The 70,161-nt window shown below is 52.2% G+C and overlaps 2 protein-coding genes across 4 annotated transcripts; both read left to right on the top strand.

Annotated features, from left to right (window-relative positions):
- The first annotated feature begins 19,408 nt into the window (after positions 1-19,408).
- On the top strand, positions 19,409-30,786 carry SERPINA11 (serpin family A member 11). The gene is made up of 4 exons (XM_047864535.1): positions 19,409-20,051; positions 25,324-25,597; positions 28,361-28,508; positions 30,583-30,786. The coding sequence occupies exons 1-4, from the start codon at positions 19,409-19,411 to the stop codon at positions 30,784-30,786; spliced, it is 1,269 nt and encodes a 422-aa protein (XP_047720491.1).
- A 12,216-nt stretch (positions 30,787-43,002) lies between these two features.
- On the top strand, positions 43,003-66,185 carry SERPINA1 (serpin family A member 1). Of its 3 annotated transcripts, none has more exons than XM_047864275.1 (7): positions 43,003-43,013; positions 54,977-55,087; positions 57,014-57,114; positions 61,569-62,227; positions 63,565-63,835; positions 65,117-65,264; positions 65,932-66,185. In XM_047864275.1, the coding sequence occupies exons 4-7, from the start codon at positions 61,570-61,572 to the stop codon at positions 66,166-66,168; spliced, it is 1,314 nt and encodes a 437-aa protein (XP_047720231.1). In that variant the 5' UTR covers positions 43,003-43,013; positions 54,977-55,087; positions 57,014-57,114; position 61,569; the 3' UTR covers positions 66,169-66,185. The 3 variants fall into 3 exon arrangements, with proteins under 3 accessions (XP_047720231.1, XP_047720229.1, XP_047720230.1); XM_047864273.1 differs by having other exon boundaries at positions 57,011-57,114; XM_047864274.1 differs by lacking the exon at positions 57,014-57,114 and having other exon boundaries at positions 43,009-43,013.
- Positions 66,186-70,161: the final 3,976 nt, after the last annotated feature.

Here is a 70,161-nt window from a genome sequence, read left to right as displayed (position 1 = left end):
CTTGAAGTATGGAGTACGGGTTTCTGATTAGAATCTTTCAAATGCTAAGTATCTGTATCTTCCTGTGTCCTGTATCCTTCCTGCCCTGTATCTTCCTCATCTTCCAGGTGGTTGACTAAGTGCCCCCAGAATGTAAGTGAAAATAATTACCATTTCCTTCATGTCTGTGCTGGAGTATCTTAAAGGGCTGCATAGACAGTAGGTCGGCAGAGCTCCCAGCAGCCCCCGGGCCATCTCAGTTTTCCAGGTGGGTATTCCTTCCCCACCTGTGCTGCCATCCAAGTGAATGAGCGGAGGCTTCGGGTCCCACAAAGAGCTGCCTGCACCGTGGAGTTAACAATCCAGAGAGGAGGCAGGGGAGACATCGCCAGTGTGGCGCCTCAGTATGGCGTTTCTCTAAATTTCAGGACTAGGAAGTGAAGCTACTGATGTGGGCAAAAGGACTGGCTTGGTCTCCAGCACTGAGAAGTACGGTGTAGTCATCCCAACTGGTGCCGCCGCCCCTGGGGCGACTGGTGGCCACCCCTGTGCCAAGGCAGACGGAAGCTGTTCCTGGGGCTGTGGCATCGGTGACCTCACAGGCAGGATGGACGCAGCTCAGAGGGGGGGGGGCGGTTGGGGGGTGGAGGAAGACAGAACTCAAGAAAGAGGATTTCATGAGGTTCCAGAATCCCAGCCCCACCATCGTGGAACCACGGGACCTTCAGTGCCTTAGGGAATCTCTTTGGTCTTCACTCTCCTTGAAAACACTCATGGTTCCTGTGTCATTGGGTTGTCATGGCAGTAAACACACAGAAAGTGCTTAGGACAATACCTTGCAAATTGTTGGTGCCCAGAAAGTGCTACCTGTAAATGCCGTTGTGCTCATTTGTTACCCATATTGGAAACCTTTCAAAAAAAAGTGTCCTTTTCCAGCTCAATTCCCAGCTGAGAACCCAGAAGAAAATTCAGGCATTCCCGCAGAATGTTGCCCACCACCCCCCCTGTCCCCTGAAGCATCGCTCACACTGTGCGGCCAACATCCTCTGTCCCGCTCAGGTCTCAGAACTATCTACAACCCCCTTTTTGTTCCCTGGGGTGTGTGTGATCTCTGGTACCCATACACCCCTGACCCCTCAGCCCCCCCGATCCCACACAAAATATGTTCAGAGGCCCAGCTTTAAAATGACACAGCAGGGCACCTGGGTGGCTCAGTCGGTCAAGCATCTGACTTTGGCTCAGGTCATGATCTCACCCTTGTGGGTTCAAGCCCCACGCCCGTACCCATAAAAGTTTGCCTACTGCCCATTGAGTCCAGGGCCCGCTTACCGCAGAAAGGAGATCTCTGGTCAGGGGGCTCTGGGTTGGGAGCACGGCTGTGGTGTCAGGCAGATGCAGGTGTGAGTCCCCAGCTCTGCTGGGGGACTGTGAAGTCACTGAGCGTCAGAGAGGTGGGTGCCCCCCTCTAAAATGGGGGCAGTAATAACAGGAGCGGCCTCGTACATTTGTCTTGAGCGTTAAGTGAGATGCTGCAGATCGGGGGTGCGACGCCTGATTGCAGATCAGGGAGCCCCGCACGTGGCGCCATTCGGCGCGGGGATAACCACTGTTCCTGTACAACACCACAAGGGGACTTAGGGAGGGCTCGCTCCCCAAGCAACGGAGCAGCTCCCCAAATGGCCCACCTCCTACTGGCAGAGGAATGGCCCTGGAAGGGAACGAGGGCTTCTCTATGGAGAAGACGGAGTCCCCCGGGGGAATATAACATACTCATGTGTTCATTTACGGAACAGTTGTACACCCATTTGTACATCCTGTGGGCCAGGATGAAGGAGGCAATCATATTACGTACAGATTTCTCCAACAAAGCTTTCACAGACCACCAGGAAATGAACCAATGTATTTTGCAAGCCAGCATGATATGAGAGAGGTGAGAACGTGGTATTATGGGAACCCACGGAACCTAACTCTGCCTGGGTGGAAGGACAGAGAGGTGGCTGTCAGGAAAGTCTTTCTCAAGGAGAGATCGGAGGTGAATCCTGACGAGTAGGTAGGAGCTGTGCTAGCCTGAGAAGGCGGAGAAGTGGGGTTCCAGGCAGGCAGAACGGCACGTGTTAAGAAAAAACCTGGTTTCTTTGCTTCTCGGCAAGGATTTGGACCGGCTGGAGAGCAGAGGCCCGAGGAGTGAGCGGTGAGATAGGAAGTTGGCCGTCAGCAGAGGCACATCATGAGGGTCCTGGGAGAAAGGGGCCACTGAAGGCTTTGGAGTTGGGTAAGTGGCCCGTTCCATACCAGACTGGAGAATGCGTGGAGGTGGCTCTCCTGCAAACAGGGGGCCAGCAACGAGGCAGAAGACATGAGCCATGAGGCAGGTAGTAGAGAGACAAGGGTCAGTGGGAAGCCAGGACCAGCGAGGAGGCACTGTAGAAAAGGAGAAACACAGTGACGCCCGACAGGAGGCCAGCCAACAGGCAGCCACACAAACAAATGGGACTCAGAGCAGAGACCCAGTTCTGGAAATCGGGGCATGGGGAACGGGGAGATTCTAGCGCACAAGGGCAAAAGATACCTGGGGACCAGGCATCAGAGATTCCCCAATCAGGTTGGCCACCAGAGGACTCCGAACCCCACAGAACATCATCACATGTCAGCCAGGAGGGTGTCACGGATGAGGTGCCCGCTGTGTACGTGCATCGTCTCCTTGAGCATGGGGACTATTTCCTCCACAACGGATGAGGAAGCCAACGCTCCGAGAAATGACTTGCTCGAGGTGGCCCCGTAGATGCCAGCTGGGGCACTGGCGCTCACCTCCAGCTCCATGTGACCCCCAGGCCCACCATCTTTCCAACAAAGCCTGCTGCCACTGCTCATCTTTTTTTTTTCTAACAGCTTTATTGAGCTACTAATTTGCATACCATAAAATCCACCCATTGGCCGTGTATAAGTCCATGATTTTTAGTCAATTCAGCCTCACTTCAACCCAGCTTTAGAACATTTGCAACAACACTAAAGCCTGTCCTCAAGCCCGTTTTCGGTCTGTCCTGGCACCTTCTTTCAGCCCCAGGCAACCACTGATGTGCCTTCTCTCTCTAAAAATGTGCCTTTTCTGGATCTCTCGTATAAATCGAATCCGACAGTGTGCAGGGCTCTGAGCGACTGCTCTCACCCACTATAACGCTCTAAGAGTCCGTCCACGCTGTGGCTGGCATCGTGTCTTGCAGTTCAACGAGCAATGAGCGAGAGTCCCGGTTTCTCCACATCCTTGTCAGCCCTTGGTATTTCCTGTCTTGTTTATTACAGCCCTTCTGACGGGTATGTAATATCATCTCTCTGTGGGTTTAATTTGTATTTCCCTAATGACTGGTGATGCTGAGCACAGTTTCGTGTGTTTATTGGCCATCCTCTTTGGTGAAATGTCGATTAGAGTCTTTTGCCCATTTTTAAATTGGGTTATTTCTCTTTTTATTATTATTTATCTGCTGTGAAGTCTCTGGCTGCGAAGTCCAGTGTCTGGAGACCCTCACCAGCAGTGTCCTATTGACTTTTTTTCCTGAGTATGGGCCACCCTTTCTTGTTTCTTTGCATGTGTCGTGATTTTTCTTTTCTTGAATACTGGACATTTTAGATAATATATTATAGTAACTCTGGATTCTGAATCTTTCCATCTGGGGAGATTTAGTAATTTACCTGGGTGATTTAGTTTGTTTGTCGACTTAGTAATTTGCCTAGACGCACTCTGTGATCTGGCCACTGATGTTTTTTCTGTTTTTCTTGTCTTTATTTTATATATAAGCCTGACTCCTAGAGGTCACCCCTGTACTTGTGTTGTTTATTGTTCAGCCACATATTGGTTAGAAATTGTGTTCAAACACCTTGAGCCAATAAAGCTTCCACTTCCTGCTGATGGATCTGTACGGAGGCTGGTGAGCCCATTTAAACCTCAGGCAGCCCTCAAGTACCCCCCAGAATGTACATTCTACTCTTCTCTCTCGCTTCTCCCTGGACCAGGGAGCTATGTGTAGCTATGTGTAGCTTTCACCTGCTCTAGTCTCTGTTGGGCACATGAAGAGCCCCCACCCCACCCCACTGCCTGGGATATGAAGAGGGCTCATCAGGCCCCCAGTAGCGGCCACAGCTCTTGGGACTCCCTGTTGAATCTCCTGCTACTCCGCTGGCCTATTTAGTGCCCCCAACCCAACCACAGACCAGCAGAACTCCCGCCCCCCAACAATCCCACCCCCCTGCACACACACACACTGCTCACCACCGAGATCGTTGCTTCAACAGACAACATACCAAATCAAGTGGTTTGACCACCCACCACCAGATCTGGGTCGGGAGGAAGCAGCCCCAGACAAAAATGTCACAGACTCACTCTGTGCTTCCTCAAAATTCAGTACTCTTCATGAATGAATGCTTCCGTTTGCCACAGGCCTTTGGTAGATCACGAAAGCACAGAAATGGTTGCTTTTGACGATTGCATCCAGCTCTTTAGTTGTTACTGGGAAGACGATTCGTAAGTGGTTTGTCTCCAACACGCCAGGAGTGAGTTCCTTCTACACTCGGACTGACCCTACACACATAGCCTTGATTCCCCACCCCTACTCCCAGGCGCCCCCACCATACATACCCCACCACCTAGAATGCCCTCTTCAAACTTCCCTGAGGATGTGTAGACTCCTGTGTTAATTCTTAAGACCTAGATGAAAGGTAGCCACCCTCTGCTGATGGCCCCAGGTCACTCACTGGGTCCTTCTCTACCCTAAGTAGGTGTTTGCCGAAACTCTGCCTGAGCAAATTCATGGCCAGTAACACAAATGGCCCCGTAACCATTAATTTGCTCATTGGCTCACGGGGGACTGATGCGCAAGGAAAAAAATAACGCAAATGATTCAGTTGTTGTTTGGTTTGGACAGTATTTGAACACGATCTGTTGGTCGTTAATATTAACTCAGGTTTATCCATTCCACTGCCCCAGCGGCCGTATAAATATGGCACGGGCAGATGCAAAGAGCTTGTGGCAACAGCAGTTTCCTCTGGAAGGTAAGCCACCTTTCTCTTGGGGACAGAGTGGGTTCCACCTGACTGTGTTTTCTTGCTCTTTTTTGCCATGTTTCAGGTAGTACCTGCCTGAGGGAAGACAATGGAAGATCCAGGGTAATAAGCATGTGTGTGTATTATTCGGGGGTCTCCTCCATCCACTGTTCCCCATCCCAGAGCCCCCTCCCGTTCCCTGGCCTCCTCAACCACAGTGTCCTCCACCCTTCACCGCCCCATCTCCCCTTCATACGAGGCAGATGGAGGAGGCAGTGAAGGATGGGGGCTGTTGGGGCAATGGGGGTAGGGCGTGGGAGATAGGGGGGCCATTGCTGGGGGCTGGAGGGGACAATGAGGGCGTAGGGCAGGCTGCTCAGGGCCAAGAGTCTGGTTGACTTCACCTCTGCACCACAAGCTAGAAGCTGGCAATAAGGCCTTCGCCCACAAATTGTCCAAAACTCCGTTAGTGGAGCATCCCAGAAAGAATAGCATCTTCTCCGCTCTGAGTATCTCTGCCTCCTTGGCCATGACTTCCCTGGGTATGAGATCCACAACGCGCACTAACCTCCTGGAGGGCCTTGGATTTGACCTCAAAGTCATCAGGGTGTGGGACATCCACCAGGGGTTCCAGAATGTCGTTCGGATGCTGAGCTGGCTGAAGAGGGAGGGACATCTGAAGCACAGGGACATCCTCTTTATCGATGGTGATAGGAAGTTCACCTCGATGTCTCCGTGGGACGCAGAGGGCATATGTGATGTGAAGGCCCAGATGACTGACTTTCGAGATGCAGAAAAAAAACAAGAAGCAGATCAAGCACTTTGTGGCTGAAAAAAAATGCACACAAAAACCAAGGAGTTCATCACCTCTCTGAACCCTCACACCTTCCCGTTTCTCGTTAACTACGTTTTCTTCAAAGGTAAGGTTTATCGAGTGCGTGAATTCCTGTTTGGGTATAACGTCTGCCCTTGCACTTCCTAAAAGATTTCAGTCAGAAACACATGTAGTTTTGGTAATTATATCCCATTTCCCATAGACCAGCAGACCCGAAACTTTTTGATTTGCGTTAATTTCATTGTGTTGCCCGGCCTTTTTAAGCGTTTCTGCTCCCAATCCTCTCAATCATATCGTTTGGCATACTTAAGATATTTTGGAGTAAAATGGAGTAATTCTTGAAGGTAGAAACAGATCTCATGCAGGAGTGTGTGGACAACCATGTGCACGCAGGTGTATGTTTTTCTGACGAGACATTTCCCTCCTTGAATAAGTTAAACCATTTCAAACAGATTTCTTTTGTCATAGGACTTCTTAGAACTCTTAACACACTAAGAGGCATTGGGAGTTTTCAAAGAAGGGATGTTGGGGTCAATGTTTCCCAAATTATTTGACAGCAAAATCCTTTCTTGGTGCTACAGGTCCAGAGACAGGTAGCGTTTTGGTAAACATCTTCTGAGGAACACAGATTTAAAGAAAGCCTATGGTGAATATTTTCAAAATTCATGTGTTTGCCTTTCTTTCCTTTGCATCAATCCGGAATTTTAAATATTCTGTTCACTGAGGTCAAGGCATCACCGGAAGGAGACTGCTCCCTTCGCTAGATGATCACCTCTGGGGTCCCCCAAACATGTGGGTGCTGAGGCCTTCTCCAAGAGGTCACTCTTTGATTTCTTCCTTCCCGGTTCCCCTAGGCATCTGGGAAATGGCTTTCCATCCCGACCTCATGTACAAGGAGGACCTCTTTGTGGATGAGCGCACACCACAGTGCGGGTGGACATGATGTGGAAGACGGAACAAGTGATTTATAGCCGATTGGAGGAGCTGTTTGCTACAACGGTCAAAATTCCTTACACCGGAAACATGCCCTTAGTCCTCATGCTCCCAGATGTGGGAAAGCCCGACTCTGCCCTAAATCACATGATTGCTCAAAACGCCACGCTTCTGAAATCCAGTGGCGTGAGGTATGCTACTCTGGAGGGACATTCTAGATTCACGTTGAAATTTTGCTCAGATCTCACTTCCTCTGTGCAAAAGTCTTATTTCCGGGGAACTGAGATTCTGCTTACTTCCAAGCATCTTTGTGGAAAATGAAACAAGCCAAGCAGGGACAATGGTGGCCTGGCTTCCGTTACCAGCCGGACGCCCCTTAAACTGTCTTAATTCTTCAGGCTGCATGTATCAGAAACCCGCTTTGTACGCGCTCAAGGGGGTAAAGAAAGGAACGTATTGGAAAGATACACCCAAGGGGATCGACACAGCCAGGTGTCATGAGGGGCTGGACACGGGACGGCAACGTCATTAGAAATTCTGTCTCCCCGATGTCGAACTCACCCTTGCTCCTAACCTCTCTAGCTCAGCAAACCAGCTCTCGTCCATGCAGCGCGTGGTTTACTCACCCAACACATGTTTTCTGAGCACCTATGCCACACCAGACACCCCCTGGGGCTGGGAACAGAATGGCTAGCCAAACGCATCTCTGCCATTGTGGGATTTTCCATCTAGTGGGAGAGGCAGTGAGTCCACTAACAAAGGTGGAAATTCGAATGGCATTGAAAGCTACGGAGAGAATGAGTAGGGTGATAGAAGACAGGATTCAGTATGAATTGGGGATCTTAATTAGGTATGATGATTGGGGAAGGATCCCAAGAGGTAAATTTTCAGCTGAGACCATTGTGGGCAGACACGGCTGCTTTCCAGTCAAGCAAATGCTCCACTCCGGAGTGAGTCTAACCTATTTCGGTTCCGATTACGTATTCCTGGAAGGGAGAACTGGATTGATCCAGCTTAGGTAAGGTGTCCACCATGGCCCAAGGGGATATGGACAGATCACATAATGAAAGCGTGATTCTCCATGGCCCACTGAGCTTGGCGGGGGCAGGGGCAGTCTTCGGGCAGTAAATGCGTAGACTGGGAAGAAATCTCCAGATAGTTTTCGGCCCATGCCACGTGGAAGCCCAGACTGTTGCCCAGGCAGCACCTACTGTGGTTGAGGGTCCTGAGAGAGTGTGCGTGCCATCATCTGCCACAGCCGTACTTCATGCCATGTCATGGCTGGGACGGGGCGGGGGGGTACACCAACAGAGGAACCCAACTAATAACTGGGTTACTATCCAGCCAGAAGCTTAACATCACATTGGCACAGGCTAAACTATATTGCTCTGTGAGCAACTACGCCCCTGCCTATAGCTGGAGGGTTGCTGAGACACAGGGCTGGGATCCCCTGGCCTGACCCTCGTCTTCTCTGGGATGGGGAGGGCACAGCTTGAATAGTAAGGAATGTTTTAAGAAGTGCTTTGGTTGCAGCCCACGCTTCCACACCACTCATCCCTCGGCACACACGCACTTGTGCCCCACCCTTTTCTCCCCTTTCTCTTGGAAGAGGTCTTAAAGCCCAAGCAAAATGCTTCCCCTGGACAAGGAGAGAGATGTATTTTAGCTTCCTTGGGGGTTTCGCTCTTAACAGACTGGTGCACTTAATTATGCCCAAGTGCAAGATCTCCTCCAAGATAGACTTAAAAAAACTGCTTCCCAAGGTGGGCATCAGAAATGTGTTTACTCCAACAGCGGACTTCTCCGGCATCACACAGGAGGATTTCCCAGCTGTTTTTGAGGTGCGCAGAGCAATTTCTAGAGTTTCTGTGTTATTCACAACCGTCCCGATTGACAAACAATTTTTTGCCTGGGTGGCTCAGTCAGTTGAGCTTCTGACATCAGCTCAGGTCGTGATCTCATGGCTTGTGGGTTCAAGCCCCATGTCGGGCTCTCTTGCTGACAGCTTAGAGCCTGGACCCCACTTCGGATTCTGTGTCTCTGTCTCTCTCTGTCCTTCTCTCTCTCTCTCTCTCTCTCTCAAAAATAAGTAAACATTAAAAAAAAAGAAAAAAGAAAAACACTTTTCAAAAAATAGCAGTTATAAATCTTATCCGCCCTGGTCCATTGGCTTTTGGGGTTTTTCAGTCATGCAGATATTCACAAATCATTACATCAAGCACATTTGCAGGCTCTGAGGATGTAGTTAGGAGCGAGCCAGACAACGTCTCACCTTCCCAGATGTTCCATTCTCCCGACGGGGTCAGACAGTGAGCGTGCCAACAAGTAGGTCCGTATCATGTCGACCAGTGACACGTTCTGTGAAGACGGGAAAGCAGAGAAACTGTGAATAGTGCGCCGGGTGCGGTGGGCGACTTGGGGAGGGCCGGCCAGGAAAGGCCTAGGGATGGGTTGGCCTTCATGCAGAGGCCTGAGGAAGGGAAGAAGAGGGCCAGGGGACCTGGAGGGGATGTCGAGGGGAGGCATGTTCCAGGCAAAGGGAACAAGCACGTCCTGAAGGAGACGTGGGCTTGACATCCTCGAGGACCCCCAAGGAGGCCCACGCAGCTAGCATGGCACGTGGGCTGGAGAGGGGCGGAGGGCAAGTGTGGAAAACAGGCAGGGCGGGCCGCATGGGTCCCCACGTCCTGCACAGGCCCGGGGTCTGCTCTGACTCACATGGGGGACCTCCGAGGCTGCCGTGAGCTGACGTGTGTTTTATGCCAGACCACGCTCCGTGGTGAGGAGGAAGGGTGGCTGATGACCCAGGGGAGGGGTGAACCGGGCTTGATGGGGCGTCGGCGGGAGCACTAGCCAAGGTGCAGAGCTCTGCGTGCGTTTTGAAGACAGAGCTGGGGTGCAGGGAAGGAAGAGTCACAGACACCAGCTCCCGCTACCAGCGCCCGAGGTAGGGGGGCGGGGTGCGGATGAGCAAGCAGGGACCGGCTCTGCCTCCCCCAGACACCTATTAGACGTCCAGACGCCGTGGCGCGTTTGTGGGCACGAGGGGCTGCCCGCCAATTACTCCCCCAAGGTCACCGCTGACCCGCTGCTCTGCCCCCCACCCTCCCCGTGACACGCCGCCCTGGACGTAAGCGGCGATCGCAAGCCTCACCACCGCACAGCACTCGATAGATCACAAAGCACTTTTGCAGGTTTCTCTCACCTGACTCTCCCAACGACCCCGGGGGAGGGGACAGGATCTGAGCGAACCGTCACTCATGGAAGGCATGGAGCTCCCAGGGCCGACCCGGCTGGGATGCTGCTCCCGCGGGTGTAAGCTCTCCCTACTGTGTTCCACTCAAACAGACCCGCTGGGCCAGTGCTCCCTGAGTGCGGGGTGTGGGGCCGGGTCTGAAGGATGCCAGGCCCCTCACCGTGCAGGAGCCATGTCGCCACACCCCCCCCCACCCCCCCAAGGCCTCCTATAGACCAGAGGGGTGGACCTGGGTGTTCTGACCCAAGTGCTCCCGCACAGAGGGAAAACTGTGTGTGCTTGCACGGAGACCAGAAACACTAGCCCCCTCCGGCCCTTTCTCTCCGGGGATCCTTCCCGAAAGCCTTTGAAAGGCCCCTCCCTCAGTGATTCTACAGGGTTTTTTTTCCTAAGCCCTGAGACCACCCAGCTTCCCTCTGAACTCTAATCCCCCTCTCCCCTCAGGTAAACACCCAAACTCCTCAACCCCTCTGCCTACACTGGGGGAGACTCAGCAGTTAGTGCGATCCCCTCCCTGAGGCAGCTGGCCTTCAAGGGCGGGTCAGACAGCCGAGAGCCTCGGGTGGTCCTTCTGGAATGGGCGCCAGCTTTCCCCCACCTGCCTCAGCCATGGAGGGAGCCGGCCTCCCCGCCCTGGGCCGCGCTGGGCCAGCTCGGCACACGGCCCTGACTTGCTCTTGAGCCAGCCAGGCGAGCTCACACCCAGAGTTGAGACGGGACCTGTTTCTCCCCGGGCGACGCATGAGGCCACAATGGAGGTGAGCAAGGAAGGCAAGCTGGACGCCCGCAAGGACACGGACGCGGATAAGGCCATCCCCCTTCACTCACATACAGCAGCCCCCTTGGTGGCGAAGTTCAACAGACCCTTCTTCCTATTTGTGTTGGACTGGATGACCCAGAGAGCCCTCCTCACGGGCAACGTCTTCAACCCCGCGGCGGAGTAGAGATGGGGCCGGGCTCCGCGAGGCTGGAATCCAGTTGCTTCTGAATAAAGTGGGTAAAATCCACTGCTATTGAATCCAAAGAAGCTGAGCCTGAGAGCTGTGGTCTGAGAATGGAATTGGGATGGGTCGTCTTTGCTGGCCTTCTGTCCTGGAACAGGGCAGGACAAGGAGAGGCGGGGGGGGGGGGGCCTGCTAGGGACGTGTGATGGGTGTGTCTTCGGTCCTGAGAAAGGGCAGGGAAGCGACGCTGAGGGGTGTGAGCTGTGTGCGAGAGGGCCTCTTCTGTATGTGGCCATCTCGTTGGTCTTGCTTCCTGCCCAGCTGGCAGTCAGAGACTGCCCCCTCACCTACCCTGCCAGACAGCCCCAGGCAGGAAGCTGGGTGTGCAGAGGCAGGGTCCTACCACAGACAGGAGCGGTCAGCACCCACAAACACCTCAGTGGGCCTCTGTGTGTCCATCCAGCTCCACGGGGAAATAAGGCACCTGAGAAGGCAAAGGCCCCCAAGTATGTTGGCAGCAACTTCTCTGTCCAGACCCCTTATGAGAAAGTTGCCATTGCCCCCCACCCCCCAGAATAAGAAGTAAAACGGATGAGGTGGAAAGAGCCAGGAGGACGGTCATGCACAGAATGGGGTGTGTGTGTGTGCGTGTGTGCGTGTGTGCGTGTAGGGGACCCTGGGACCTGGATACCACCTGGCTGGCCATGACTTGCCCCATGGACATACGGTCATGGGGTCTGATAGCAGCAAGTCATTTGACAACAGAGGTCAGACCGTGGGCATGGTCTGGCAAAGACATTGAGCAAACAAGCTGACCCAAGAGTGACGTCCAGAAGGCTGGACCTCACCTGGGTGGGCTAGTTCGGTTCGGTAACCCAGAGAAGGTTAGGTCAGAGGGTGAAATAGACCTGGGCTGGCAGAGAGCCAGGGGGCCATGCTGGAAAGGCAAGGCCGGGGATGAGATTGGATGCCAAGAACGGGGCACCAGGGGCTGCTAAGCCATGTAAAGACGCGACCAAGTGGGAGTCACCTGGAGGCGGGGCATTAGATCTCGGAGCCAGGAGAGCGGGGAGGGAGGCCAGAGTCAAAAGGTCCACTGCAAGCCCAGCGGTGGTAGAGTCGAGGACAGGACACAAGTCTCTTCTTTTCCGGGGACGACGTGACCCTGAGGGAACCCCATCTGTTACCAGAGGAGTCACTTCAGGGCTTGGACTTTCCTTCATTTAACAAGTATGTCCAAATGGCCAAGGAAAGAGCTGCCATATGCATCCCACTGAGCACACGAGCTCCAAGAGAGGAGAGGCCTGGAGAAGGAGCTCGGGCAAGGCGCTCACCTGAGAGAAGAGCAGTAAGATAGATTGTTCTAGAATATGTGGAGGAAGCGATGTCCGCAGCGTAAGCAGATGGACGGAGGCCTGCAGATCCCTGCTTGTGAATGTTTCACGTCCAAGCCGGGAGGGCGATGCTCACGGAGGATGCCGAGGGCCTCGTGTCCTACAGAGTAGACGGTGTCCACGGAGGACAGTGAGAGCATTGTGTCCTTCGTGCTGAAGGGCACTCACAGACACCGTTCAGCCCTCGTGCCCCGTAAGCTGAAGGGTGTGCGTGGAGGGTGGTAGGGTCCTGGTGTCCCGTGCTAAAGGAGGGTGGGCGGTGATCCATGAGACAAAATAAATCTACACTGGCACATGTAAGAAAAAGGCTAGGGCAGGACGGAGAAGAAATAGGCGTCCAGGTGAGCTCTGTCGGCTCCTCAAAGCCCGGCTGCCCCAGGGTCACAGGAAACCGCGCCTCCTCACAGACCCTGGTGCCACGACACGTGACGCCTTCACGGGAGGCCAGGATAAGCTTTTTCCTGCCCGTGGCAATGAGCTGTTATGATTCCAAGGTGAAGTTGAAGATGAAATGAGTTAACATCCCTGAAAGTGTGTAAGAGCACACTTTCACGTTCTTGGACTCTGAGATGGGATGTACGGATGAGGTGTCTGGGCACCAAGGTCAAAGGTTTTCGCTCCAGGAAGGAAGGCGAGGATCCCCTAAGAGATGCGGCTCAATCCTCTTTCCCACCAGCACGTGCCGTGTGTGATGGTTAATTTTGGGTCAACTCAGCCGGGGCAGGGCGGTCACATATGTAGTCAAACATCATTCTGGATGTTGCTGCGAAGGTGTTTTCGGAGGAGATCAGTGTTTAAATTGGTGGACTTTGGATAAAGCAGAATGTTCTCCATGATGTGGGTGGGCCTTATCCAATCAGTTGAAGGTCCACTGACAGACCTCCCCCAAGCAAGAGGGAATCTCACCAGCAGTCGCACTTGAACTACAACGTCTACTCTTCCTGGTTTCCGGCCTCATGGGCCCGCTCTGCAGATTTTGAACTTGTCATCGTCCATAATCAGTGCCCTAATATTTCTCTCACTCTCCCTCCCTCTTGCTCTCCGCTTGCTGTGGGCCAGGGACAGCGGAGATCCTGCCCGCAAAAAATCGCCTTTGCTTCCCACCACAGCTGCAGGAGGGGGGCTCTGCCGTGCCAGTGTCTGGAATAGAATCCAAAATGCAAGGCTCCCAGGATTAGTTCTCCTTCCCCTAGCGTGTGATAAGTTACTGCAAAGGGCCGAGTAACTTATGTGCCAGCCAAGCGTGAACTGGATTCCTATTAGGTGAGAAAAACAAAACAAAACAAAAAACTCTAGCCATATATATATCAATTGTCTTGTTTATTTGTACTGCAAATGTGTCCTTACAAAACATCTAGTGGGTTCTCAGCACTGTTCTAGACCCAGGGGGAGGGTCTCAAATGTCGGTGGGTGTAGCAGACCCCACCAGTGCTTGGTCCAAATGTCCTTGACCTTCATCTCAACAGCACACACTGACCGAGTCCTACCTTGGGCACCTACAGCTTTCCTCCCGGGGCTTTCTTGTGCGACACACAAGGACAGGCCAGAGGTGCCTCCAGTTCCCCCTCCCCCCCCCCCCCCCCCCCCCGCCCCCGCCAAGAAGCAGATTCAGTCTCCTGGGGGGTCTTTGTGTTTTAAAGTGCCTGTTGTGGGAATGCAAGCTGGTGCAGCCACTCTGGAAAACAGTATGGAGGGTCCTCAAAAACTAAAAACAGAACTACCCCACGACCCAGCAATTGCACTACTAGGCATTTATCCACGGGATACATGTGTGCTGTTTCAAAGGGACACATGCACCCCCATGTTTATAGCAGCACTATCAACAATAGCCAAAGTATGGAAAGAGCCCAAATGTCCCTCGATGGATGAATGGATAAAGAAAATGTGGTATCTATATACAATGGAGTATTACTCAACAATCAGAAAGAATGAAGTCTTGCCATTTGCAACTATACGGATGGAACTGGAGGGTATTATGCTGGGTGAAATTAGTCAGAGAAAGACAAAAATCATATAACTTCACTCATATGAGGACTTTAAGAGACAAAACCGATGAACATGAGGGAAGGGAAACAAAAATAATATAAAAACAGGGAGGGGGACAGAACAGAAGAGACTCTTAAATATGGAGAACAGACAAGGTTGCAGGAGGGGTTGTGGGAGGGGGATGGGCTAAATGGGGAAGGGGCACTAAGGAATCTACTCCTGAAATCATCGTTGCACTAGATGCTAACTAATTGGGATATAAATTTTAAAAAATAAAAAATAAAATTTAAAAAAAAAGAGTGCCTGTTGATTGGGGCCACTGTGCCAACCCGGACGTGCTTTTGTTTTGCTTTATGCATATGATCATATAATTCTACTCTAACCTTTTATTGTGGGCGGGGGTTTGTATAATAAGATACTCGCTCTTTGTGAGAAATTGGATGCATGCAAAAATTTATAAAGAAGAACATAAAAGTCACCCCAAGGTGACTTGCCATCACCAAAATTTCACTCACACGAAATACTCACTTAGTTCCAGGCTTCGTTCTAGATCTTGGGTGATTCATGGTGAACAAGACTCAGTGATACCTTTTATGGGGATTCAAAATAGCAGGAGAGAAGATTTTGCTCCGTTTTCCAATTTCCTTCTATCTTTTTCTTTTTCTACATATGGACAATATTTATTTAAAGCCTCAGTAAAGGGATGCCTGGGTGGCTCAGTCAGTTAGGTGTCCAACTCTTGATTTTAGCTCAGGTCACGATCTCACGGTTCATGACATTGAACCCCGCGTCTGGCTCTGTGTTGGCCAAGAAGCCTGCTTGGGATTCTCTCTCTCCCTGTCCCTCCGCCCCTCCCCTGTGCCTACCGTCTTTCTAAAAAATAAATTTTTAAGTGTCAGTAAAGGATTAGAATGGTAAGAATCAATAAGATACTGGAGCCTCACCACCCACTTCACGAGCAAGTAATTTAACCTCACGGAACCTCAGTGTCCCCATCTGTTAGGTAAGGATGATTGTGCCTCTCTCCCATTCTTCTTCTGTCCAGTTTTATTGAGAAATAACCCATGTACGTCGCTGTGTGTGTTCAAGGGGTGCAGCATGATGGTCGGGTTTACGCATGTGGTGAAATGATGACCCCAACAGGAGGCGTTAGCGTCTCGCATTCTTATCGTGAGGGTGATCTGGAAAGCACGCTGTCCGGAACCCACAAAACACCCGTGATGGTTCAGCAGCAACCGCATCGCGACCCCTGCCGTCATCACCGGTATCGGGATATCCTCAAGGGGAGTTGGGTCCGGAATCATGACTCACTGTTTGTAGGGCAGGCAGGCAGGACAGAGCCTTCAAAAAAAAAAAAAAAAAAAAGGTCCCTTCCTGTTCGCCGCGCACAGTCTTTGCACTGTTCCAGGAATGGACCTGGCAAATATTGACCAGGACGCTGTGACCCTCCGACACCATTTCCTGTGGGTAGGAAGCCACGCGGTGCTGACGACCCGGGGCCCCCAGCCCAGGGAGCTTTGCTGTGAGTACCTGGCTTATGCGGGGGTGGCTCTGCCCCTCTCTCTCCCTCCCTGTCCCTCTCTGTCCCTCCCCCCGCCTCCTCTGGCTTAGGCAGCAGGGAGAGGAGAAATGAGGCCCCTAAAGGAAAAATACGATGATGTACTGCTTCTGAGCTTTAAGTCGGAACTCCAGGTTTCAAGTGACCTTTTATGGAAAGCTTGGTCATCAGAAATTTTGAGAGAGGAACTCCTAGTATTCCTGGGAGAGACAAGAAAGCAGAGTAACACAGCCCAAAGCAAGACGACAACGTTGCTGCAGCAAATTTACTAGAGACTTGGTTGTAGCAAAAGGCTTGAGCTTCAGAGCCCTTGTCTGGGATCCGAACCACCCCTCCAGCCACTTAACAGGTGCCTATCTTTAGCCTGCGTCCAGTGTCCCCATAGGCACAAGAAGGCACCAATACCTGTGTCTTAAGGCTCTCATACGGATTCAATCTAGTGACACGCGCGAAGTACCTTTCACACCGCTGGCACTTAGGCCGGCCACTCTTCACTGCCTGTGACTGTTCTGGCATTTCGAGAGCTTTCTCTCCCACCCAACTCCAATAGCACCCCCTTCTCCAGTCTCTGAGACGATCCAAAAAAATAGCGGATCCCCCTGCATTTGAGAATACACCTGGCTGGGAGGAGGCTGTGATACACCAGATGCAATATCCCCACACAAAATAAACAATAAGTGGGAATATCATCATTAATTACTGGAGTTCTTAGTTTTCCCCTGGGATCTTTCTGGAAGAGAAGGAAATAGGTATAATTACACCCAGCTTCTGTAGAAAGCAGTGACAATTCAATTGCACGCTTCCTACCTGTCGGGTGTTTCACACACCGTATGCCTTGTAATCCTTAAGTGACTCCGCCCCCGGAAGGTGGGCATTGTCCTTTGCATTTTGCAAATGCGGACACTGCCGGTCAGAGAGTTTTCCTTCCCACAGTGGGATCCACAGATCCCACAGTGAGATACTGCAGAGCCTTAATTCAAACCCAAGCCCTCCGACTTTTCATCCTCTTGGGGAAATAGAACCTTCTGCAAGTTTGGCGATCCTTGGGGTGCAGAAGGGTAGAAAACGGTGAGTTCAGCAGGATAAAAAGAACCAACCAGTTTTATTACAGCTGTATTTCTTTTTCTTTTTTTTTAATGTCTATTTATTTTTGAGAGAGAAGGAGAAAGCGCGCTAGTGGGGGAGGGGCAGAGAGAGGGGGACAGAGGATCAGAAGCGAAGCACAGAACCCAATGTGGGACTCAAACTCACAAGCCGAGAGATCGTGACCTGAGCTGACGTCGGACGCTTGCTGACTGAGCCACCTAGGTGCCCCACGGCAGCTGTATTCCTGATTTCCTCCAAGAGCAAACTGATTTTTAAATTGTTTAACTTCCCAGCGTGAATGGAACCTGACATTAAGGGAGCCCACCAGAGCTTTGCGGGAGGGAGGGAGGTCACGGCCTTGGGAAATCGCCCGCAGTACTTTGTCCAGCAAAGTTTCAACATAACTGATAATCAGGCTGTACTGGTCCCTCCCAACAACCGGCCTTTGGGGCATTTAGGGCCCTGAGTGCTATAAACCGTCTAAAAATACGATCTCTCCCACACCACCGTGGCATCTGTAAGGGATCCAGAAAACATTGGTTTGTGCAAACGGTGCCGATTAAGACACAAATGTGGGGCGCCTGGGAGACTCAGTCGGTTGAGTGTCAGTCTACGGCTCAGGTCGCGACCTCACCGTTCGTGGGTTTGAGCCCCGCATCGGGCTCTGTGCTGACGGCTCGGAGCCTGGAGCCTCCTTCAGATTCTGTGTTTCCCTCTCTCTCTGCCCCTCCCCCCCTCAAAAATAAATTAAAAACATTTTTTTTTAAAAGACGCAAATGTTATCAAGACAGAGGAGCACCAAGAATCGTGTGGTCAGCGGAAGGGTCAGTTCTGAAGGGAGCAGGGGGACGACACTGTCCTTACTGAGGATATCGAGGTCCGGGGGGGGAGGGGGAGGGCTCCAAGTGGCCATGTGACAGCGTGTGCGCTGTGAAGATGTGCGGTGTGTGCGTGGAGACCCTGAAAGGGCACTAGACGAGGGTCAGAATGAGCAGAGATCAGCCACGTCTATGCTGCAGCGTCACCTCGAGCTGGAGCTCCGTTCCACCCCCTGAGGAAGGAGTCTCCTGCCCCTGCACCACTTTGACTCCCTGGAAGCAGCTCGAAGGCTTCTCTGGCACATTCTATAACCTGAAGTTATAAGAGAGACAGTATTCATTTCCTAGGGCTGCTGCCACAAAGCACCACACCCCGGGGGGTCTCAATGACAGACAGGTATGGCCCCACCGTCATGACGGCCGGAAGTCCAAGATCAAGGTGTCCACAGTAGACCACTTCCTTCCGAGGCTGGGAGAGAGAACCCGCTCCAGGCTCCTCCCCGAGCTGCTGGGGGTTTGCTGGCCACCTCTGGCAACCTCGGCTGTAGGAGCATCACCCCGATCTCTGCCTTTGTCCTCACAGGGCCGTCTCCCTGTGTGCGAGTCTGTGCCCAAGTGTCCCCTTTGTATAAGGACACCAATCATATTAGATCGGGCCCATCTAATGACTTCATCTTAACTAATTGTACCTCAACTACCCCATTGCCAAACAAGATCGCATTCTGAGACACTGGGGAGTAGAGCTTCGAGCTATGAATTTGGGGGGCGCACAATTCAACACAGGTCAATAGGCATCTTCCCTAACCCTCTGCATCAATTAAGATACAGCCGCTGCATGTGACAAAGGCTGTATATGACAGCTGCTGCTTCAGACAGCAAGTCTGATGGAGACAGAGTCGGTCTGTGCTCCCGGGCTCCGTCCATCATGTGGCTTTGCCACCCCTCGTGGGTGGCCCGCATCCGCCGGGCCCCCGTGACTCACCACCACATCAGCACCCCAGCTAATGAAAACCCCAAACACTGGCGAACACTCCCCTTTCCTTGGGGACCTGACCCAGGAGTGGCTCCCATCATCCTCTCCCTTCCAACGGGCAAGAGTGGAAGTTGATGTGGCCACACCTCGGTGCTAGCAAGGCCCAGCGTCCCTCACTGTCACAGTGTCCTGAACATCTGCTCCGTAGTCACCCCAATCCTTGAAAGGTGATGAGTGATTCAAAGAAATACTTGAAAGAAGAAAAAGAAAGGAAATAGGAAGGAAGGAAGAGGGAGGGGGAGGGAGGTCGGAGGTGGGGGGAGAGAGGAAGAGAGAATAAACCAGGGAAGTTCCTTTTTATAGCCCAAGTCCTTTTGTCAACAAAACCTTGTAGACGTATTAATAGTCAAGCAGATTTAGGGCAGCTCTTCAGACTTGGGGGAGAGCGACAGAGCCCCGCCGGCTCACCTCCCACCTCGTCCTCTGTAGGGCCCCTCATGACACCTGTGCGGGGTACAGCTTGGGCGTGAGGCTCACTGGGCGAGCAACGGGGACCCTGAGGTTCCTTCCGGATGCGGTAGAATGGTGTGTTCACTGTCTTGTTTTCAGAGGATGGGTCCAGCTTGGCTGTGGCTGCTGGGAGCAGCGATCCTGCCCTCTGTCCATTGTCGGCCCTTTCCTGCCCATGGAGATAAGAGTCCGGGGGCGCCTCCAGCCCCCAGCGATCAGCTGTCCGTGCCAGCCCCCGCCTACCACAAAATCACACCGACCATCACCAACTTTGCCTTGCGCTTATACAAGCAGCTGGCCGCAGAAGCCTCGGGCAACGTCTTCTTCTCCCCGGTGAGCATCTCTGCCACCCTGGCCCTGCTCTCTCTGGGGGCCCAGGCTGACACCCCGACTCAGATCCTGGAGGGCCTTGGCTTCAACCTCACGGAGATGTCGGAAGCGGACATCCACCGGGGTTTCCAGAGCCTCATCCACACCCTTGACCTGCCCAGCCCCAAACTTGAACTGAAAGTAGGCAACTCCTTGTTTCTGGACAAGCAGCTAAAGCCTCAGCAGCACTTTTTGGACACCGTCCGGGAGCTGTACGGAGCGTTTGCTTTTTCTGCCAACTTCACAGATTCCGCCACGACCAGGAGGCAGATTAACGAGTACGTGAGAAAGCAGACGTACGGCCAGGTGGCGGACTGCCTCCAGGAGTTCACGCGAGACACGCTCATGGTTGTCCTGAATTACATCTTCTTCAAAGGTGAGGGCTGGCTCGGGCCGAGTCCCTTCCGCCTCCTTACCCCTGAAAGGCACCTGTCTTGAACTCTTGCAGCGACTCCAAATATTTAAAGAGTCTTAGATGACTACTTCTTGACTTGGCGACATTTGTTCGCTCTTGCCATTTCCTTCTGTTCCGTTTTTACTTATTTTTTGTTATACCCCCTATCATACTCTCCTAGGAATAACTCCTTTTTTAGAAAATTTTTAGTTTTTATATGACTGTCTATCTTGAGCATAGACAAATTTTTTTAATGTTTATTTCTGAGAGAGAGCGAGAGATAGAGTGCGGGGTGGGGGGGCGGGGAGCAGAGAGAGAGGGAGACACAGAATGCGAAGCAGGCTCCGGGCTCTGAGCTGTCAGCACAGAGTCCGGTGCTAGGCTCGATCCCGTGAACCGCGAGATCCTGAAGTCAGACGTTCAACCGACTGAGCCACCCAGGCGCTCCCGAGCATAGAAAAGTGTATAGCATATTAAAACCACCATATACTCCCCCACCAAGAATGAATGTTTACATTTTGCCATTGGCTTCACATTTTTATTTTATTTTTTTAAAAAATGCAATGTTGCAGGTAGAGTTCACCTCCTTTTGCACCCTTCCCTGGTCCCGTTTCCTCCCAGAGGCAGCCACTGTCCTATGTGTTCTAAATTTTACCAGAATTGTATCATCCTGTACATATTACCTCGGGCTTATGTTCTAGTGCCCTCACCACATCTTAGTTTGTGTGAACAGCTTATTAGCCCATTGTGACCGCCGTGTGAACACTCGCTCCCTGTAGGGCTCATTTCTTCTACTCGGTTATTTCCTGACTTAGTAGCATGTATCTCGATTGTGATACTAGGAAAGTGAACTCCTCCATTGTTTTAAACTCAGGTCCATTCAGATGTTTGTTTTTACCTGATGTTTGTGTCTCTTCCGGGATCCACGTTACGCTGGATCGCCACGTCATTGGGGGCTCCTCTGGACTGTGACGGTTTCTCAGACTTTCCTTGCTTGTAATGACCTTGCCAGTTTCGAACAGTGCCGGCGAGGTACTTGGTAGCATGTCTGTAAGTTGGGACTTGCTTGTTTTTCTCGTGATTAAAACTGGGGTAACGGGACGTGGAGAGGAGGGCCACACAGGGGAAGGGCCATTCTTACCACATCACGCCAAGGATACGTACTCTCGGCGTGACTTACCGCTGTTGATGTTGACTTGGACCATCCGGCTAAGGTCACGCCTGTCATATTTCTCTGTTGTAAAGTTACCCTTTTCCGAATTGCCAGACTGCGCTCTTTGGAGGAAGTCACCGTGCCCATCCCACACTTCGGGAGCGGGAAGTTATGTTCCCTCTCCTTGAGAAAGGCGAACCTACCTCAATTATTTGGAATTCTTTGGCATGGGAGATTTTTCTCTTCTCTCACATTTATTTATTCAATCATTTGCTTACATCATTATGGACTCAAGGGTATGCATTTCATATTCTGGGTTGCAATCGACTAATACTTAGTTTTGTTGCTTAAAATTTTCTGACCCCGATCATCAGGAGACCTTTTCAGTTGGTTCCTTGATATGCTCCCATCATTGCTGATTTTTTTTTTTTTCCTTTCTGGAGCACTTCCTTGCTTTCTGGCAGAACACCTCAAGCTCATCTTTTATAACTCCTGCCCCACCCCACCGCACCCCCCGCCCCAGAAAACGTCTCTGTCTCTCCATGCTGCCATCTAGCTGATTCCTTCCGCCCAATTTCCCTTTTACTAATTACCCCAAAAGCCATGCTGCTTATTATTTCAAACCCGTCCACTGAGTTCTCAATCTCACTGACTTATTTTCGCCTTGAGGTCTTAGTTTTTCAAATCTGCCTATTGTTTTGTCCCAGTGGCCCATCTGATGAATTTTAGTCCTTCCATTTTTTTTTTAATTTTTTTTTCAACGTTTTTATTTTATTTTTGGGACAGAGAGAGACAAAGCATGAACGGGGGAGGGGCAGAGAGAGAGGGAGACACAGAATCGGAAACAGGCTCCAGGCTCCGAGCCATCAGCCCAGAGCCCAACGTGGGGCTCGAACTCACGGACCGCGAGATCGTGACCTGGCTGAAGTCGGACGCTTAACCGACTGCACCACCCAGGCGCCCCAATCCTTCCATGTTTTTAACACACTTTTCAAAATGTCTTTCGGATTATTCCATTATCTGGAGATCTGGAGCTGTGAATTCTTGGGTTCGTTACCCCAACTGCTTCTCTTTCAGGAGAGGATTGAGATTTTCAGCTTTGAGCTCATCTTCAGTGGAAATTATCTTTTTGTGAGTTTCTTATGGCCTGTTGTGGCAAGGTCTCTGGGAGACAATTTCACATTTGCCTCCAGTATAGTCTTATCGGTTTCCCTGGTTCTATTTTAATTTTTAGGTTGGGGAGTCCCTGCACCGAATGAGTAATAACAACAAAGAACCCAGAGCAGGTGACTCCTCCCATCTACCCCCAGCCTGGGAATGTGGTGACCTATCCTACCTCATCCCTGGGCTGCTTGACAGAGTTTTGCAATCCAGTCTTCCCGGACGGGGAAGGGATTGCCTTTCGTAGCTTTTGACTATTTGCAGAGAGATCGGTTCCGAGCGTGGTCGTGAATTTTATTTATTTCCCCTGAGAAGACATTAAGCACCACCCCTGAAGGGCTGTATCTGATTCTGATAACCCCTGAGCCAAATGACTTCCAAATCAGAGACACACATTCCTGCTTTGTATCTGGAAGCTTTGAGTCTTGTTGAACTCAGCTGTTTGTTTATTTATTTATTTATTTATTTTTCCATTAGAGCAGACAAAGGAAGAGCTGGGAGAGGGGACTTACTTGAGTTTCTTCTTGGGGAACAGTGCTTGTGGCGGGTGACAGCACGGGGACCCAGGCGAGACCGGCACTTGCAGCAGATGACCTTGTCATAGTCCCATTCCTGGGCCGGCTGGCGGTGGGAAGGCCCAGCGATGCCACCTCCCAGGTGACACAGCGAGCACAGGGTGACTCTTCCTGGACATCGTGGCCTGAGAGAGGACGGCCATCCTCCAGCTGTTTGCCCGCAAAAATTAGATGCCCCCCCTTGTCTTGGAGTTTTGGCTTTGACATTCTCAGAGGTGTCACTGGGCTCGACCGTGATGGTGATGGGCCTGCCCGTCAAGGTCCTCACAAAGCTCTGCCTCTCTGCATCTGCCACAAGGCCACAGCTCCCAAACCACTCAGCCGCCTAGTCAAAGGGAAAGAGAGGTCAAGTATGTTTAAAAAGTTTGCCGAGTGAATGATTTCAAGTCGAACTTAGGTCTCGTTTTGAGGCCTCCAGGAATGGTATTCATTAATTTGTTTTCAAATATACATCGAAATTAGAGAAAGACAAATACCGTATGACTTCACTCTTATGTGGAATTTAGGATACAAAACAGATGAACACAAGGAAGAGAAGCGAAAATAATATAAAAACAATATAAAAATAATATAAAAAATAATATGAAAACAGGGGGGCAAAACACAGCAGACTCTCATGTGTAAATACAGAGAACAAACTGAGGGCTGCTGGAGGGGTTGTAGGTGGGGGATGGGCTCAACAGGCCAGGAGCATTAAGGAAGACACTTGGTGGGGTGAGCACTGGGTGTGACACATAGGGGATGAATCTCAGGAATCTACTCCTGAAATCATCATTGCACTCTATGCTAACTTGGATGTAAATGTAAAAATTAATTAATTAATTAATTAAATATACATCAAGTACTTACTATGTTTCAGGGACTTTGTTAGTGTCTTGGGGAACTCTATGAATAAGATAGAGTTTTCCTACCCTTATGTAGCTCATAGTCCCAGGAGAGCTGCAAATGAGTAAAAAGGCAATTGCCGCTCAATGGGAAAGTAAGTTCTGCTTGAGTCGGCATGGGTGCCATGGAGCTCTCGAAAGACACAGCTTTCCAGACTTGGGGAGTGAGAGAAGGCTTCTTGGAAGAGAAGGCATCTAAGCCAAGACATGAAGAGTGAGTTGGATTTACTCAAGCCGAGAGGCCGTAAGAGAGGTGGGGAAAAGAGGGTTCAGGTTGAAAGCCCAGTGCGTGCAGAGGTCCAAGGAAAAGAAAAAACTATGGCACTTTCAAGGAACTGAAATGAATTTAGTCGGACTAGAACACAGAACACAAGAGCGGAGTGCCTGGGGGACAGTACCAAGAGTTGCGATAAAAGGATAAGCAGGAACTGTGTGGAGAATTCTAGGATTTACCTGTAGGATACCAGAATTACCAAGAAGTTTGAAGCAGTGGCGTGGCCTGATCACATCTGTTTTAAAACGATCAGTCTGGCTACAAGCTGGAAAATGGTTTGGAGGAGAGGAAGGGTGGGAGAACAGAGACTAGTCAGGAGGTTCTCGAAGGGCTCCAAAGTAAGGAAGGTGGCCGCTTTGGATAAAGTTGCAGCCTTGGAGGTGGAATCGGCAATACTTGGCCACCGATGGGATGTGGGCAAGAGGGACAGGATGAGCCAGCTTCCCATCACCAAGACCAGGGCTCTCAAGAGGCCAAGTCCGGAGGCTGTGGTGCGTGGAGACCGTAAGGAGAAAGAGAGGATACTGCACACGTGGACAAGGCTGTGACCCACAGATGCCACATTTCTGTGTCTTAATGAGCTTTTTGGCATGATACGTAACATTTTATTAACTGAAATCTTTCTCCTTTGTCAACCTGAGTATTAGGAAGTTCAGAGGTGGCGGGGGGGGGGGGGCGGCGGGCGGCTCTTGACCTTCTCTGTAGGAGATGGTTTAGCGTGGCAGTGAAGGGTCAAGTCAGTGTTTGCAAAGAACATGAACGGTGGAGCCGGTCAAGTTCTAGTCCCTGTTCTACCACCTAATGGCTCTGCAAACTGGGTATGCTTCTATAAATTCCCAGGGACTCAGCTTCTCGTTGCTGACATGGAGATCCTAATACTTGTTTAATATTAATGTTCATGCAAGTGTAAAGAGATAATGCCTTGCACATGGAAGGAAAAAGAACATGTTAGCTTCTTGAAAGTTACATTGCTCTGAAATGGAACAAAATCGTAGACCATTGGAGCTTAAGTGCTGGGGGGCTCACTCTGGCGGCTGAGCCGGCCCTAAATTCTGGCCCCCTGATTCTGTACCCACGCCACTTCTCTGCCTTATATTTATATACACCCCGAGAGGAAATCACCAAACCAGTGCGGCTTAGTACGTGTCTGCCCACAGTTGCTCTCTTGGAGTGTGTTCTCATAGTTTTGTGGATTTTGTGTCCTAAGCTAAGTGGAAGCATCCTTTTGATCGCTACCAGACCCAGAAGCAAGAAAGCTTCTTCGTGGATGAGCGGACCTCCCTCCGCATCCCCATGATGCACCAGAAGGAAATGCACAGATTCCTCTATGACCAGGAAATGGCTTGCACGGTCCTGCAGATAGAATACAGTGGAAACGCCCTGGCCCTGCTGATCCTCCCGGACCCAGGGAAAATGGAGCAGGTGGAGGCAGCTCTGGAGCCAGAGACCCTGAGAAAATGGGATCGATGGCTTCTGCCCAGGTAAGTGTCAGAGCAGAAGGACCCCGGCAGACTTGATTCAAGAATCCAGGCCGGCCTTGATCAATGCCAACTGCAAAAGCCCAACCCTTGGGTTTGGTTCGTTATTCTGCCCGTCAACTAACCTATGTGGGTTTGGGGCAATTTTCTTGCCTTTTGGGTCTCCAACCGCCTCAAATATAAAATGAGGTCATAATAACTGTCCCCATTGGGTTGCTTGGAAGATTGGTCAAGTTAATACATGTAAAGTCCTGAGACTGCTCACGATAAGTGCTCAGCAGGCATGCATCATGCGTATCCCTTCCCGAGGGTTTCTCTGGCCAACTGTCCTTCCTCTGGTTTCTCCCTTTTCCCCAAATGATTTACCACCAGAATGTAGCGAAGTGTGGGCAAAAAAAAAAAAAAAAAAAAATCAGATGAAGGACAATTATTAATACTTATGACTCCCACGGAACAGTGTATATTTCTCAAAAGAGCTCCTACTTTTTTTAGTTTACTTAAAAATTCATTTGACCCACACGTAGAGGAAAGGGACACCACTACCTGTGACCCCGTTGCGAGAATCTCCATGAACAGTGTAGGTTTTGTTTAGGTGCCCGGTCTGCTAGTGCACCTCCTGGGTGGTGTAATGCTGAATAGACAGGAGTGAGGGATTCTGTTTTCCTCTCTCTCTGTCCCTCCCCCCACCCTCACTCTCTGTCTCTCAAAATAGACGAACTTAAAAAAGAAAAGGAAAGAGAGTATCTGTTCTCTCTCTCAATTCGGTGGGTGGACTGGGCTCGGCCGAGTGGTTCTCACTTGGGGCTTTCCTGCACTAGAGTCAGATGCTGGCTGGGGCTAGAGCATTGAAGCCTCAGGTGTCTCCTGGGCTGACTGACTCCTCAGATAAGGGCTGAACAGGTGTCTCTCTCTCCGTGCAGCGTCTCCAGGAGACTAGCTTGGGCTCCTGCACGGCAGCTTGGTGCAGCTGATGTTGTTATATGGCAGCTCAGGTCTCCGGGAAGGGGTGTTCCAAAAAGCAGGCAGCGAAAATTCCTGCTCTTTTAAGATCTGGGCTCCAAAGTGTCTCTTCTGTCATATTCTTTTGGCCGGAGCAGTCACGGAGCCCACCCTGGTGTGGGGGGAGGGTGCATATACCAAAACTCCTGATGGCCGACTTGAAGTTCTAATACACCATCACTTGGTAGGTACCAGCCACCCTTGTGCCCACAGGAGCCTCCCCTCAGCTCCCCAACCGCACTGAGGGGTAGGAAAAGGTGTTTGTGTTTGGGCAGAGATTCAAGTACCAAGTAAAAGAGACAGAGGTCAAGGACCTCTGCCCTTGAGAGGACGAGAAGAGAATAGCCCTGTTGTCTATGAATCCACGTAGCTGTGGCCGGTTTCTGATTCCAGCCCCATATTCTCAAGCCCCCCCTGGGTGAGCCTGTCCCTTCCCCCCATCACAGAAGGAAATACCATAGCATCTTCTAGACCAACAGATTTTCCCTCCAGAAGGTCTGTTTTGACCTCTCGCTCTGACTTTCACGAAGCAAGACCAACTGAAGTTATTTTTCTAAACCTCGGACGTCCCCTGTTCCTGGTTCTCACGCCAGAAAGTTATGATACCACAGCAACACTGGGCGGCTTTCCGACACGAATAGTTCAGACTGCCAGGCCTCCCTCCGTTCAGCTGTGAGGAAGGTTCGCTTGCCCAGGGGACTCGGGCTCACTGGTACCTGTTCATTCCTCACTTATGTGGGTTGAACACCTGCTGTGTGTTGGGCTCTCAGCCAGAGACCCCTCTGCTAGACTCGACTCAGACCCCTTCATGGCTTGGGCCTGCCCTCAGGGCTCCCTGCGGACAGTTCGCCGAGTGGGCCGAGATAGCCTTGTTTTCGGTTTCCCACGACCTTCCCCTGCTCTTCGCTGTTCAACCCTTGACTTCCAACTGCCTCGTACTTCCACTGGGCATCCGGACACTCCTATTGCCCCAGAAGTTAACTGGCAAGGATGTGATCAGCAGCTTTAGGGTCTGAATTCATCAGAAGCAAAGGTTTCCAAGCCGGTTCTTACCTATCCCAGCTTGCAGGTGCCCTGCTCTGGCAACAGTCAAGCAATAATCGAGAAGAAGAATCCCAAGAATGGAAGGACAGACTCAGTGTCAAAGGAGACTTGTGACTTTACCACGGGCAGGGTGCTGATCTGATGGCAAAGGCCAGTCGTAGGGCAGAGATTGGCCCACATTCTACACACGCTTTCGGTCGTAAGATCCTCACGATGGCCCGAGGCCCAGACAGGAAGAGCTGACAGTGGCTTGTATTAGGGGGTTGCCAGCAGACGGATTCAGATTCAGTTCTGAAGCGGGGCCAGCAGAACCTGATGATCAATTGGATACGGAGGCGGGAGAATGTTAGCAGTATTTACCTTGCGTGGCTGTTATTTGCATTTGATCAGTTAAGCCTTGTGAAATCCCTTGCCCGATGTAGAAAGTCCTCCAAATACGTGCCCGAGATGAGGACACATGGCCATGCTGGGAGTCTTCTCAGATCCAAACACAGGAGGGCTGAGGAGGTCACAAGAGGTCTGGAAAGGTCTGAAGAGGAGGGAGCTGCAGGGAGGGTGGGGGGGTGGAATGTTCTTGCACAGCAGAGAATATTGTGGTAGGACCGGCTCCCCCTCACCCTGGGAAACCCTTCTTCCTCCCAAAGCTGGGGACAGCCTACAGACCGGGCGGGAGCAGCACAGTTAATGAGACCACACCACCTCTCTGTCTGATTCTCCCTCCAGCCTGTTGGATTTACACCTGCCAAGGTTTTCCATTTCTGGAACATACCACCTTGAAGAAATACTTCCCCACATTGGTCTCACCAACATCTTCAACCTAGAAGCTGACTTATCAGGAATCACTGAGCAGCTCAACAAAACCATCTCCCGGGTAAGGTGGTAAACGTGGACGGAGGGGACAGTCTTTTCTCCTTTCAAGTGTGCGTTTGAAAGTCAAGTTTCCCGGGGCGCCTGGGTGGCGCAGTCGGTTAAGCGTCTGACTTCAGCCAGGTCACGATCTCGCGGTCTGTGAGTTCGAGCCCCGCGTCGGGCTCTGGGCTGACGGCTAGGAGCCTGGAGCCTGTTTCCGATTCTGTGTCTCCCTCTCTCTCTGCCCCTCCCCCGTTCATGCTCTGTCTCTCTGTCCCCAAAATAAATAAACATTGAAAGTCAAGTTTCCCTTTTCTTTTCCTATTCTGGGTCTTGCTCGCAATCTACAAGGCTTATTTTCAGGGGCAGCGTTCTTTCCACCTCTCCTCCCTATCCTTCGGAGCAGGGACACCGAGTCCTGAAGAGACACCCACTAGGGGTCATCCACAGTGCCAGAATTTTCCCAGGTGTGGGAAAAGCTTTCCTTCCTTCCCCATACTTCCCCAAGGGCAGGCATTGAAACTCCATCTGTCTTTGTTATAGTTAGAGAGAGTAGTGGGGCATGAATACAAAAATGAGGCCCGTAAGCCCCAAATCTCAGTGCCTTATGGTGACAGTGGCTTATTTCCTGTCTACGGTACATGTCAGAGGTATGTTACTACCACAGGCCTGTGGACTTACTTCACACTGCGTCTCCCTTCCAGGATGCAGGAGAAAGGAGAAGTCCCTATTTGGGACATGCCATTCCCACGGTGATGGGAAAAAAGCAAGAGAAACTGTGTGATCGCTCTCCGCGTTTCTCTTCGCCGTGGCCTATGTCAAGGCCCCTCACGTGCTGCTGGCCAAAGCAAGTCCCGTAGTCAAGATGGCCATCAGTGGGGTGGGTCTGTGTTCTCTTCCAGAAGGAGGCCATTCGTAGTCACAAGGCGTGGGTGGGGATCCATGACTCTCTACCAGGAAGAGAGAGTTAACCACTGGGAATAACCATGCAATTTTCCTTCCCTGCTCTATCTTTTATGTTTTAGGAGAGAGTCATTAATTGTCACTTGAGTCTTTGTTATAATTTTTTTTTTGAGAGAGAGAGAAAAGATGGAAGTGAGTGAGGGGCAGAGAAAGAGAGAATCCCAGGCAGGGCAGAGGGAGAGAGAGGGAAGCAGGGCTCACACAAAGCAGGGCTCGAGCTCACCCAAAGCTGGGCTTGTGCTCACCTGATGTGGGACTCGAACTCACGAACCGTGAGATTATGACCCGAGCTGAAGTCAGAGGCTTAACGACACCCAGGCACCCTTTGCTACAAACTTCATAAGGAAAGCATTCTGTCTTTTGCTTGGGAAAGATCAGCTGAGATCAGGAATGTAAAACAAGGCAATAGGGAGTGTGTGCACGGGAGTGTGTGTGTGCACGGGAGTGTGTACGTGCATGTGTGTGAACAAGAAGAAAAAGAAATAACTTGGCTTTTTAAAGAACTTATTCTCAGTGTATCCCTTCATAGAACTTTTTAGAAGTGAAAGGGATTGTCAAGGCCAAAATTTTTCAACTTTTTTTTAAAGCCTCAGAATCCTTTCTTCCGAAGAAATTGTGTGACAATGAGGGTTAAAAAAAAAAAAAAAAAAAAAAAAAGGAATCTTCTCACAGAGGAGGATAGAAGGTTTGGCACATCAGACAACCCGGTTCCCGGAGCTCATGTTAAAAACCAGTGATTTAGGCTGAGCAGGTCATTATAGAGAAGAGGCGACCGAGGCTTAGAGAATGGGCGTGCAGCTCGGAGAGGAAAATGGCCCTCAGCCCGTGTCGCCTGTGCCCAGACGCTTCTGTCATGCTCCCAGAACTTGCCGTTGGGAGTTTGCAGCCAGGTTCATGCTCGGCCCGGCTCAAACCCATCTGTCTTCTGCCAGAGAGCAAACAGCACCATCAAGGCCAGCCCCCGGGATGTGGAAGAGGGAAGAAGCAAGAAAAAACGAAGCCTGCAGTTGCCTCCTTGGAAGGCGCCTGAGGGGGTGACTCTACCTCCATCTCCCTAGAACCACACCAGGTGGGATCTGTTCCCTGAAAGCGCCCGGGGCTGATGCTGTCCCTGTCCCTTTCTCCCCCTCCAGGTGTCACACAAGGCGGCAGTGGACATGAACGTGTGGGGAACCAGGGCAGCGGCTGCCTCGGGCCTGCTCTCTCAGCCTCAGGCTCTGAACACAACTCGGGCCCCACAGGCACGTTTCAACAGGCCTTTCCTGGTGCTCTTTTGGGAGGTGACCACTCAGAGTTTGCTCTTCCTGGGGAAAGTCGTCAACCCGGCTGCAGGGTGACCGTAGTGGGAGGCCGGGTGGCGGTTTGTCTGCCCCGGAACAATCAGGAAGGCCGGCAGATGGGCAGTCTGCACCGTGGGCTGCCATGAGGAGCAGTTACTCAGTGTGCAAAGATCCCAATAAAGTCGACCTTGGGTTTTGTGAACATTGAGGTGCAATGTTTACAAGGGAAGGTCAGCGTGCAGAGCAGCCTTGAGCCGTATGTCCTACGATCTCATGGAAGCCAGGATAGACCGTGATTGGATGGTCAAAAATGAAAATGGCTCGTGCCGTGCCCACCCCCCCCCCCCACCATGGGAGATGCCCGCCACCCCTTCCATCACAGCGGGTCTTTCCTGAGGGTACCAGGAAAAGGCACAAAGGACATCAGGAGGAATGAGGAGCTTTCTCCCTTCACGGTGGCTGACCTCGGCTCTACCGCCAAGTGAGGCCGTCCTGAAATGTCAGGGCCCCCGGTGTCAGGGACGAGATCACTTTCAGAGGAGATTGGGGCCAGGGCAGGGGCTCCAAATCACGCTCTGTGAAAAGAAGGGGGGCGGGGTGAGGATGGCCAGTGCGATAATGGGCCAATGCAGCATGGGAGGTCAAATGCCCAAGGGCAAGATGAAAGAAAGTGCGAGGGTCAACATGGCCGGGTGGGCACAAACGTGGTCTGTGGGATGCACTGGGGAGCCATAACCAGTTGCAATGGAGCACCTTTAGCGGTTGGAGGCTCCCTCCACTGCCACAAGCGCCCCTCCAGTCTCAAGGAGGCATCTGTCTGAATCTACTGGGGGAACCCAAAGGATGTCAACCTAGCTGCACGTATGTGCCACGCATGTGACAAGACTCATCCCCATAGTGAAGTTGGTACCAAGACCTAGAGGGTAGCTGCAGGTGGTTCACATCTAGGAAGGAGTCATCGCAACAAGTGTCATTGGAAGAAACACTCCCATCCACACCCTAGGAAGGTCAGACTTGAGTTGGATCCTGAAAACCAGGCAAACCACAATTAAAAGGTAAGAAGGTAAGACAGTCTGGGGGAGGGTGGAGACCCTCTATGGGTAAAGGAGAAAGGAAGGGAAGGGTATGCTCTGATAAAAAATAGAGAGAGAGACCCAGTTTTGCAGTAATAGAAAGTTCACGAAGGGTGACAGTGGAAGGTAATGCCGGAGAGGTATTTGGCGTCAAAGGTTGGAGGCTTTAGATGCCAGATAAGAAGCGTGGACTTCGTCCTGCAGACGGTGGGGAATAGCTGTGGGCCAGCGAGCAGATCTGGATGCGGACAAAGTGTAACTGTGAAAATCATCTGAGAGCTGAGTATAGATAAGACCCAGGGTGGTGAGACCAGGGTGGGGGCCGGCAGGGAAGATGCCGCACCGGGGTCCACCCGACCACATGCCCTGTCCTGGCCCATATCCCTCCTCTGACAGACCACCAGCACACAAGTCCCCTGTCCCAGCCAGACCCCTGTGGCCCTCGGCACCTCCCCACCCTACACTCCCTGCCTATTGGTCCTGTGGACACGACTTCTCTTATTAGAAAGGAAGGAATCCCAGAGAGCCCACCCCATGCCCTGGGCAATCCAACACACGCCATATCTTTCTGTTGCTTTGAACTAGACATTGAGTACTAGCTACCTTCAAACGCTTGAAGATCTGCCAAAACCCTCTCCAACTGTGGAATTGGCTCCTGCGGAAGTAAGTGACTAATTTTCCTGGGGGCACGCAAGTCAGAGATGTTAAAGGAAGAGCTTCCTGAATCGAACATTTTATATTAGGTCAGACATTCTGGAAGATTCTGAGTGAAGTCGAGAACCTGATGAACATGGGTCTCATGCCATGGGGCTCACAGACTCCCAGGGGAGACAGACTCTGGACAAGTACTTCTGTTAAAGCGTGTGGGCAACTATTTCTTGGCTACATGCAGGGCTGTTGGGACACACGTACTCCCTGCTCCCTCAGAGCCCTACTGAACCCTTTGCTGTGTGCCAGGCACCTGCAGTTAGGCCCGGGAACAGAGCAGTGAACAGAGCAAACAGTAAGCCCAGCCCATAGGACTTACTTTCTAGGACAGATGTTTGCCCCAATGCCTCATGCTGAATGTGTGATCAGGCATCAGGCTCTGTGCTGACAGCTCAGTCTATCCAGGCTCCATGGCCTGGAGCCTGCTTCCAATTCTGTGTCTCCCTCTCTCTCTCCCCACCTTGCCCGCTCACATTCTCTCTCTCTCTCTCAAAAGTGAACTTAAAACAATTTAAAATAAAGAATAAATCAATTCAATCAAAGTTCATCAAAATTAAGAACTTTCTTTCCTTGAAAGGCACTGTTAACAGAATGAAAAGACAGGACAATGTGTGGAAGAAAATATTTGCAAATCACATATCTGTGAAAGGGCTTTCCTGAGTATATAACAATGCTCAACACCGAATAATGAGAAAACCAAAAAAAAAAAAAAAATCCCAATTTAAAAAAAATAAGCAAAAAATATTTCAAGACATGTCGCCAAAGTAGATACATAGGTGCCAAGTGAAAGGAACCAGAGCAAAAAAGAGTAGATTACATAAAATGCCATTTGTAAAAGTCCTAGAAGGTACAAAGTGATCCATAGTGACAGCCCATCAGTTGTCACAGGACATGTGGCAGGCGGGGCTGAGAGGGAATTTCACTGGAACACTTAGGGGAGAGTGTTATGTATATACCCATTACACTGATTATTGTTATGATTTCAGAGGTGTATACATATATCAAAACTTACCAAATTTTATGCTTTAAAATGTACAGTTATTGTATGTCAATTATACTTCCATAAAGTTGTTTAAAAAGAAACAGAATATGACCAGAAGCCCCCAATCACCCCACTGTGCTCCATTTAAATCACTAATACTCCCTCAGAGGTTACCAGGATCCTGACTTTAAGAGCATAGATCATATAGGCTAGTTTTGAGCTTTACATAAACAGAATAACACAATACGTAACCTTTTGTGTCCAGCTTCTTTTATTCACGGTTATGTGTCTGAGGTTCATCTACGTTGTTATAAATCTGATCAAGGTAATTGCTTGCTAAAACAAACCCACCAGCACTTCTCAGAGAAATACACCAAAATCCAAACTCTTCATGCCGTAATATTCACAATGTCCAGAATACAATCCAAAGTCACTCACAACACAGAGAGCCAATGACTCTAAAACAGAGAACATAGTAATGCTCAACAAGGAAAATGATAATTTACCTACAATGAATGAAAAACAGGAAGTTTCTGGAAAAAGAGAACGCAAAAAATAACCACATGGAAATTTTAATATTGAAAAAAGACACCAGCTAAAATAAAAATAGGGACACCTGGGTGGCTCAGTTGGTGAAGCATCTGACTCTTGATTTCAGCTCAGGTCATGACCTCACAGTCCATGAGTTCGAGCCCCGCGTCGGGCTCTGTGCTGACAGCTCAGAGCCTGGAGCCTGCTTTGGATTCTGCGTCTCCTTCTCTATCTGCCCCTCCCCCACTCACGCTCTGTTTCTCTCTCTCTCAAAAGTAAATAAACGTTAAAAAAACTGTAATAAAAAATAAAAGTTAATTAGTTAATTAAAATTAAATTAAATTAAATTTAAATTAAAATTCAAGAAATGACCCTGTAGCAGAATGAAAATGATCGAGGAACAAGCCAGTGAACTTGAACATATATCAATAGAAAGTATCCAATCTGATGACGAGAAAGAAAAGAATAGGTGGAAAAATGATTGGAATTCAGGTTTGCGTAGGAGCAAAAGATTTAGGAGATCAGCAGTCGAAGTACCAAAAGTAGGGAAGAGTGGGAGAGAGAGGGAGCAAGAGAGAGCAAACACGAGCAGAGCAAAAAATATGTAACGGTCAAAACTTGGTCAAAGACGTGAATGTATCGATTCAGGAAGTTCAGTAAACTTTAAATGGGATAAGTAAGAATAAAAAAGAAGTCCTTGTAGACCCATGACAGTCCCACTGCTGAAAACCAAAATTCAGAGACAGCCTTGAAAATGGCCAGAGACAACATGACACATCACAGTTCCCACAAACATCTCATCGGAAGCACGAAGGCCAGAAGACTGCGGAACGGTATCTTTAAACTGCTGTCGGAAAATTTTCCACCCAGAATTGGAGTCAAAGAAAATACCCTTCAAGAATACAGAGGTCTCCACAGGGGGACAAGGGAGGCATGGATGTAGTGACACTCGGAAGAATAAGGGTGGGGAGATGAGATCCATCCTGTCCCATCTATGCAAATCTGTCATGGAGGTAGTGGGTGACCCTGACTGCTAAGACCAAGCACACAGGATGAGGACGGCCTCAGGAGGGCACGGAGAGCTTTAACGAGCTGCTTCAGAGCACAGGAAAGGAAGGTCAGCTGGAAGGACTGAATGGCAGCTCGGAGGCTGGGGACTGAATGTTTGTCCTGTGAATATACAGCAGTTTTACCAGCATTTTAATGGAGGACAGGGTTGCACAGTCAATTTCTTTTTGGGAAACCCAGCAGTTTGGGAAGACGGTCCCTATTCCTCTCTATCCCGTTAATTGCGGAAGTAACCAAGGATTCTCTGGAAAAAGAAAGGGGACTGGAGACGGGGGATGGATTGCACGCTGACAAAAAAATCAGCGTGCTTGGTTTATGGCCCACAGTGTGTACCAAGTCCTAAACCACCTTTGAGATAACCAGAGCCTCAGTTTACTCAATAGCAATTGATTAAAAACATTGTTTTCATGTCAAAACAAACATGACTTATTATAGAGCAAAAGGTAAAATTTGCCAAATTTTCTTTTTTTTTAAATTTTTTTTCAACGTTTATTTATTTTTGGGACAGAGAGAGACAGAACATGAACGGGGGAGGGGCAGAGAGAGAGGGAGACACAGAATCGGAAACAGGCTCCAGGCTCCGAGCCATCAGCCCAGAGCCCGACGCGGGGCTCGAACTCACGGACCGCGAGATCGTGACCTGAGCCGAAGTTGGCCGCTCAACTGACTGAGCCGCCCAGGCGCCCCAAAATTTGCCAAATTTTCAAAGGAACTCATGCTTTTGGAGCCCCCCCACCCAATCCCAGATCCCAGGGAAATATACCCACTTTCCCCTGCGGCTTGGGGGGATTTGATGACAAAGTCTAAAAAGGGATGACCCAGGTGGCTCTGAGCAATGTCCAGCCAGGCAAACTTGGAAGAAGGGATTCTCCTGGCAGACCTAAACTGTTCTCGGCACAGCATCCATGGTTAATCTGCTGGATGAGGCAGGTGTCAGGTCAACATTTCTGTTCCTTTTTTTGGGATCTAGAGCAATCCATAGCAACCTGATGCCATTAATACTTGGTGGACCCTCATTGATGTGTTCTTCCCAAAGACCTCACTACCTCAAAGCATTAAGCTATAGACACCAAACCTGACCAGCTAGGCAGGTGGCACGATTTCTGGCCATTCTTAGCGAGGTATTAAAGACCTTTTAAACATTTATTTAAAACTTGCTACCCAAGGGAAGTCATCACCAGAGCCAAGATGATCAATATGGTGGAGGGGCGCCTGGGTGGCGCAGTCGGTTAAGCTTCCGACTTCAGCCAGGTCACGATCTCGCGGTCCGGGAGTTCGAGCCCCGCATCGGGCTCCGGGCTGATCGCTCAGAGCCTGGAGCCTGTTTCCGATTCTGTGTCTCCCTCTCTCTCTGCCCCTCCCCCGTTCATGCTCTGTCTCTCTCTGTCCCAAAAATAAATAAACGTTGAAAAAAAAAATATGGTGGAGACACATTAGCTTACAGACTCTTGAGTTTTTCCTCTGGACCCTTGGCTGACCATTGGGTCAAGGCTGGACCCAAGACCCAAGATCAAGGCTGGACCCCCCTTGGACTCACTCCACACACTGTAATCCTGTGTGACCAACTGTCTTGCACACCCCCTTCCAGTTTCTGGCACAGCTTCTATTCTTTTCTCCAGAACTTTTCAATCTTCTGCTCCCAGTTATAAATCTATTCCCCCATACAAGCTAGATAAGAAGAAACGGGTGTGGAACGCATAAGCGAGCACACTCTTAACAGAATGGGCAGAACAGACGGCCTCCAAAGGGAAGGGCTTATAATCTTGCAGAGCTGCTCCGAAGGAGACCACAGTTTCCAACGATACACAAAACGAAGCAGACAGCTGCCGTGGGACGGGGTGTGGCGTGGGCTCAATACCCAACCTCCCTTTCAGCCAAACCCCCAACTGAGAGACCATACGGAGGGGACCTGGGTGCCCTCCTCGAGAAAGTGGGATGATTTCCTGACTGCTTCTAGCTGCTTCACAGTGAAGCCATGAACAAACACTACCAGAAACGGGCATTTCGGGGTTCTCTTTATAACAAAGGGACACAGCGAGAACAGAACGGCTGGATTCGTACATAATAGTTTAAATTCGGCCGACGGTGTCTTCTTTGCTCTCTGATACGCATCTTTCTCTGCCTTGCATCCAGCTTATGAGCAGGTCGGTAAGGGTCCAAATAGACTCTGTGGAAATCTTTTAGCCTCGGCCGGGTCTTGAGCCCAGAAGGTATGAATGACGCCCAGTGTGCAGAAGCCGGGGGATGAAGCCCAACAAGGAAGCTAGGCTGGTGTGAATCTCCTTCCGCGGTGTCCACACCGCCTGGGGAAGCTGTGTCTCCAATAACAGAGAAGCAATAGGGCGACACCCATCTCTGTCCAGCGGGCGGGGGTCACGCTGTGCAGAATGGAGGACATTTGGGGTGAGAGCAAGCCTGCTGTGCCTGTCCGCAGGCCTGGCCTTCCTCGTGCGCGGCCAGCTCCTACAGCTGCCATCTGTGACCCAGGAGGGTCTTGCGAGAGGCCGGGGTGCCATTGAACATTCTTTCAGCTCAGAGGCTTGCCACCCCGCAGCAGGAAAAGGATCTGCAGCCAGGTGGAGGGAGTGGGACGTTTGAGGCGCCCCACAAACTCTACCAGCAATTATTCTAGTCTCCCTACTCTCCCACATCCTAGCCCCTCGGCCACGAGGGAGATGCCCCAGAGAGAGGGTCGCCTCACTGCTGGGGATCAGATTCAGATCTATGAAGGGCTGGGTTTATAAACCGTGAAGGGCTGCCTGAGACGGTTGCCAAAAAGCAGATGTTCTGAAATCAAATGTCCACAGGGCTCTGGAAAGAAATGCAAAAGAATACAAGAGTCCGATGGGGTGCAATAGTCCAAAAGGGCCAGGGAGGCTGTACCCGGCAGTGGCAGGGAACACGGGACCCCAGCTCATCCACATCACAGCTGGGTGACTTCGCACACTCTCCCTCATTGCGCAGGGCCTCAGCTTCCCCTTCTGTAAAAACAGATGACCCTAGTAATCACCTAAAGACTTCTAATGAGGTGAAATGCATTAATGCATGTAAATCTCTTAGAAGAGAACTCGGCACCTAATAAGTGCTCAGTGAATGTTTGCCATAGTTATAGTTGTTATCATTATTAATTTGGCTCAGTCGATCGTTGCCAGATAGGATACACTCGTGTTGCCCGTTCTTCTCATTTTTTCTTTTTTTTTTAACGTTTTTTATTTATTTTTGAGATGGGGGGAGGGGCAGAGAGCTAGGGGAACAGAGGATCTGAAGCGGGCTCCGCACGGACAGCAGAGAGCCCAAGGCGGGGCTCGAACTCACAAACTGTGAGATCACGACCTGAGCTAAAGTCAAACACTTGACCGACTGAGCCATCCGGGCACCCCTCTTCTAATTTTCTAAACAAAAATGAAAACTCTCGCGTGTTGTGTCGATGATTAGTTTTTTTAAAAAAAACCTGTGGAAGTTGGAATAAAGTCCGGGATTTAATTAATAGCGATATAATAATTCTGGTTGCTCAGTTTGACAAAGATACCACGCTCATGTGAGAATTTAACCATAGGAGAAGGGGGCGGGGAATATAGGAATTCAGCCTTTGTAGCTTTTTCTGTAAGTCTAAAACTATTCAAAAATTAAAAGGTTATTTAAAATCTGCATGGAGTGCATTTATGGGCCAGGCTTTGCTTTAGGACCGGCCGGGAGCGAGCTTTGGTATAAAGCTTTTTGCTGGCTACACGGATGGGACTAAGAGATACAACAGGAGTGAGGCACCTGCTTCCACGCAGCTGGTAACTAAGGGGAAACAGAAGCATTCACTGGTGAAAAGGCAACTGATAAAATAAATACCTGTCGCCAGGTGCTGGTCAGCTCGTTTATGTGAATCAACCCCCCCCCCCCCCCCCCCCCCCCGTTAACGACAGCTAGGAAGCCTGGTTTTAAACGACATTCTTAAAAGTATCAAATAGGTGATAATTCTTAAAAGTATCAAATAGATGACAAATTAATTGCCAGGACAAAAGGGTAAGAAACCAAAAACCCAGAGGAATCAGCAAACCCACAAGCTTCTTTTACTCTGAAGATGTGAGCCAACCTCCCAAAATTCAAACCTTGCTTTTGACGGCTGTCCCCAGCTCCCGAGGGACAGAAACACGCCAGCTGGCGTCTGGATCTCTCACGTGCGCTCACGCACACGTCTTTCTCTGGACAGAGGGCCAGATGTTATTGTCCATTAGATTTTCTTTAGGGTCCTTGACCACGCTGTCCACCCCATACACAAACGGTTAAGTGAAGTGAATGCAAAGGAACCAGTCAACTATTTTGGGCGGGGCGGGGGGGGGGGGGCGGGGAATTAAGAAGATTTGGTCTGCGAAGACACCTACTGCTCAAAACCTTCCTCCTGTCTTGTCACTAAGGCCTGACACCACCACCAGGGAAGTGGGACCCGGCTCTTCGGATTTTGCAGCCTTTCCTACTGTATGCACCGTGGTCAGATCTTCTCCAGCCAACAGCCCATGACATGAGAAGGCAAAGAATCTCGAAGGTGTGGAGGGGGCCCAGGGGTGAGGGATGACACCGGAAAAGAAGAGCTTCCTGGTAAAGGACAGAATTCAGGAAACGGCGACCAGGGGTGGGTGCTGGCACTTTTTTTTTTTTTTTTGTCTATTAGAATCCAGGTAGCGTGGTCCTTACCCAGCCAGTTTCCTGCGATGTTTACCTTCTGCTTCCCTCATCCCTCCAGCAGGGGACGCTGTTCCACGCAAACAGAGTTGGACGTAACCCCTAAAGCCGCACCCAGTTCTACCCTGACGTCCGGTGTGGGGAAGCATCCCGCTTACGGTTACCCGCAGAACTAGCGTCAGAGCTGAACCGGGACCCTCGCCTTGTGACTCCAGGCCCGGTCCCTCACCTGCCCGGCCTGTGCAAAAGTCACGTCTATGTTGGACGATGACTCTGGACTATCGGAAACATAATCGCGCAGGTCCACCACACTGATGACATTATGCACATTGGATCCGAGGAGCAGGAAACGGCAGGTATGGCAGCCCCCTTAGGAGGACGTATGCAGAGCAGAGGTATTCACAGGCCTGCCGCCCCTCTGGTGTTTCTGAGGATTCGGTGGTCTGGAAGCGAGTGGGGTTATTGCTTTGATTTGCAGCAAACCAAAAATGGGTGTAAAGATCCCCGATGTTTGATGTAAGATTTTTTTCCTTCCAAAATCTCAGGTATATCAGACTTGAGGTTAGGTGGCTCCTGGAAAAGTCACAGAGGATCTATTTAGCAACTCTCCAACTGAGGCCGGTTGCCACGCACCCGAACCAGCAGCAAATGTTTAGGAATCACTAATGTAGGCAGGGTGAGTAGCCAAAGTTAAGAGAGGGCTGGCTAGGGGCGCCTGGGAGGCGCAGTCGGTTAAGCGTCCGACTTCAGCCAGGTCACGATCTCGCGGTCCGTGAGTTCGAGCCCCGCGTCAGGCTCTGGGCTGATGGCTCGGAGCCTGGAGCCTGTTTCCGATTCTGTGTCTCCCTCTCTCTCTGCCCCTCCCCCTTTCATGCTCTGTCTCTCTCTGTCCCAAAATAAATAAAAAACGTTGAAAAAAAAGAGAGGGCTGGCTTAAATGCCGTGTTATTGATTCCTGATTTACACTGCAGTCTGTTGACCTTACCTCTCCCTCCCTGACAACTGCTTTTCCCTATTTCTGTGAACAATGCCAGTGGGTATTCATCAGCTCGCCCCCTACACGGTTCTTACGCGCAGGTCGTAGGACGTTAATCATGAGCCAAGTTGATGAAGTAACCCCGTAAGATGTATAGTTGATATTTCCCTATCAGTTTGCTCAATTATTTTACAAGTAACAGTTCAGGGGCTACAAGCCAACATCCCCAACTGGCCATCTGCTTAGAAGCTGGCCCTCCAGCAGCGCTAGCCTTTGGCCACATCCGTCTTCAGGTACCAGCCACCCAGTGGCAGTCTGAACCCTGGGGGCAAAGTATCTCCATTCTTAGACGCGCACAGAAAGCACATCACGCCCGGAACTGAGTTGCCCTCATCAAAAAAATAACCAAGACAGGTTTCTCAACACCTATCAGCAAAATCTATGTCTCAAACACAAGCGAGGCCCAAGGAGGGTTGCAGTGATCAGATCCCAGGGTGCGGGGACCCTAAACAATGACTCTGGGTAGTAAATGGAAGTAAAGGTATGAGGCGTTTGACTCCAAGCCCCGCCTTGAGGAGAAGGGCTCACGCCAGTCCCTGAAATCCCAGAGCATCTCACTCCATGCTGTTTATGTGTAACCTCAGTTCAGGGACAGGATGGGGTACCGACCCCGGGGCGCCTGGGTGGCTCAGTCAGTTAAGTGTCCGACTCTTGATTTCGGCTCAGGTCACGATCTCATGGTTCATGGGTTCGAGCCTTGCATCAGGCTCTGCACTGACAGTAAGGAGGCTGCTTTGGATTCTCTCTCTCCCTCTCTTCCCCTCACTCTCTGCCCCTCCCCTGCATGGTCTCTCTCTCATAAAAAAAAAAAAAAATGGGATACCACCCCGCTGGCATATTACCAACAGCAGGCACCCCCCCGCCAGGTGTCTCCGATCTTTGCCATGTCTGCCCTCAGGGTCCCTGGGTGACCACGTCTCTCCCCAAGATTGGTTCCCTGGTTAGCTGAGCAGGCCCCTTGCCTTATGAGAGGCTTCCGGTTACTGAGGGAACCACAGTCAGCAGATGCCAGAGGGGTTGAAATTGCTCACATTTTCAGCCATGTCATCTGTAACTAGCACGCAGGAAAGTTGAAATATCTCACCTTCAGATATAAGAACGTTGAGTCTTATCTAAAAAGGTAAAAGCTGACTTCATACATCCACGAACGGACCGATGAGGCTTACAATCCCATCTTAACATTAAACACACGGGATTCTTGTACCCACTTTTGGTTTGCTGCAAACCAAAGTAATAACCCCACTCACTTCCGGGCGAAGAAGAGATTTACTATTTAAAATTTTTTTTTCAACGTTTATTTGTTTTTGGGACAGAGAGAGACAGAGCATGAACGGGGGAGGGGCAGAGAGAGAGGGAGACACAGAATCGGAAACAGGCTCCAGGCTCCGAGCCATCAGCCCAGAGCCTGACGCGGGGCTCGAACTCACGGACCGCGAGATCGTGACCTGGCTGAAGTCGGACGCTTAACTGACTGCGCCACCCAGGCGCCCCGAGATTTACTATTTTAATGTGGCCCTTTCTATAACAGGAATTCTCTGGTCACAAGAAGAACCAGGCTGTAGCATGAAGTAGCATCAACAAAGTATTTATGTCTTACTATATGAGTCAGGACAGATTAAGTTATGCTTCAGCAACAAACAACCTCTACAACTGTAGTGGCTTACGGACAACATTTCTCTCGGTGTAAGGAACTCTCCAGAGCGTCTGTCCTTCACGAAGTGATCCAGCGATCCAGGCTGCCGTGGCTTCCCATCTCAGCGTGAGGCCCCCACGTTGACCACTGTGAGGAGAAAACAGACTCCAGAATCACTCCGAGGCTTTGCCCTCCCCCAGTCCAGAAGGGATGCTCAGCATTTCTTCTACATTTCTTGGGCCAGAACACGGACCCACTGAACTTCAAGTTGACTGAAAAGTGTTGCCTCCCAGAAGAAAAGGAGACCAGACGTCGGAACCGCTAGTAGGGTCTCCACGCTCAACTTGGTCCTCCCTCTTCTGGAAGCTTCCATTCAGTCATCTGTGGACTGCCATTGGGATTCTGGAGCACCCCAAGGAAAAGGCGCTGGTCCTCTGTGAATAATCAATAGCTTCTTTGTTAGGGTCGGTTTATAGTCTCTGCAGGACATAAGACTCACTGAAATGGCCCAGTCTTTCTTAAAATGGACTTTTCCAGCTTTACTGATGTGTAATTGGCAAACAAAAATGGCATGTGTTTAAGGTATACCACAGGATGCTGGGAGGGACGCATACATTGTGAAATGATCACCACAGCCGTCACCTCACAGAGTTACAGTTATCTTTTTGTTGGGGGGTCGGAGGGCGGTGAGCACGTTTGAGATCTGCTCTCTCAGCAAATTTCAAGTGCCCAATCCAGTGTCATTAACTCTAGTCACCATGTGGTGCACCGCAGCCCCGAACTTATCTTATAACTGAAAGTGTGTACTCTGTGACATCTCCCCATTTCCTGCACCCCCCAGACCCTCGTAACTACAGTCCTACTCTCCAGATCTATGAGTTCGCCTTTTTAGGACTCTATGCCTTTTTAGGACTCTAACCCCAATTTTAAGCGAAAGAAGAAAGAAATTGGGGCAAGACATAGAAAATCTTAAGTTGTAGATGGAAGGCATTTTATTCAGCACCTTCCTCAGATCAAGACCACCTAATCCCGGGGCTCCGGGAAGCCCGATTTGGTAGAGTCCTAGGGGCTCACAGACAGGTAGTTCCTTCCCAACGCGATGTTTTTTAATACGCCGTGCTTGAAGTTGCAGGGGGAAAATACGAAAAGCCTTTTTTTGGTGATTCATTTCCATGTTCAGACATGCAGAGGCTTACACGTTAGTCTGGAATCATGACTTAGAAAATCATGCCTGGACACTGGTTTCCAAACTGCCCTGAGCTCAGGAGAATTGAAAATCCTCAAGAATCAGGGCGCCTGGGTGGCTCAGTCAGTTAAGTGTCCGGCTCTTGACTTCGGCTCAGGTCATGATGTCATGGTCCGTGAGACGGAGCCTGGCAGTGGGTTCCGCACTGACAGGGCGGAGCCTGCTTGGGACTCTCTCTCTCCCTCTCTCTCTCTGCCCCCCCCCCCCAGTTATACACGCATAGGCATGTGCACTCTCTCTCTCTCTCTCTCAAAATAAATAAGCCTTTAAAAAAAGCCATTACAAAAAAGGGAAATCCTCAAGAATCACCAAACCTGTATGTTTATTGCAGCATTATTTACAATAGCCGAGACACGGAAGCAACCTAAGTGTCCCATCACTGGACGGTTGGGTAAGAAAGATGTGCTATGTATACGCACTGGAATGTGATGCAGCCACAAAAAGGATGAGATCTTGCCATTGGTGAAAACGTGGATGGACCTAGAAGGTATTAGGCTAAGCGACCTAAGTCAGACTGAGAAAGATGAATTCCCTATGATTCCACTTATAAGTGCCATCTGGAAAAGTGAAGACACACACACAAAGCAGAAACAGACCTATAAACACAGAGAACAAACTGATGGTTGCCGGAGGGAAGGCGATGGAGGGATGGGCACAATGGGTGAAGGGGAGCGGGAGGCACAGGCTTCCGGTTCGGGAACGAAGAAGTCACGGGAATGAAAGGCACAGCACGAAGTATGTAGTCAATGACATCGTAGTAGCAATGTGGTGGCCACTCTCGTGGTGAACACACCGTATAATGTACAAACTTGTCCAATCACCAGGTTGTACACCTGAAACTAATGTAACATTATGTGTCAACTATACTCAGAGGAAGAATAACCTGGGGCGCCTGGGGGGCTCAGTTGGTTGAGCCTCCGACTTCAGCTCAGGTCATGATCTCACAGTTTGTGAGCTCAAGCCCCGCTCTGGGCTTCTCTCTCTCTCTCTCTCTCTCTCTCTCTCTCTCTCTCTCCCCCTCTCTTTCTGCATCTTGTGGGATTCTCTCTCTCTCTCTCTTCCCCTTGCACACTCGCGCTCTCTCTCAAAAATAAAAATTAATTAACTAATTAAAAATGTTTAAAAAGGAAAAGGATAAGCTACAATTCAAAAAAGGAATTACCAAACTATTTGGTAGAAAATAAGTCATCATTTCAGAAGGGTTTAGGCATGAAATGTATGAAATTTAGAGATTTTAAATGTGCTCATCAATTATCTATTCAGTGGCTGTTATATATGTGTGTGTGCCAAGCACTGTGCTAGAAGCTGGGTGTGGCTGTGACAGTAAGCACTCACGAGTACCTACCTGCTTCCCTTCACCTCCCAGCTTCCCTTGCAGTTAGGTGAGGGTCATGTCCAGGATGGGGGCCAATGGACAGGGAGCAAGGTGAAGTGCGTGGCTTCCAGGCCAATGCTGTTAAGAACCAGTGTGTCCTCTCCAATTCTTTCTTTCCCTGCCCCCTTGGAAGCCATGTGTTCCAGAAGCTGTAGCTATGAGATGGAGAAAGACCCCCCATAATCCTCTTGTAATACACCCCTGGGATTTGGAGGTGGTCACAACAGCTAGTGACTTTGGCTGGAGACTCGGCATAGAACAGTCAGACGTGGCTGGGACCTCATCAAAATAAAAGGCTTCTGCACAGCAAAGGAAATAATCAGCAAAACTAAAAGGCAACCGACAGAATGGGAGGAGATATTTGCAAATGACATATCAGATAAAGGGTTAGTATCCAAAATCTATAAAGAACTTCTCAAACTCAACACCCAAAAAACAAATAATTCCGTGAAGAAATGGGCAAAAGACATGAATAGACACTTCTCCAAGGAAGACATCCAGATGGCCAACCGACACATGAAAAAATGCTCAACATCACTCATCATCAGGGACAGACAAATCAAAACCACCATGAGATACCACCTTATACCTGTCAGAATGGCTAACATGAACAACTCGGGCAACAACAGATGTTGGCGAGGATGCGGAGAAAGAGGATCTCTTTTGCATTGTTGGTGGGAATGCAAGCTGGTGCAGCTGCTCTGGAAAACAGGATGGAGGTTCCTCAAAAAAGTAAAAATAAAACTACCCTACGACCCAGCAATTGCACTATGAGGCATTTATCCATGGGATACAGGTGTGCCGTTTCGAAGGGACACACGCACCCCCATGTTTATAGCAGCACTATCAACAATAGCCAAAGATGGGAAGAGCCCAAATGTCCATCGATGGATGAATGGATAAAGAAGATGTGGTATATATATACAATGGAGTATTACTCGGCAATCAAAAAGAATGAAATCTTGCCATTTGCAACTACGTGGATGGAACTGGAGGGTAGTATGCTAAGTGAAATGAGTCAGAGAAAGACAAAAACCATATGACTTCACTCATGTGAGGACTTTACGTGACAAAACAGATGACCATAAGGGAAGGGAAACAAAAATAATACAAACACAGGGAGGGGGACAAAACAGAAGAGACTCATAAAGATGGAGAACAAACTGAGGGTTGCTGGAGGGATTGTGGGAGGGGGGATGGGCTAAATGGGTAAAGGGAATTAAGGAATCTACTCCTGAAATCATTGTCTCACTATATGCTAACTAATTTGGATGTAAATTTTAAGAAATAAAAAATAAAATTAAAAAAAAAGAACAATCAGACAGGGTTCTTGCTCTCGGGGGGGCTACACTCTGGCAAGAAAGATGTTCTAAGTGTTTGCAACTGTCTTCAGAGTTCAGACCTCAGATTTCACCCAAATTATTGAACTCAGTTTTAAGGGGAAAACATGGTACTGAAAACAAATTATGCCTGACTTCATTCCACTCAGGCAGTCATGCAAGGAGTATTTTTTGAGCTCCTACTGTATACCAGTTATTGTTCCAGGACCTGGGGATACAGCAATGGGCAAAATAATGTTCATGCCCACATAGTCTAGTGGGAGAGACAGATATAAACAAATTAGCAAGTGGAGGAATAGTACAATTAACAAATAGTAACATACAATGTAACCATAGATATATAACATCATGTCGGGTAGTGATAAGTGTCATGAGGAAGAAAGCAGGTCAAGGACATTGTGTCACAGTGTAGGAGGGCAGATATTTCAGAGGAGGTGACCAAAAGAGCATTCTCTGTGAAGGCTCATTTGAGGCAGGAGCTGGTTGCGATGCAGGACCAGCCATGAGATTTCCCCGGGGTGGGGGAGAATGTTCCAGGCAAAGGGGCCAACACAGGTGAGTACCAGAGCTGTCCTGATAAGCTGGGCTCTGTGCCCAAACTCTGAGAAATGGCTAGATCCTCCAACAGCAAGGGAAGCTTGTGGTCAGGCTGAGGTGGGCCCTGACAAGCTCACATTTCTGGAAAATAATTTAGGCTCTCAAATCTGTTACCATTGATTTGACCAATCTTACGCCCCGGCTTTAAGCTGTGTCCATGCATTTCTGAGCAAACAGAGTTTAGTAAGGTCACCTTTTGTATCTTTCATGTTAACGTCAATGTGGATTTCCAGGGAATTTCCTCTACTCTGTGATGCCCTGGACATCTACAGCCTTGCACAACTTTCCCTGCCTAATCCAGGGGTGCCCGGATGGATCCAATGGGTTTATTGGCATACAGGAGAAAATAGTGTAAAATTTATTAATATTTTTCTCTCCTTGTTAAAATGTCTATTTTTATTTGTTTTATCGAGGCCAATAATGCATCAGGACAGTTGCACATGTGTATAACCTATAAATAACTATTTATAAGTTGGAAGTACTATTTTTTTAATTTTCCTAACAGGATGCATCAGCCCATTAGGGTAATTAAAGCCTTTGTTACCCATGTCATTGTGAGTTATGGCTGCCCTCGATTCAAGAGAACAGCTCCAACCTGCCCTAGTTGACCGGATGACCGACACACAATTAAGAATTTTGAGAAAAGATCTGAACAAGGATTTTGGTGGGTGATGGCTTTGCATCTGGAAAATGTTCTTTAGATGCCAAAATAGTGGATTTTCCAGGGTCTTTCCTGGTTAATGAGGCTAACAGGAAAATCTTGAAAGCCAGCCATGGAGATGCCTATCCCCGGGGGGCCTCCAATCTCCAGTTAGAGGGTGCTCGCATAGTACAAACTGAACGAGGACACGTATGTGACAAACACAGACCTTAAAACATGTCCAGGCACCAGAGTCAAAGCCAAAATAGGACATGGCGGTAAGGTACATCACGTTCTCGTTGTCGTATCCAGGGGAGAAGGAGCACTGTCGGTTTTCCAGGGCAAACCTAGACAAGTCGCTTAAATTCTCAGAGTTTCGGTTGCTCATCTGCAGCCGAGATGATAGCAGGCAGGGACTATTGCACAGGCTTGCCGTGGGATCGCCAGGGGCCATATCCATGAGGACTGTGACCTAACACATTGCACAGGAGGAAAGCTGCCATCCTCTGCCTTGAGAAGCTTCTGTGTGCTCAGACCTACACAGCCATCTCATCCAGACCTCCCCAAAGCGCGGGAAGGTAGATACGATCTCTATTTTATTGCTGGGCTCGCAGAGACATTAAGTCATCTTCACAAGGTCCCACAGCTAGTAAACAACTGACTAAGATCTGAGCCCCGTGCTGTCTGACTTCACCGCGGAAGCTTTTCCACTCTGTCAGGCTGACATCCGGAGGCAAGGGCATTGGGAGGAAAGCCAAAGAGGGAAAAGAGAAATTCTGGGGAAGTCACATGAAAAAAAAAAAAAACACTCTGCCAGAAACTGTCACGTATATAAAGATAGCATCTTTCTGTGTGGCTGTTAAGTCAAAAGGCATTTTTAACCGTTTCATAAATGCAAACCATTCTCGCGAAAACATAAATACAGAAGAATATGCAGAAGGAAGCAAAAGTCACGCCAGCTGGGAAGTGTGTGATCCCCAATAATCATTGGTTTCTCTCCTTCCAGAACCTTCTATGCATATACTTTAGTTTCTACATATGTAATCTCTTACTCTATCCAGTACACTCTGAATGACTTTGTTCTCTTACTTCTTCGTGATCAAAACAAACCAAAGACCAAGACAGAAGAGGGAAAGACGAAGACAGGAGGAATCTCTTTTTACTGAGTGTTCACTATCTGCCTATCTTTTCCAATTATTCACTTATTTGACCCTAACAACCACCCTGAGACCCTGGAGTCCCAATCTCCGTTTACAGATAAGGTCAGTGAAGCCTCGAGGGGTTGAGGAACTTGTTTGCGGTGAGTGGAGGCTGGCTCCAACTGTCCCCAAATCCCATGGGCCTTTCCTACCAAAGTCCACACTGTCCCAGACTCTGTCAGGGCCATCCTCGTTTCCAAGGGTCTGCATACTAGAAAGGGGAGCCCCAGCGTCTCCTGGGGGTGGTGGCAATGTGTGTGTGTGCGTGCGTGTGCAAAAACATTTGCTTTCAACCCCCTGCGTGAGCCTAGGCTCCAGCCACGACAGGAGGGCACTGGTCCCTTAATCCCATCTCCCCACCTTCCAGCACCTGAGCCAAGTGGCTTAGCAGACCCTTCCCCACCTGCTTCCCCCTTTAGCCCAGTGAAGGCCACAGGTGGAGGCAAGAGGGCAGAGCAAGGCTGAAAATACATGTCCTCATTGTTTGCTCTGCACAGACCTTCTTCGCAGAAGGCAGTGTTGACCTAGCTTTGTTTGTCTTAATTGCCCAACGCTCTGCAAAGTGGAAAGTTGAATACAGGGCCCTGAGAACCCGGGTAAGTGGGATGGCAATCATTGGCTTCTCACTGCGTTTCTGGAGCCGGTTTGTTTTTTGTTCCCAGGCGTCTCATTGAATTATTTCATTTCTCTTTGCCTGCCATTAAAACAAGCATTGCATTGCCAGGAGCGGGAAAGGAAAGGGAAATAATATTTACAGAGCCTGGGCTTCCATGGCCCACGTCTCCCGTAACCTTCCCTGCAACCGGGGGAGGTCCAGATTATCATCCCCAGTCCACACAGTGGGCGAAGTGACTGGCCTCAGGTTCTCAGCGCTGGAGGCAGATCTGGGATCTGAGCCCCGGCCCCACTGCAGGCCTGGAAACCCTCGTGGACATCGGCAGGGAGAAGGGAGACAGGAGGGAGCCGTTCCTTATAGAGTCGAGCATGCACTACCCTAGAACTAGCTCGTCCGCCCAAGAGAAATGAAAACAGGTACCTGAGTGCTCACCGACGCTTTATTCATAATTGTCAAAGCTGGAGACACCCAGACATCTGTCAACAGAAACTAATTGTGGGACACCCATTCAGTGGAACTCTACTCAGCCAGAGACATGATGAATTTCAAAAACATGATGTGGAACGAAAGAAGCAAAAAAAGGACACATCATCCTAGAAGCCAAACGGACCCGTAGAAACAGAAGTCAGAGGAGAAGTGACATTCGGTGGGAGACCAGAAGACTGATGGAGGGAGCTTCCCCGGCTGATGGATCTGTTCTCTTATCTCCGTCAGAGCGGCAGTTACCCAGATATACACAAATGGAAACACGAGTTGAGCTTTCCGCTGAGGGTTTATGGTTTTACTGCATGTAAATAACACCTCAGCAGAAGCAAACACATACAATGTAAGACAGAGAGGCAGCGACCACGCAGGTCAGGCAGTAGCAGTGGAGAGGGGGAGGGAAGGGAGGGCTCAGGAGAGGTTTCGTGGAATCATCCTATTTATCCTCTCTGAGCCTCGCCTGCAAAGTGGATATACTGAAACGATCTTTGCAGAGCTGTCGGGAAGAGCACGGTTTGGGCACACGGTACCGGGCACCCGGCAGCCAGAGAAAGAATGAGCTGCTGTCACTGGGATTAAACTGTGAGCAGTTGGGGATGGGGGGGGGGGTGGCGGCAGGGTCAGCTCCCGGGCAGTGGGACCGAGAAGAGAGGCCCCTGCACCTGCCAGGCCGAGTCACGGGGGGAGGCACAGCAGACGTGATACAATCCCCGTCCCTCGGTGGCTCAGTCCCCGAGCTGTCGTCTTCCCATGAGCCCTTCCCCTTTACTCGTGGGGCAGACAGGGGTGGCAGATGGGGGCCGCCGCTTTTCGCGGGGGGCAGGACAGCCTTGCTCCAGGTCCTGGCTGTGAGCCCACGTTCCCTCTCCTGGGGCTGGGCCAGGGGCCCAGGGGAGTCTTCCCCACAGGATGATTTCCAGCTCAATAGACGAGCAAGTGGTTTTCAATCTAGGAAGCCGCATGCCCCCCACGCACATCTATAGCATTTTATAGGCTTTCACCCTCTCACCCTGGCAAGACCCCTCGGCCATCTGATGAAAGACACACTCAGTTTCTGCTTCTTCATTCTCTCCACCTCGGTTCCCCAAGCAGACTTCGAGCTCCTGTTGTGTGCTCAGCACAGAGCCAGAGTCGGAAAACCGGCGGTCCTGCCCTCAGGTGACTGCAGTCCGGTGTCAGGGCTGAGCTCTGGGTTCTGTGCCCTTGCCCCGCAGGCACACGGCCTGCTGCCATCTATCCCCCTTCACCACTCGCCAGCTCTGTGACCTAGGGCTAGCTGGCTTTTCTATGAGCCTCAGTTTCCTCATCTATAAGATGGGGGTAACAAAAGCACCCACGTCCTAGGCCTGTGGGTGGGTAAGCTAGTTCTAGGGCAGCACACGCTCAGCTATAAGGATCGGCTCCCTCCTGTCGTGAGGATGAGAGAATTCATCTCCCTGAAATGCTTTAGAATGGCTCCTGGCATGCACGAGGTGCTTACTAATTGTCAGCTCTCACCATAAATACTCCAAAGCTTGCTGTGGAAGCAGCAAAGAGGGAGACGTCCCCGGGCATGGCCACGTTGTGGGGGTGGGAGGTCAGGACGGCTCCTCGGTGACTTCATCCGGGTCCCGGACGTGATGACTCAGGGTGTCCCTCCCGGGACAGAGCGGCCTGTCCCAAAGCCTGTCCCAAGGCGGCCTGTCCCAAAGAGGCACTGCTGAGAGGGACCAGGGGAGGCGGTGTGGTCTGTGGTCGCGGGCACGGATCAGCAAACTTGTTCTGGAAAAACCAGGTAGTACAGAAGCCTAATTTTAGGCACGGCAGGCCCCACGGTTTCTGTCACAACCATTCTATTCTGTCACCGCAGCATGACAGCAGCCGGGAACGGTAAATGAACGGTGTGACTGTGTTCCCATGAAGCGTTCTACGTGGACGCTGATTTTCGTGTTACAAACCCCTTCCCCACACCACCTTGACCTCTGCTTCTGTTGCCACACCCCCCTCTCTGGCTGTGACCCTGCTGTCCCTCTTTTATGAGGACCCCATATGATGATCAGGGACAGAGAAAGAAAGGGAAGGATGGCAGAGGGAGAAGGAGGCAGACTGGCCACACTGTCAGCATCAGGGTACGCTCTGTGCCTCAGTTTCCTCATCTGTACTAAGGGGATATATGCCACCCACTGTCCAGGATTAAGACAGAGCCCAGCAGGGGCACTTGGGTGGCTCAGTCGGTTAAGCATCCCACCCTTGGTTTCTGCTCAAGTCGTGATCTCACGGTTCATGAGCTTGAGCCCCGAATCGAGCTCTGCTCTCCCCTCTATTTCTCTCTCTCTCTCTCTCTCTCTCTCTCTCTGCCCCTCCCCCCACTCTTGCTCAAAATGAATAAACTTTAAAATATAGATCAGTAAAGAAAACAGAGCCCAGCAGAAGTAAGGGCTTGAGAAGTATCAGCCACACCACACGTGGTGACAAGCCCACACCCTGGGCTTGTCAGTCTGGGTCTCCGTCTCCCAAAACGAGAGCAGCGAAAGACTCCTTAAAACCAAGCAAACAGAAACTCTTAATGTCAACAGGAATGAAGACAACAAGGTAAATCGTACCATTTCCACCCAAGGTCAGAGCTGGGTAAGTTCAAAGATCCCTAATTGTCCTCTTTATCTGAGCCACCCACGCAGGGCTCGAATTTCTGGAAAACAAGTCCCAAAGTCCTTCAGGGTCTCCCTTGGCCCCCGTGCAGGAGCGGGTCCTGCACGTCCGGTGCTCGCCGGGGTCCCTAGGAAGACCCTTGCCACACCTGCTCCCTTCCTCCCCCAGAGAGGGCTGCTGGCACTGTGTCTAGGGACAAGAGAAGAGAATGGGCCTGGATCACCGCGTCGTTGCTGGGATACAAGTGCATGCTTTCCGAAGGTCGGCTAGCATCGCTAAGAGGAGAAAAGAGGAACCCGTTGGCCAACGTGTGGCAATTGACCATCCTAAAGGAAATAGCACCGTAGTTGAACAGGATAAGTTGAGCCTCCTAAAAGTTGAGAGGCCATGGTGGCCATAATGGCCCATAAATTCAAGAGAGTAAAGTTAAAGCGCAGGAAGGGTTAGTTATACCAAAAACGCTGGCTCTCTTAATTTCAACACGTAGGGGTTAAAGCTACAGATGTGCGCTCTACGCCTTCTACCGACTCTGTTAATAGAACGCACTTACGACGCGTGCGTTGGCCCCCTTTATTCTCTGAGTAAGGACGAGCCGGGAAGGGTCTGGATAAGCCAAACATTTCCAGAAAAAGCAAGAACCGAACCACACACAGGAAGCAGGCCCAGAGGTGCCGTCCAGGAGGGAAGAGGGCCCAGTAGGGGGTTGCAAGTTGGATGATTTGCAAGGTGCCCACCGGCCGCAAATTCACGGCGCAAACCGAGCTCGTGTCCTGGGAGAGAAAGCCAGGAGCATCCGACCAACCCTACTAAAGTGAACGGGCTGGGAGAAGGCAGACACACACGGGTTTCCGTGACATTCAAGAGCAGGCCTGGTGTAAAACACGCCACGAGCATCAGTTCCCTTGAGCCCCTCTGAGGAAAAGACCCATTATCCCCATTTCGCATTGATTCCTCACAATCCTGGGACAAGTGATACCTCTTCGGGGCACCTGGGCGGCGCAGTCGGTTAAGCAACTGACTTCGGCTCAGGTCACCATCTCAGGGCTCGAGGGTTCGAGCCCCGCGTCGGGCTCTGTGCTGACAGCTCAGAGCCTGGAGCCTGCTTCCGATTCTGTGTCTCCCTCTCCCTCTCTTCCTCCCCTGCTCGTTCTCTGTCTCTCTCTGTCCCTCAAAAGTAAATAAACGTTAAAAAAATTTAAAAAGCAACAAGGGATACCTCTTATCGCGCGTATTACAGATGAGGGAACCGAGGCACGCGGTGAAGCTTTCGCAAAGGACAGCCGGTGGTGTAGTTCAGGCTTGAACCCAGGGGTTTAGCTCCTGAGCCCGTGCCCTAACCACCACCCCACGCTGCCCCCTGAGGAAGGGAGCCGGTGCCGGGGGACCAGAGAGCGCGTGAGAGCTCCAGCATTGCAAGGGGGCGTCGGCACAGTCCAGGGAGCTCTCCCAATGGCCCCGAAATGCCCCCGAAGTACACCCCACTCTCCTGACCCGCCTGGTCACCCTCCCCCTCACGCCCTTTCCACTGCAGACACAACAGCTCAGCGCTCAGGCTTCTCCCACCTCTAGGCAGGGCCTGGGGACGGGGAGGGGGACCCCAGAAGCTTCGTATTTAAACCAGCCCACGGGCTCTTCCGAGGATGCGTTCACTCCCAGCGCATCAGCGCAGAGGCTGCAATCAACAATTCCAGCAGTAACCAAGCGGACCAGACCTGCCCCACCATGGTTTTTGGTTCATGGACCGCTGTCCTCGAGAAAGGTCACTGGGTGCCCCCTCCCAACCAGGATTCTATCCCAGCTCAGTTTCCCCGGATCATCCCACCCCTTCTTCCTGGATCAGGAGCCCTCTGCCACCAGCCTGCCCGCCCGCGCTGAGGCTGCAGAAAATCCTAGGACGGTGGGAATGGGGGAGTAGGAGGGCGGGGAGGTAAGGAAGAGTTGAGCGTGGAGTCCTGATTCGAACGGGACAGGGTCCCTGAGCCCCTCACGTGGCCCAGCCCCTGCCGGGACGTCTGGCATCCCTTCTGCACCCAGCCAGAGTCCGGGACATACACCTCTGCCATACACGCAGACCCTTCTCAGCTTCTGTGGGGGTCTCATTGGGCATTTGTCGGGTGGCTCCGTCCTCCCCTCCACGGCTGGCCCTGGAAACCCACCGAGATGCTGGTGCCAGGCCGTGGGCTAGGAGGGGGACTGACACCTGTTGTCTCCTTTAACCCTCTGAGCCCAGGGCCACCCTCCCTCTGACAGAGGCTTATGGACACAGCCAGAAGAGCAGGTGACAAGCAGGACTGCCTGGGCCAGGAAGGGCTGACTGGCACCCGCCCGGCTACCCACAGCTTTGTGCTGGGCGGCTTCCTGTCCCAGTTCCCCGCCCCTCCCAGACCTGTTGCCTCGGACACCCAGAGTCTCCTTCCTCAGAGGCTGGCAGAGACCGTGCACTCCTCCGGGCGCACACGGAGTCTCGGAGGAGGCAGAGGAGGCCAGGCTGTCACAGGAGGTGTGGAGGCCAGCACAGCACAAGGATCACAGGTAGAGGGGGCATGGGGCGGTCCCTCCCACCAGCCCCGAGGCCACCGGGCCGGGGGGGGCCAAGCTTGGCAAGAGCATGGACGGGGGACACTTGGTGTTGTCCATCCACCCACTGCAAGAGGTGGGGGGCGGGCAGCTGGGGTTGGAAGGAGGCCATTGAACAGATGGAGAAACTGAGGCACGGGGAGAGGAAGAGATGCTCGGGAGGTATGGAGGTCAGGCCTCGCCTCAATCACAGCCCAGCTCTCCGAGCCATGGGGGGGGGGGGGGGCGGTGTAGAGCCCCAGAGGGGGAGGTGCCCAGCCAGCCAGCTGAGGGGAAGGAGCCCGAAGCCATATCATGGAAGTAGGGGGGCAAGATGGGAGTGGGGCTTCTTCCCCTCTCTGAGCTTGTTCTGCTCTCTATGGGGGGTGGCAGGTGCTCCCCTCACAGGGTCACTGAGAGCACTGGACAGGAGAGCCTGGGGGGATAGTCCTGGAATGCCTCCCTCCCCCACAATGACACCAAGGAAAGCCACCGGCACGAGGTAGGGCCCCCATCACAAGGGCTTACTGTGCACACCCGACGTTGGGCTCTGAGCTAACCTTGAACTACTGCGTTGAATCCTCACAGCGGCCCATCGAGGCGGGTACTGTTGCGATCTTCGTTTCACAGGTGGGGAAACTGAGGCACGGGGAGGTTAAACAGCTGCTCTGAAATCTCACAGTCAATGAATGGGACAGCTGGGTTCCCGGGCCTGAACCCGTGTCCCAGAGGAAACTACAGGTCGTCCGCCTGGCAGAGTCCCACACTTGGGACCAGGGGAACGAGAGGAGGGACAGAAACGCACTCACCCTCTCATCTGCCCCTTCGACAAATGCCCGTAGAGCGCCTATCCTGCGCCAGGGACCGTCAGGGTGCACAGAGCGGGGGTGAGGTCTGCCTTAGGTTTCTAAAGGGATCACGGTCAAGTGAGGCCCTGCCAAGCCTCTACCCTGTCCCACCATCTCCGCCCCCAGCGGCGCTCCAGGGGGCTGTAATAGCCCCAGAACAGGGCCACATGCCCAGGAAAATCCAAGCAGCTTGTGAACCACATTCCTCTGCCGGGAGCCACACCCAGTGGAAACAGTAACAGGCTGAGGCTGGCCAAGAACTAAGCCTCCTCCTGCCCGGAGAAGCCTGGAGAGCAGGGCTGAGCAGAGGGCTGTGCGGGCCAAACAGAAGAGCCCTCTGTGCACCAGGCACTTTACAGAAGTGGTCGCGTATGTCCCCCGACACCCCCGCTCGGAAGCCGGACTTCCAAACCCCTACGATGCCGACAAAAGCCCCTCCTGGTTCAGAGAGGTGAAGCAGCTTGCCTGAGGCAGCACAGCACTTCTTTATAGATTTGCCATCTGCCCCCTGGCCTGTGCCTGTGGCCGCCCGTGCCAGCCCAGAGCGGCTGTGTCAGCATTGGTCATGGCCCGTTTACCCCTCAGGAAAATCGAGAGGGTTTTCGCATCTGGGGCTAGCTGGCTCACTATGGACGAGCAACCTCTCCGCTCCGGACCTCAGTTTCCCTGTCCACCAAATGTGCTTTTAACTTCCCCGCCCCTGCCCAAGGCAGTAGCACGTCTCCAGCAGGAGGCATTTCAAGGTGGCTCCTTGACACCAGTGGGGCAGCCACTGAGAACTCCCCAGGGGGAGGGTAAGCCACCAAAGTGATGCTGTCCCAAAGAGTGCCTGAGTCATGCCCCCACCCCCACCCCCACCCCCGTGGATGCAGGACGCTGTGGTTTATGAGCTGGGCACAATGACTCCCTTTCGTGTAGGGAACAGAGGGCTGCGTGCCATCCAGACAGAGCACACAGGGGCCGTGCGAGTGGGCAGCTCAGAACTGGCCTATGGACTTAGTCCCTATTTGCTCCTCTGATAACTGGGGTGACCTTAGTTAATATTCACCAGCAGCCTCCCCCGTCGTCCCTCTGGGTCCACTGCTTAAATACGAACCACAACTAGGCTCTGTCTCCTCAGCCTCGGTCACCAGCCCCGGCCTGGGACAGTAAACCGTAAGTATGCCTTCCACTGGGGGAGCCTCCGGAGAGGCCTCGGAGCCCCTGCACTGCCAGGCAGGCCCCGGGAATGCGGAGAGGGTGGCACAGGCCGGGGCCGGACCCCCTGTCGTCACAGCAAGGGCAGCCCTGGAGCTCCTTTTCTGCTCCCAAGCCTGCCCAGGGCCTCCCCAGGTCCTACTGGAGAGAACACTGGCCCTCTGTGAGTGGTGTGGACGTGGGACCCCGGGAGGGAGGTTGGCAGAGCTCTTGTGTCCTCCCCATGGGCTGCCTCCTGCAGGGCTCACCGCCTTCCCTGTGCCTGGGGGCGTATCTTCTCCCCGCTTCTAAGGGTGAGAAAGATAAGGCCCAGAGAGGGACAGTGGGGAGCCCGGACTCATATAGGGACCTTGGGGGAGGCAGGTGGGACCGGAGCCCAGAGTTCCAGCCGTTCACTCCATCCTCCGCGGATCAGAACCACGCTGGGCTTCCCTGTCCGTGGCTTCTGGGTGCCCTCGTTCGTGGTGCAAGATCCAAAACCCTGGGAGGGCACCGTCCTCGGGGCTCGGAGCTGTGCTCCTGAGCCCTTGCTGTAGCCAGGCGGCTGCTGATCTCCTTACATGCGGTCAGGACTTTAGACCTCATAGCAGCCTTTTGCGGTGGTTACTGAGGTTATACTGAGGTGGTTACTGAGGTTTTACAGATAAGGAGGTCAGGAACAGAGAAGTTTAGAACTTGCCCCAAATTACACACTCTCCAGGATTCAAACTGAGGCCACCTAACTCCAGAGCTCACGTTCCCAAACCTCCTCCCCCTGCCAACATAATTGTCTCGGGTCTTGGGTGCCAGCTGGGGAATGGGAAGCCTGGGCTGGCCTCGAGGCCTCTTTGATGCTGGGTGACCCTGGACCACTGCTCAACCTCTCTGTCCCCTTGGACAAACCGTAGACAGCTTTTGCCCTCTTTCCCCTCACCCCACCCTTCCAGCCTTGATCTCCGGAGCACGGGAAGGATAAAATGTCTCTGTCATCGGTTTTTGGAGACGGAGGCTACAACGATGGCCAAGGCCACCAGACTCCCACGTGGTGCTCCAAAAGGCCCATAACAATATCAGTAACGGCTGAGGCTCCCTGACAGCTGACAGTGTGTGAAGCGTTTCTTGGCACTTTGCACATATTTAATTTGCACCGTCGCTCCGTGAGGAAATGCACGCTGGTCATCTCCCGGAAACGGAGATTCAGAGAGGTTACGTAACTTGCCCAAGGTCACACAGCTGATATCGAACTGAACGCAAGCCTTCTGGCCTCATAGCCTCTGAGCTTAGCCCCAAGCGATGCTTCCCCCTTTCTCTGAGCCAGACCACTCCACCGATTTCCTGTTTCAAGGTGTCTGGCTTCGGCTTCATACACAGAGAAGGACGGAAGGCCAAGTTCCGGAATCAAAATGCTTAGTTAAGATGAAATCCCAGATTCATAGGCAACCAGGTCTATGGCTTTCAGTAAGTTACGTAACCTCTGTGACCCCAGTTTCTCCATTTCTACAACGGGGCTGATAGTAATTCCCACTTCGTAGGGTTAGCTTTGTCGGGGACATTAGATGACACAGAGACAGTGAAACTGGACACGATGGTATTTACTGGACACGATGACAGTGACGGTGACGCTGAGGCACAGGTTTGGGCACAGAATTGAATTTAAAATTCTCCGAAACTCAGAGGCCGTTCATCGCTGAGCACGGACCCTCTTCTCTGGTCCTGGGCAATACGGCAACCGGCCGGGAAGGGACCTGCCAATTTTTTCCACTTGAACCCTACCTGTGTGTAGGTACGAGGGTGTCCACACCTGGCAGGTGCCCACCCACCCGTCACCTTGTCTGCACCTCACATCTGCCACGCACAGGCATCTTCCCTCCGCTTTACAGACAGGAAGCCGGGGTCAACGGAGTGAAGTCGCCTGCCCAAGGCTATCGCCCACAGGTGGTTGAGCTGAATCACACCTGGGCTTATTCAGGGCCAGGTTTTAGCAGGTGGTTGATGCCCCAGTGGCTTGCCTGGACCCCACTGGGTCACCCGGGGTCGTTCATTTGATGCTTGTGGGTGGAAATGGTATTTGACTAGGCAAAGAAATGGCTCACTTCACGGGCCCTCTCCCTGGCAGACTGCTCCCACCTGCCCTGGATGCCGGAGATGTCGCCATGACGTCCTCATTCCTGAGGTTTAAAGCTCGGTCTCTCCACCTCCGAGTGCCTCCCCGTCCAGGACACCACCTTCCCCAGCATCAGGCTCTGGGGGCGCCGGGTGCCGCCTTTGACAGAAGGGCGTGGAGAAAGGAGGCTGGGGGCCCTGAGTTGGAAAGAGCAAATGAGAGGCAAAGGGAAGCCAAGAGGAGGCTCAAGCCCCACGTCAGCGTCCCCCGGGGCCCGGTTCTGACGCCCACAGAGTCTGAGACCCGAGGACACGGCTGTCTCAATCTGCCGTTCAAGTGGTAGGGAAACCAAGGCTCGTCCCAGCTCTGCCACCGATTCGCTGTGTGGCCTTGGCAAGGCCCTGACCCTCTCTGGGCCTCAGACTTTTTACCAGAGTAGGCGATGTTACACGCACTGAGACGGCTGTGCCCACGTCGGCGGCGGCCCCTCCCCAGCCCAGCCCCCCAGCCAGCAGCTCCCTCCTCCGAGGGAGCCTCTCCCACCCCCCACCTCCCCTCGCCCCACCCCTCACTCCATTTCGCATCACCAAACCCAGACCGCTGCTAACGGAGAATCCAACGTCGGTGCAGGGGAAACTCATTCAGATGTCCCCCCACCTGGATTTCTACAGCTGCGTGTGGTCGGTCATGTTTGGATTATTTAGAGCCACGAAGGCCAGGGAAAGGGTGGTGGAGAGAAGCCAGTGTTGTGCTGGGTCTTGCTGGTTTGTCCCAAAGACACCCATAAAGGTCGGGGAGGCTACACGAGACCCAACGTTTCTTATTCCCAGCTTTTTCCCCTCCGGGTTTCAAATTCCAACTTTAAGGATTCCTCTGCCTCTTTGTGCTTGATGGTTTTCGTTACATGAGAAACAGCTACCTGATGTGGCCGTGGGCACGTCCTCCTCTGCTCGGGCCTCAGTTTCCCCACCCGTGAAGACAGAAGGTTGTGCTGAGGGGGTGCAGGCTGGTGGCCCGTGGCGGGGCCACATCTGGGGCAGGGGGAGCTCAGAGGGGCAGGGCGGGCTCTGGGTCGCTGTGAGTGATGTGGACTGTGACCAGCACCAGGCAGAGCCTGCTCTAGCTGGTTCAGCCATGAGCCTTGCTGCTTCCTCTTGTGTCCCCAGAGCCAGGGGACCCATGTCCGTCCCCGGCCTGCCAGGGGACCCATGTCCGTCCCCGGCCTGCCCTCTGAAGGCCTCTGGTTGGCAGCCCCTGCCAGCCGCCAGAACCCGTCAGGGTTCAGTCTGGTGTCCGACTTACTTCACCGGATTCTCCCAACAAGCTCACTCTCTATAGGAGGCAACAGGAAAACCAGAGAGACTGAGTGGCTTGTCCTGGTCACCCAGCTGGTAGTGACAAAGCCCACCTCAGAACTCAGGTCCGTCGGAAAAAGAAATGCTTTTTCAACGCCTACCCCCCTGCCCCACGTACGCGCACAAACCCCTAATCTACTGGGGAAATCAGTATGTCGACCGTCCACGTCACCGCCGACCCCAGCTTTGGGACGGAGGTGTGGCGAGGATGTGCGGGTAAGCTGGCTGCAGGGACTGGACCCCCTTCACGTGGCCGAGGCCCCAGACCCCTGTGGGGCTGTCCTTCAGCTCCGGCAAAAGTGCCAGGGGCTGAGGCTCACCCTGCGTGCTGAGTGGGGACGGCCCCCCGGCCCCTTGTGACCTGGCTGTGTGCCACTGGGCGAGATCTCGCCCCCTCTGGGCAGCAGCCTCGTGTCCGGTAAATAAAAAGAGTTCACGGAAGTGTTCCCGTTCCCATCCAGTCGTACCTGAGCCTGATCCGGCCCATTTCCCGGGTAAGTGTGCACAAATCTCCCGTGCTCATTGTTGCCTTAGTTTCCCCTTTTGTGGAGCAGGGACCGTGGCACTCAGGCCATTGCGGGTGTGAGTGCCACTGCCAAGACCCAGCCTGCCCGGGTCTGTGATTCCGGGCCTGCTACTTCCCTGCCCTGTGGCCTCAGGCAGGTGACTTAAACCTCTCTGGGCCTTTGGTCTCCTCCTCTGTAAATGGACGATTGTCGTATGCCCTGGGTCACAGGCCATTACAAGAGGGCCAGAGATGGGACAGCAAGGGGCTTACAAGGGGGCCTGGCAGGTGGGGAGCCCCGTAGAGCCTTTCCATCCTCCATGATGAGGGCGAAGGGAAGTCCTCGGCACTGGGCCGGCACACGGTAGGGGTTCGGTAAGCTCTGGATGCTTCCCGTGGTGTCGGTCAGTGGCCGAGGGACTCAGCGTGCGGCCTGACGTGGGCGTGGTGCCCCCTCTCTGTCTCGCAGGATGATGCCATCCTCCATCACGTGGGGCCTCCTCCTGCTGGCGGGTCTGTGCTGCCTGGTCCCCTGCTCCCTGGCTGAGGGTCTCCAGGGAGACGCTGTCCAGGAGACAGTTGCATCCCAACACGACCATGAGCACCACGAGGCGCCGGCCTGCCACAAAATCGCCCCGAACCTGGCTGACTTCGCCTTCAGCATGTACCGCCAGGTGGCCCATGAGTCCAACCACACCAACATCTTCTTCTCCCCCGTGAGCATCGCTACGGCCCTCGCGATGCTGTCTCTGGGGAGCAAGGGTGACACTCACACCCAGATCCTGGAGGGCCTCGGTTTCAACCTCACCGAGAGAGCAGAGGGTGAAGTCCACGAGGGCTTCCAGCAGCTTCTCCACACCCTCAACCGGCCAGACAGCCAGCTGCAGCTGACCACCGGCAGTGGCCTGTTCATCAACGAGAGCGTGAAGCTTCTGAACAAGTTTCTGGAGGACGTCAAGAACCTGTACCACTCGGAAGCCTTCTCCATCAACTTCGGAGACAACCAAGAGGCCAAGAAACGGATCAACGATTACGTAGAGAAGGGAACCCAAGGAAAAATTGTGGATTTGGTCCAAGATCTTGACAAAGACACAGTTTTTGCTCTGGTGAACTACATTTTCTTTAAAGGTAAGGTTGTAACAGCCACCTGAGCTGACTCCCACGAGAACGTCCAAAAATAGTCTCAAACACACAGTTCTTAAACTTGCCGTGGCAGGGCAGGGAGACTAAATCAGTGCACCTCTGCATATGTTATTCAACTAAGGTCAGAGGACGATGGGTGGGACAGTCAAATCGTCCTCTTCTCTGCAGGACTTTTCAGAGCCTTTCACGTCCTAGTGTACGTTGTCAATCCCCAGCAGGGAGGGAGGTGAAACAGGCAGGCTTAGCAGAGCGTATGAAGGGAAGGGGCGTTCTGGGAACACACTTCCGACAACTCCAGTGCGGTGGAGGGAGGGACAGCTCTGGAGACAGAAACACCAGGGTGCAAATCTTTCCTCTATCGCTTATTAGCTATTTGACTCTAAGCTATTTGACCCTAACCTCTTTGAGGCTCTGGTTTCTTCTCTGTAACGGACACGTAATCATGCCCTTGTTGGCGGGTTTCTGTGAGGACTGAACAAGTTACAAAGAACATGGGGCTGCATGCCTGCACAGCAGGTGCTCAGCTGAACTTGAACCTCAGCCTGGCCTCCTCCCTGAGGGATGGCAACGTGGAGGGGGGTGGTGGAGGGTGCCTGCAGGCCCCAGAGGGCACTCCAAGGCAGTGGAAATGGCCTGGGGCAGGGAGGTAAGAGCAAGGCCAGGGATGCCTCCTCCCCGCTGCGGGCTCGTCACTCTGGAGGCAAGAGTGTGATGGAGAGCACGGGGCCAGAGCGGGCAGATGTTAGGTCCCAGCTCTGCTGTGTGACTTCTGGTGGGTCTGGCCCTTCTCCGGCCTCAGTCTCCATCCCTGTGCAATGGGGAAGTTGGGCACAGGGGTTCCCGGGGCGCCCTCCCTCTGGGCCTTGCCCGGACAGTGCTGCTCTCTCTCGGTGCAGTGGAGGGGAGCTATCGGGCATCGCCATTCTGCCCAGCGGTCCAGGGAAAGGCTTGGGGTGGGGGCGAGAGCGATTTCCTGAATGATAAGAGCCGCCCGTTAACAAGGGGCAGGGAGACTCCCACAGGGACGTGCCGAGTATGACTGATGTCAGTAATTTTCATTTAGCATCTCCCAAGCCACCCTCAAATACGTGAGCAAGAAAGACAAGTAAAAATGCTCGCTTTGCACATCCAGACTGGCAGGCCTTAGCCTCGATAACATAGACCTTCTGGATCCTCCTCCGGTCTTGCATTCTTCTCTCTAATGTGACACTGAGGCTCGGAGAGAAGTTGTCTCACCAAGGAGACTCGGGGCTTTTTTATCCCACCCTATTGTCCAAACCTTCCCCCACCGCTGGCTGAAGCCCACCTTCCCTTCCCTCCAGGCAAATGGGAGAAGCCCTTCGAGCCCCAGCATACCACAGAGGAGGACTTCCACGTGGACGAGGACACCACGGTCAGGGTGCCCATGATGAGCCGCCTGGGCATGTTTGACGTCCACTACTGCGACATGCTCTCCAGCTGGTCGTTGCTCATGGACTACGTGGGCAACGCCACCGCCTTCTTCATCCTGCCCGACCAGGGCAAAATGCAGCAGCTGGAGGAAATGCTGAACAGGGACATCCTGGCCAAGGCCTTGGAAAAGAGACATTCCAGGTGATTCCCAAACCAGAGAACAACCCGGGAACCGCCGCGTCCGGCCGGGCCCCAGGGAGGGAGGGCGGCCCCACACCCCGTGCGCCCCACAGCGGGGCAGGACCTGGTGTCCCAGACCCAGGCTGGCATCGTTCAGACCGCACCGGCCGGGCTCCGTGACAGGACGGTGCCCGCGGTGAGGAGGCCAGAGTCCTGTCCTTGGGGACTTGCTTCCCCACCGGGGACACCGTCCCTTCCCGGTGCCAGCACGCGCCCTGGGAGGACCACGAAGGGAGAGGTGGGCTTCTGGCGAGGGGGGCAGCGCATACAATGCCCGGGGCCGGACGGGGACAGCCTGCCTGGGGTCGGCCGGGAAGGCAGAGGCCCCGGGGAGGGGCCCTCGGGCGCACCTTGGAGCAAAGTTTGGGCTCCTCTGTCACTAGACCGGTGTGGACTGATTGGGTCCCCGTAGTGAGGTAATGCATGAGCGTGCACCCCAAATTAGTGCATAAAACGCCCAAGCCCTCGTGACCTATTTTATCCTCCACACGATGACAAGATACACGCACGGATAAATGTAGCAATGGGAACGTATATAAATAATCAAGTACAATTCATACATGAAACTGACACCCAGAAGAATACATAATAAGCATATCCGTGCTTAAGTGAATATAAAGACACGAAAGAGCATAAGGATACAACTAAAATAGCAGTTTTAATACCTCCTCGCCCCACCCCCACCCCCCACTCCTGGGCTGCCTGCGCCAGAGGCTGAAAGAAGAACAAGGCGGTGCAGAATCCGGATCGGGTCGAGCGGAGCCTCAGTGCCAGTCAGCTCGCTCTGGCAGACCCTGCTCGGGGCCACACGCTGGCCCCACGGAAAAGCAGAGCGGGGCATTCGGCCCGTGGGCTCACGCATGACTCGCCGAGCAGATGTCCCTCCACACTCACCCCACGTTCCCCTGGGATTCGGGTCTGGGGAGGTCCCGGTCTGGGGGACACCTGACCCTGCAGGGCAGTGCGCTAAGCGCTCCCCAGGGGACTTCCTGGAGGGCTGCTCGGAGGAGGCAGGAGGGGGCATCTGACACTTTGCAGGACAAGCCATCCCTGTGATTCTACATCCTCTGACCCCAGTGCGGGCGGGGGGGGGGGGGGCGTGGAGGAGCTAGAAATGGAATAACCCGTGCACACCTCCAGCACTCCCATGGGGGCAGGGCGAGGGCCACTGACAGGGAGAAACAACCAGAAATGAAACGCTCAATGCTGTGAAACGCCTTTGTTTCCGAACCGTCGTCACAGGTCTGCCAATTTACATTTGCCCAAACTGTCCATTTCTGGAACCTACGACCTGCAAACCGTCCTGAGAAAAATGGGCATCACCAAGGTCTTCAGCAACGAGGCGGACCTCTCAGGGATCACTGAGCAAGGTCCCCTGAAGCTGTCCAAGGTAAGTGTGTCCCTGGTGGCCATTGGCCACTGGTGCGTGTGGGGGACAAAGGGACACAAACACCTCTGCAGACTGAGGTTCCTGACGAGCGCCCTGGATCCACAGAGACTGGAATGTGGGCAGGTGACAATGGAGGAGGTGGCCTCACGTGCTTCTGGCACTTTAGGGACCTCCTCCGCACTTGTGGCACTGACACCCTGGGTCATTTTTGGCCAGGGCCTTCCCTTCTTTGGGCCTCGATGGACCCATAGTTACAAAGACAGGCTGGAGCTCAGGGATTTCGGAGGACTTTTGCCCCTGCGTCTGTGACACTGGGAGCCATTGGCCAATCACTGAGTCTAGGTGAATGAGGGATTTTGCCTAAAGATACCATTTATTCAGAAAATTAAAGGTGACTAAAGCCACAACCGCAGCTCGAAGGCTGGCTGGGAACTGAGCGCCTGGTGTGGACCAGATGCAACGAAGGTCCCCGTCAGAGTCCTGGGCCCCAGGGTGCTTGACATCAGGGAGGGAGGCCATGGATGGGGAAGGACAGGCCAGGTGGAGAAAGGCCCACATAAGCCCCTCCCTGGGCAACACCCCCCTCCTTGGGCCTCGCTCCCAGGGCTGGGTTGGGGACGGCAGCCCATCCCCACTCAGGACAGGCCGCCGTGCTCTCGCCCTGTAGGCGCTGCATAAGGCCGTGCTGACCATCGACGAGAAAGGGACAGAAGCCGCTGGGGCCACATTTATGGAAGCCATCCCCATGTCGATGCCCCCAACTATCCAGTTCAACAAGCCCTTTGTGATCATCCTCTACGACAGAAACACCAAGAACATCCTCTTCATGGGAAAGGTGGTGAACCCCACCCACACAATACCTGGCTTTCTGAAATCAGCCCCCTCCCCAGACGACAGACATTAAAGAATGATCCGGCCCAAGCTTGTGTGTGACATCCTTCATCCTTCACCTGAGTCTCCCCTTCCATCCCCCGGCAGTGTGTGGAATGTGGGTCACAGCGACCACAGTGTCCACTGTTTACTCTCTATCAGGCCTTCCCACTGTCTGGGAGCGGTGCTGGGCCGGGGCGAAATGCTTGCCCCGGTCACTCTGGAAAAGCTCTAGGCTTTCAGTCTTATCTGGGAGTCCCCGAGGGGGCATCGCAAGGGCTCAGATTCCAGCCCCCAGCCCCCAGCTCCCACTGGGCTCCCCCTGCCCCGCTGGTGCTCGCAGCGCCCCCCACGACAGTCCCTCCCCCTGCTGCCCCTCAACCTCGAGGCTGCCTCCCTGTTGCTTCCAGAACCTTCCACTCACACAGGGGCACTGAGCTGCCGCATCTCCAGCTGCAGAGGGAGAATACTTGGTTCCTTTCCCTCATCCCGCCCTCCCACCTGAGCCAGGCTTGGGCTCCTACCAGTCGGAGCCCTTTCCTGCAAACATCTATGGCCGATCTTCCCTGGCAACTTTTTCAGCGGGGCCGGACTGGGAACATGTGCTTCCTCCCTCGTTCTTCCTTCTCTGCTCCTGGAGAAAACATTACTCCTAGAAGCAGGTGGGATTTCTACCTGCTCTGCTCCCCACATGGGCCTCTGGGTCTTGGTCTGTGTCACCTGCTCAGACTAGTCCCGGGCTGCCAGCAACCCCCCGCCCCCGCCCCCCGCAAGACACTTACCCTGTGCCCTCTTCTACCTAATCATGTGGCCAAGTTGTGAACGGCTCGGGAAAGTCATCACAGTGGTTCCTTGGTCATGGCAAAGGAAGTAGGTCATCAAGCCCACGAGCCTTACCTGCCCTCCCTAGGCTAAGCTGTGACAGGGGACACTTTCCATCTTGCCTTATGCCTGCCCCACAGCCCTCCATGCAGTGTTCTGAGGGAAACCACAACTCCTATACCACAGCTGTGGCCTTGCCGGGAGCAGCCCTTTTCACGAAGGGCCATGTGGCTCTTTCTTGCCATGCTGAGCCTCACTGGAGGGCTACAGCAGTCGGAAAGTCCTGCCAGCCCCCCAGCCTGAGGGAGCCAGCGCCCTGGGCTCGCGGGAACGTGCTGGTCCTGTGGCCGGTCTGCCCCACCCCGTACAAATCTAGTGATGCCCCCCCTGAGCCACTCGCTGGGGCGCACGTGTATCTAAACAACTACGTTGTCATAGGAAATGCACCTCTTTTAGGTCAAAATGGCCACGTAGGTGCAATCCCACGTGGCTCAAGAGAATCACGATCCTCCTGTCTCCCAGATAAGTCTGATACCATTCTGATTTTTCTCAGCCCGGAGACCTCCAACCTCCCCAGATTCCATTCGTGACACAACCATTGTCCAACACCCGGAGCGATGCCAGAGTGACATTAAGCTCAAACTCTGCAGCGTCCCAGCTGTGTGACGTCAGAGAAGTCACCGAACCTCTCTGGGTCTCAGCAGCCTCACCGTGGTTGTACCACCGATTTCTGAGTTGGTGTGCACTTCAGACCAGGTACTCAACACAGGCTTTGAAAGGAGAGCTGAGGGGGCGCCTGGGCGGCTCAGTTGGTTGAGCATCCGATTGTTGATTTCGACTCAGGTCATGATCCCAGGGTCGTGGGATTGAGCCCCATTTCGGGCTCTGCACTGCCCCTCTCCTCTGCTCACGTACTCTCTCTCTCTCAAATAAATAAATAAATAAATAAATAAATACAGGAGAGCCGATCCGGGTGCTGATGTAAGGGACTACATTTGTGACATTCATGAGCTCTTTCTTTATTTTTTTTTTAATTTTGTTTTAATTTTTTTTAACGTTTATTTATTTTTGAGACAGAGAGAGACAGAGCATGAACAGGGAGGGGCAGAGAGAGAGGGAGACACAGAATCCGAAACAGGCTCCAGGCTCCGAGCTGTCAGCACAGAGCCCGACGCGGGGCTCGAACTCACAGACCATGAGATCATGACCTGAGCCGGAGTCGGACACTTAAGCGACCGAGCCACCCAGGGGCCCCACATGAGCTCTTTCTATCAGCCCGGCACCCCTTGAGGGGCCAGTCAAGCATTTTCCTATATAATCCTCGTGGCAGCCGCTGGTGGAGCTGCTCTGCTCTCATATGCCCGTTCTCCAGAGGAGGAAACTGAGGCTCAGAGACGCTGGCTGTCTTGCTCAGGGTCACGGAGCAAGGGTGGCAGAGCTGGCTTCAGGAACTCTACTTGTTCTTGCAAACCTCAGCACCTCACCCACACTCCCTCCCCCAGACACCCACAAGCTGAACTGCTGCCTGAGGCATGGGAAATGCTGGGGCCTGCAGCCACACGCCTGAGACGCCTGCCTGAGAAGACACCGTCCAGCCCAGAGGAAGAACAGCGGATTGGTTGGAGCTCTCCCAGCCCTCTTGACAACCGACGGCACGCCACCTGAGTGGCACTGCGTGCCCCCCCCCGCCCCCCAGTATTGAGGAGGTCAGGGGACAGATGCAAAGGCCCGTTGGAACTCTGGAGTCCAGGAAAAGAGCAGGAAGGGAGGGAGCTAAGGGCACTCACCTAAGACACACCATCCTCCCACTTCACAGAATGGCCTGTCGTCACATTAGTCTGGGCTCTGGTGGCCCAAACCCGATTCGAATTAGCTGCGGGTCCCCAGGCGGGGGATTCATCGGCCTGTGAGAACCACGGGCCCGCTCGCGGGTGGGAGAAACAGCAAGGCAACCTCGTCCTTAAGGATGGGAGCGCGGCACCAATCGTGCGGATCAGACATAAGCCTCCGCTTGGCCTGTTCTTGAAGACGTATCCACTGTCGGGACACCTGGGTGGCTCAGCCGGTTAAGCGTCGACTCTCAATTTCTGCTCAGGTCGTGATCTCACGCTTGTCAGACGGAGCTCCGGGAGGAGCCCCGAGTCGGGCTCTGAGATGAGCGAGGAGCCTGCTCGGGATTCTCTCTCTCTCTCTCTCTCTCTCTCTCCCTCTGCCCCTCCTCTGCTCCTGTGCACTCACGCTCTCTCTCTCTCTCTCTCTCTCTCAAAATAACAGACATTAAAAAAAAATTTTTTTATGTTTATTTATTTCTGAGAGACAGAGAAACACAAGCAGGAGGGGCAGAGAGAGGGAGACACTGAACTCAAAGCAGGCTCCAGGCTCCGAGCTGTCAGCCCAGAGCCCGACGCGGGGTTCAAACCCACGAACAGCGAGATCATGACCTGAAGTCAGACTCTTAACCGATTGAGCCACCCAGGCCCCCTGATAATAGACGTTTTTTTAAATATTTATTTATTTTTGAGAGAGAAAGCAGAGGAGGGGCAGAGAGAGAGGGAGAGAGAGAATCCCAAGCAGGCTCCCAATGTCAACACACAGCCTGACACAGGGCTTGAGCCCATGAACTGTGGGATCATGACCTGAGCCAAATTCAAGAGTGGGACACTTAACGGACTGAGCCACCCAGGCGCCCCAAAATAATAAAACATTTTTAAAATAATAAAACAAAATAAAATAAAATAAATGTATTTGCTCTCTAGTCTGACCTCTGGAACCAGTCCCTGAAGGGCGCAGGCTAAGAATCATTACCCCTAATTTATAGAGGAGGAAATGGAGGTCCAGCAGGTTAGAAGACCTCGATATCAGGTGCCTGTCAGAGTGGCTAAAATGAGCAAATCAGGAGACTATAGATGCTGGAGAGGATGTGGAGAAACGGGAACCCTCTTGCACTGATGGTGGGAATGCAAATTGGTGCAGCCACTCTGGAAAGCAGTGTGGAGGTTCCTCAGAAAATTAAAAATAGACCTACCCTATGACCCAGCAATAGCACTGCTAGGAATTTATCCAAGGGATACAGGAGTACTGATGCATAGGGCCACTTGTACCCCAATGTTCATAGCAGCACTCTCAACAATAGCCAAATTATGGAAAGAGCCTAAATGTCCATCAACTGATGAATGGATAAAGAAATTGTGGTTTATATACACCA

The sequence above is a fragment of the Prionailurus viverrinus genome, chromosome B3, assembly GCF_022837055.1.
Source record: "Prionailurus viverrinus isolate Anna chromosome B3, UM_Priviv_1.0, whole genome shotgun sequence".
NCBI lineage: Eukaryota > Metazoa > Chordata > Mammalia > Carnivora > Felidae > Prionailurus > Prionailurus viverrinus.
Note: the sequence above shows the minus strand (reverse complement) of the source record. Positions and strands in the feature narration are given on the sequence as shown.

Excerpts from the sequence above, each read along its gene's own strand:
- SERPINA11 (XM_047864535.1), top strand. The coding sequence starts at position 19,409 with ATGGGTCCAGCTTGGCTGTGGCTGCTGGGAGCAGCGATCCTGCCCTCT. Across the intron at positions 20,052-25,323 it reads GAATTACATCTTCTTCAAAG|CTAAGTGGAAGCATCCTTTT; the intron begins GTGAGGGCTGGC and ends TTGTGTCCTAAG. Across the intron at positions 28,509-30,582 it reads TCAACAAAACCATCTCCCGG|GTGTCACACAAGGCGGCAGT; the intron begins GTAAGGTGGTAA and ends CTCCCCCTCCAG.
- SERPINA1 (XM_047864275.1), top strand. The coding sequence starts at position 61,570 with ATGATGCCATCCTCCATCACGTGGGGCCTCCTCCTGCTGGCGGGTCTG. Across the intron at positions 63,836-65,116 it reads TTGGAAAAGAGACATTCCAG|GTCTGCCAATTTACATTTGC; the intron begins GTGATTCCCAAA and ends CCGTCGTCACAG. Across the intron at positions 65,265-65,931 it reads GTCCCCTGAAGCTGTCCAAG|GCGCTGCATAAGGCCGTGCT; the intron begins GTAAGTGTGTCC and ends CTCGCCCTGTAG.